Source organism: Rosa chinensis, chromosome 5 (assembly GCF_002994745.2).
Source record: "Rosa chinensis cultivar Old Blush chromosome 5, RchiOBHm-V2, whole genome shotgun sequence".
Taxonomy (NCBI): Eukaryota; Viridiplantae; Streptophyta; class Magnoliopsida; order Rosales; family Rosaceae; genus Rosa; species Rosa chinensis.
In genome coordinates, this window is record NC_037092.1 from 36,486,135 (window position 1) to 36,558,223 (window position 72,089).

At 37.6% G+C, this 72,089-nt stretch overlaps 6 protein-coding genes across 7 annotated transcripts; 1 reads left to right on the forward strand and 5 right to left on the reverse strand.

Annotated features, from left to right (window-relative positions):
• Window positions 1–4,543: 4,543 nt before the first annotated feature.
• LOC112166457 (putative BPI/LBP family protein At1g04970) lies at window positions 4,544–8,673 on the reverse strand. The gene is made up of 6 exons (XM_024303303.2): window positions 7,853–8,673; window positions 6,690–6,829; window positions 6,137–6,488; window positions 5,665–5,910; window positions 5,417–5,542; window positions 4,544–4,981 (listed from the first exon to the last, which is right to left on the reverse strand). The coding sequence occupies exons 1-6, from the start codon at window positions 8,261–8,263 to the stop codon at window positions 4,814–4,816; spliced, it is 1,443 nt and encodes a 480-aa protein (XP_024159071.1). The 5' UTR covers window positions 8,264–8,673; the 3' UTR covers window positions 4,544–4,813.
• Window positions 8,674–14,268: 5,595 nt separating this feature from the next.
• LOC112164749 (cilia- and flagella-associated protein 251-like) lies at window positions 14,269–18,111 on the forward strand. Its single transcript, XM_040505845.1, has 9 exons — window positions 14,269–14,451; window positions 14,554–14,679; window positions 14,797–14,931; window positions 15,140–16,018; window positions 17,036–17,059; window positions 17,163–17,222; window positions 17,310–17,537; window positions 17,630–17,862; window positions 17,946–18,111. Exons 1-9 carry the CDS (start codon window positions 14,269–14,271, stop codon window positions 18,109–18,111), a joined length of 2,034 nt encoding a protein of 677 aa, XP_040361779.1.
• A 7,494-nt stretch (window positions 18,112–25,605) lies between these two features.
• On the reverse strand, window positions 25,606–26,142 carry LOC112203736. Its single transcript, XM_024344660.1, has one exon. The coding sequence runs from the start codon at window positions 26,140–26,142 to the stop codon at window positions 25,606–25,608; it is 537 nt and encodes a 178-aa protein (XP_024200428.1).
• A 5-nt stretch (window positions 26,143–26,147) lies between these two features.
• On the reverse strand, window positions 26,148–36,090 carry LOC112203737. Its single transcript, XM_024344661.1, has 4 exons — window positions 35,908–36,090; window positions 35,566–35,794; window positions 26,880–27,962; window positions 26,148–26,644 (listed from the first exon to the last, which is right to left on the reverse strand). The coding sequence occupies exons 1-4, from the start codon at window positions 36,088–36,090 to the stop codon at window positions 26,148–26,150; spliced, it is 1,992 nt and encodes a 663-aa protein (XP_024200429.1).
• A 24,508-nt stretch (window positions 36,091–60,598) lies between these two features.
• On the reverse strand, window positions 60,599–63,646 carry LOC112203738 (receptor-like protein EIX2). Its single transcript, XM_024344662.1, has one exon. The coding sequence runs from the start codon at window positions 63,644–63,646 to the stop codon at window positions 60,599–60,601; it is 3,048 nt and encodes a 1,015-aa protein (XP_024200430.1).
• A 2,036-nt stretch (window positions 63,647–65,682) lies between these two features.
• Window positions 65,683–70,114, reverse strand: LOC112166459 (serine/threonine-protein phosphatase PP-X isozyme 2). Of its 2 annotated transcripts, XM_024303306.2 has the most exons (9): window positions 69,947–70,105; window positions 69,767–69,913; window positions 69,212–69,364; window positions 67,954–68,016; window positions 67,790–67,875; window positions 67,242–67,317; window positions 66,872–67,140; window positions 66,713–66,791; window positions 65,683–66,179 (listed from the first exon to the last, which is right to left on the reverse strand). In XM_024303306.2, exons 2-9 carry the CDS (start codon window positions 69,908–69,910, stop codon window positions 66,129–66,131), a joined length of 921 nt encoding a protein of 306 aa, XP_024159074.1. In that variant the 5' UTR covers window positions 69,911–69,913; window positions 69,947–70,105; the 3' UTR covers window positions 65,683–66,128. The 2 variants fall into 2 exon arrangements, with proteins under 2 accessions (XP_024159074.1, XP_040362974.1); XM_040507040.1 differs by lacking the exons at window positions 65,683–66,179; window positions 66,713–66,791; window positions 66,872–67,140 and having other exon boundaries at window positions 67,304–67,374; window positions 69,767–70,114.
• Window positions 70,115–72,089: the final 1,975 nt, after the last annotated feature.

Sequence of the window (72,089 nt, forward strand, 5' to 3'; positions counted from 1 at the left end):
GGAGAAGCACCGTTTGAGTTCAAGAAAGACGCGGATCAAGTGATTGAGGAGCTCGATAAAGCTGTAGTGACAATGAGCAAGGTTTTAGATGAAGCAAGTCTTCCTTCTAACTTCATAGATACTATAATGGATGGCGTTCTTTACTCAATAGAGGCTGTTACATGCATCCCACAGTGTCTATATGCCATGTGCTTAAATAATAATTGTTTTCAGGCTATGAAAGATCGCAATGCTTTGAGGTGCTTTGTGAAGTGTACTTCAGGAACCTATTTGCGTGCTCTAACAAGTGATAAATCGATCTCCTTCTCTAGTGGATTGGGTGAATTATTGCGTCATGCTTCCTCATTACATGGTCCTCATCTGGATATGCTAATTGAGATTTTAAAGGCCATCTCAAATATTCAACACAGGGTTGATGCTTCTCTCACGTCAACTGAACTTTTGTCTTCTTTTATTCCTGTTATTATGAAAACTGATGGAGGAGAGAGGAATTTAGTCATGACAGATGATAGGAAGTCGTTCAAATGGATAGTTTGGAGCAGGGAACTGAACCATCTTCTGATTCTTTAGTGGGAAATGCTGAACTATGGTTTCTTGATTGTGTGAGAAATGTTGCTGCTGGTCAGAGTGTATCAACTGCATTTAAGAACTTCTCACCACAACATTATGCTTCTTTGGCGCAAGCAGCGTGTTCATTTTTGAGAGAGCATAAGAAATTAACAAATGAACTCTTAGTTTTAGTTGGTGGGACTCAACTTTCTTTGGTGGAATCTGCAAAGCAAACTAAGGTCTTGAAACATCCATCCAGTCTTGAAGCTATTCTGCCTGTCCCAACTAAATCTGGTAATAGCTTGAAATTTACCTTTTCACTGATAATTGCCTTGATTGAATTATGGAGTTATGGATATGTTGAGAAAAATATGAGATGCCTTACCAAGATTTCAGTGACTAGTATTAGAAATGGTTGCTTGAATTTTCACCATGCTCAAAGGCTTATCTCTAGTGGCATTAAATTTAATAGCTTCTTGGTGAATAGAAATGATGAATGCATAGTTGTCCGTTGCTCTAACTTGCTCCAAAGGATGAGTAAATTGCAGCTATATGTTGAAGTAGTACACAGAGGAATTAGTCACATGATTCATACTTCTCTGAGTTTTAAAGCAGCAGTAGATTTTTCTATGTGTGCTATCATTGAATTTGGTATTGTAGCTACTCTGAACATTTGGTTGAATGGTAATCTTCTGTTTTTACCTCTTGAGAACAAATGGGAGAAAATGACTTTGTCTCTTGTTGATAAGTTGGAAAAAATGGGACATAACAAGCTACTTAAAAGATCTGCGGCTGTTATGTTTGTCAGCAAGGATGGACAATATCTTGCTCTGGGAAGCAATGAAGGAGATATATTTGTGGTTGAAGTTAAGAAAATGGAGCATGAATTGATTGCGGTCCGAAATCACATTTCGTCTCAAGGAGTTGTGAACTTGCTTGAAGAGGTATCTGAATTTGCTTTTGCAAAATTCGGTCCTGGTGTTATTTTATTGACTGGTTTACAAGGAGTTGGGAAGACAACAACATTCACTACATTAAAGATGGCATTTTTGTTGTGCCAGGTTACATTGACATGCATGGGAAAGTTACAAGATGAAAGATTTTTATTCTCTGGTGGCTTTAGTTATGATAATTATGCATGTTTTGATATTGTCATGGCAAAACAATTACCAAATGCAGCTTGTCATTCAATCTTGTTTAGGCTCATATTGGTAGCTTTTAGACAAGAATCATCAGAAGCCCCAAGGAGATGGCAATATGCACTTGTTCTTAGCTATTTTCAGTATTGTCAACACATGCTTGATCTAGATATCCCATCAACAGTTTTGCAATTTTTGTTGCTTGATGAGCAAGAGATGCCTTCTAGTTATTCTTCTGTTACAAGTCAGGAAGGACAGCACCATATCGAAAGAGTGGTGACTAGGTTAAATGTTCCTGCAGATTCGAAGAAGTGGCAGATCTATTTGTTGCTTGTAGGAATGTTTTTGGCTTTGCAGTTGCAAATGATATCTTTTTTGAGAAGTCTGGTAATCCTTGGAACTTCCCTCTTGAAAAATATCAACCAGCAAGACCTGAATTCTGGGAAATTCAAAAGTTATGTTTGCTTCATAGCTTTTGCTATTACCACATCAGTGCACCAAGACATGAGTTGAGAGCTGATGTGATATCTTCAGATTTTTCTCTTCTTAATGTGGATGACCTCGCAGATCAGTTTGTTGCACTTGTTGATTTCTTGGGTTTGAAAGAAGTACTGAGCTTGGGTGGTGACTTGCATGATGGAGTAGGGACAATTTGGAAGATCATTCAGGCTTGAGGTCAAGCCTGTTCTTCGAGCGGGTGGAAATGTTATGATTCTATACTTTTATATGGGCCATTATTCTTGTATGGGCCTATTTGGGCTTTATGTTTCGGGAGTCCACTAGTTCTAGATATTTTCTTTGCTTAAATAACCACTAGGACTTGTAATAGGGGATCACTGAAGAATATTGAAGCTTTTATTTTCTCTTATTTCAGTTAGCTTTCCCTTGTTTTCCTTCCCTTGCAATGGCATTTCTGGGCTTGGATCCTGGGGATCCTAACATGAAGCGTCTCACCATAAGATTGTCGATATTTAATTTTTTTGTTGAAGTTTCAAGGAAGACTTACTAGTACAATCAAGTTAATCTTTTCCACTTTTTGTAGTCGATTTCTAATCCAAAACAGAGAAATACTGGAATAATTATGTAATAATATTGCTAAACTGATGATTATATTATCTTTGAAGAATTTTGTTGCAATTAAATGCATGTCAAGATAATTACTAAACATTATTTAGAATTTCTGAGTTTAAGAACCTCTGTTTCTGCTATAGTTTAGCCTGGTTAGTCAGCTATGTGAATTTAGAAACTCACTAGAAATTGCCAACACACCATTTGAATGGTGTGAACTCAAAGGCCGAAATTATGTGCATATATTTGTAGTGGGTAGTGAATCTTGGAGGAGGGGCAAAATAGTAAAATAACATAAATATTACTGTTCATTATTGAAGATTGAATGACATAGTCGTAATAACATAACAAAGAGGGGTAAAACAATAAACCAATATGGACGTTACTGTTCATTAGGCGCTAGAGTTTTAGTATAGGTAATTTGTATATATGCACATGTTTGTGAATTTAATGCACATAGTTTGGTTCAAATTTGTATGGAGATGTGAAAATAGTGCACATAGTTTAGCCTTGTGGCGCCCATACAGATTCTCGAAGAAAAAGTCCAAATCCAAATTGACCCCATGATCCATTGTGAAGCTTTGCTATAAAACGATAGGCTGATGCAGATCAATCTCCACCTAATTCATATCTGACCCGCTGTAAATTTCATAAGATCCCCGTAAACAAATCAACCAAGGGTGCTGCCGATTAGCCTAATACACCTATCCATTTGAAATGCCAATGGAATGCCTCTGACCTTATCTCAGAACGCCAGTATGTTGAGAGGAATGTTGTATATAAATAGCATTAACGCCATCATACAGGGCCAGAATTAACAACGCATAGTTGAAGCTCCACGGATTCGATTCCGGTCAGAAAACTCCGAGAGTGTGAACGAAAACCAATTGTTGTGTTCCTGAATGGTGTAGCGACCATTCACAACCCACGCATACTGGAACATCCCCTTGAATGAATTCTTGTTAAAAGCACTCACTGTCAACATCTTTGCAACCAGATAGGATTGCGTTTGCTCCTCCTTTGCCTTTCGAAGACCGGAGGTCAACCGGCCGCTTGCCCTTGGTGTTAGAATAAGAGAACGATATGAAAATAGAGAAGGATTATTGGAACTGAATTGCATTATCATTGATTGAGAGAGGCTCTGTATAAATAGAGCGTACAAAACAAACTAATCAAAAAATCTGGAACAACTACCCATGACTAACAACTCCCAAGTTCATGGGATTTCCCTAAAGACTTGGTAAACAAAACAAACTCCTAGTAGACTAGGACTTTTACTTATTCAAAGCTAATTCAAAACATAAAACACCTAACACTTAGTCAGTACCAACGAAGCAACCAATCGCAGCGTTATATCATCGACTGACTCCATCTCCTCTGTCTGCAAGCTAGGGTTTGCGCAAATGGCTAGGGCTTTTCTCTCACTCTGAGTTCGCTCACGCGGCTAAGGTTCTTCTTTTTTTTTGATATTTTTATTTTTAATGAGTTACTTATTTTCATGATAAATAAAAAGTAGTTTAATAGAAGTTAAACTACAAAAATAGTTAGCTATAAAAAAAATTATTACTTATAATTTCTTTTGAATTAGAGTAATGCACATCCGTGACTACCTAATACACCCTTAATTCTTTATATCCAACTTCATTCATTGCAACACTCTCTTCTCAGTGTATTATTTGACTCTTGCTTGACTTTTGAATATTTTCTTTGAGTATATACCTTTAGAATAAGTTTTTTCATCGTTTTACATTTCACTCTAGACCAAACTATTTGATTACATCTAACGCTTTTGCACAACAATCTGCACTTCTGATACATTTATTGACGCCAATTACGCGTCCTTTGTTATATACGTTTCAAAGAACCTTAAACCCTAGAAAGCAAACGTCTAGCCCGTAGCTATTAAATTATTTTTCAACAACGATTTCTATACCTATACGTTATAAACTAACATTTTCTACATTGATGTACACAGAAAATAAGGACTGACACTACTTGTATACATGGTGTATAACTCTCTGGTGGGAACGGACTTCCTGCTGACAATGTGTCAGTCATTATTCTACAAACTCAACATCACTGTATATTGTAAGCCTTGAATTGGTGGAGAAGGTTTCAGAATTCTGAAGCTTAAATCCATGCGGAAGTGGTAAAGGTAGTCCTTTCCAGAGCCATAAATTCACATAAGGCATGATAACAGTTTTGAGGACCGTTGACAACACTGCCTGCAATATACAGTTCTTGATGAAGTTAATATCAAATGGAGCACAATAAGAGGATAGAAACTCCCTCAACTACTCCAGAAGCTACATGTTCAAAGAAGCTAAAGACTAACAAATTTGTCAAGAAAATCAAAGTAGATATCAAGTCAGTACTTAGACTCTAACTTATATAGATGCCATAAAAATATTTCAACATTTACAATGCAATATTGAATCTGTTTCAAGAAGTTGATAAAGTTTTTTAGAGCTCTAACAGTTGGCGGTCACTAACAATCAAGCACGTATTATGTGTAAGATTCTAGTCCAATATAATAAACAGGCCTGCTCTGTTGACCAAACCACAATAACAATACTCTGACGCTTATTAGGTGGCTGAGAGTGCATCACAGTCTTAAATTAATAATCGCATTCGTCGTCTTAGTATATACAAGAAAGTACCTGAACGAGATGCATGTGTAGGTCACCAATTTTGCTCCACTTCAAAGATGCAGTAAAATCATTCAATTTAACAATACCAGCTAGTTTATTCCTCAGGATCTCTGGAGTACATGAAGCGTGAATGTGCTGCATTAACAAAATGCGAGTGGATAATCATAATGAAAAATGAGGCAGAAAGGAATAAGTGCTGATGTAAAAGGGAGTGCATGAAATTAATCTGAGTACACAAGTATTTTAATGAAGCATACCATTGATATGCACGCAACTGGTATAACTTCATTGTCTATGACATCAATTGTCACATCAGAGTAAACAGTGATGTCAATGCCATTGTTCACAACTGTAATGATTGGTTGAGAAGATACAGTAACATTAAGATCCATATCCTTGTTTGGATACTGCTTGTACAGTCGAGGAATAATGTATCTCCATCCAGCAGTGTTCAAAAGGGATTGATCTGGTATTTTGTTAATAATCCAGTTCATATAGTTTGCCTGAACTCATAAATGAGAAAAATATTTCAGCTTATCTTTGCAACTTGAACTCTATGCTATAGAGGAGCCAATGAGGCAAGAAAGAGACAGTTAATAGTGAGGCAATTTAAAATAGGTATGTTGAAGTTTGGTAACTTCAGATAATCTGAGAGGAAGCAGTGTGCAAAGAATGGAGACAAATGACCATTTTCGGTATTTTCTGGGAAAAAAATAAAATGAAACTTACATTGAAATAGACCAAGGACACCGAGTTAAAGACATCTTCATGCAATGATATCTCAACCATCTTAGCTGGAGCACTGCGTGGAAGAGGATCTAGTGAACCTTTATGGTCTAAGCTGGATATGGAATCATCAATAGGAGCTGTGAATAGACCATTGATCTGAAATTCAATGGAAGAATTACTCAGCACAGGATTGTCCACCAAAGTGACATTCAAAGCAGCAATGTCATCCAGCTCGATTTGCTTTGGAAGCGATTGAAGTGACGAATCAAGCTTCGTTATTCCTTCTTTGACTTTCTTGGAAATATTTTCTTCAACTGCAGAAACTATTTGTCCACCAAAAGCATCCAGTATCCTAAAAAAAAAAAAAAGGTAAGAAGATCAACGGCTTTGAAGAAAAGATATTAGACTGGATACCCTACATGGTCTCCGTTGATATGGAGGAAGATCCAACTACCAAAAGGAGGAAGAGAGGAGGGGGTTATAAGGACTTTTAACAGAAACAAAGAGGCACAGAACTCTCTGTCAAGCAAACTTTACTAAGAGGATTGCATACCCTTGGTAAAGCCAAGATGCTCCACCGTCTAACTTGATGGAGATATCCTTCACATAGCATCCACAATCCAAAACAGACAGCTTAAGACTTCCTTGTTGGTCCTTCAAAGCTAAGGTAACACCAACTTCCATACCTTCAACCTTTTGCAGAAGCAACACCACTTTATAACATGTTTAAATCAAGAAATGAGGAAAATAGAAGCTTCAGATTAAATCCGCGAAGAACTGGTTATCTTTACAAGTATAATAGCATGCCAGTTACTGGTTCAGGATTTTAAGTCATCTTTATCTGGTATCTATTGAGGTGAATGCATCTCATATTCTCATTTCCTGTATGGCATTCAATTATTGCATCTTAATTGAATTGATCACATATCTTTCTCTTTCATAAATTCAAGTTCAATGGAAATATCTTATGCTTCACTTTGAATGATCATCACATACTGCAGCATGTGAAGCATTGGACCACATAACCATTTTCCATACCATTAGATTTCTAATACTTAACGATAAATGTACTTTCCACCAAACAAATCTGTGAAGACTATTGAGTTTTGAACGAATCATATTGACCAGAAGAACCACACAACAACATGACCAATCTTTTACTTTTTCTATTTGGCAGTTCTTTGGTTCTAATTCAAAACATACTCCATAGCCATAAATAATGATATCAATGAACAAAATTGCACAAACTCCAGCCTGGCCACATCTCACCATCTAGATAAGCAAAAAAGTTACCACTGAGGTAAGAGATGCACAACTCAACTCAAGGGGTTATCAATCCGTGACTATGAACTGCACAAAATCTATCTCTAGCCTACGGAACTGAACTACAAACAAATAAGACATGCACAACTCAACTCAAGGGGTTTATCCATTAGTGACTATGAGTAGCACAAATTCTATCTCAATCCTACTGAACTGAACTACAAATTAACTAAGAGATGCACAACTCAACTCAAGGGATTATCAATTCGCCACTATGAGTTGCATAAATTCTGTCTCAAGCCAACTGAACTGAACTACAAATTATGACAAGCAATGAAACAAAATAACAGAAAAAATATCAACTATCTACCAATGTGTTCTAAACTTTTCATAACTCTATGCAATTAAAGCAAAATCAAAGTAAACAAAGCTTTTCTGAGTGTCTCCTCCTACCTGAATAAAGGCGGCCCCATTATCCGAAACTTCAAACAACCAAGTAGTATAAGAGTACTGCCAATGCATACTCAAATTTGCAGTGGCTCCTGAAGCAACCAAAGCAATACCGGAGTCCCCAGTCTCCACATATGAAGAAGCAATATCAACACTATATATTGTGATATTGGACAGAGCAACATCAACTTGACCGATAAGTGGGATTTTCATAGACTTTTCAATTTGAGGCAATTGAAGTGGAATTATAGAAGAAATTGCCTCTTGTATCAGTAAGTCCTTGGTAAAGTCAAGACCTTTACTTGATATAACTGCGGATATGAATCCTTCTTCTTGGGCTTTTGTAGGAATCAGAAAAAGTGATAAAACTGTGAAGAAAGTAGTAAAAGCCATGAACTTTCTGAAAGAACCCATCTTAGAAATAGCTAACTTATGCTAGGGAATTGGATTGAACCATCTGATTTTCAATTTCAGCAAACACCCTTAAACCATGTGGAACAAAGTAATCAAATTTGGGCTTTTGTTGGAATCAGAAAAAGGGACAAGACTATGAGGATTTTAGTCGAAGCCATGAACATTGTGAAGGAGCCCGCGTCAGAAAATAGCTAAATTATGCTACTGCCAAGCACCATGGAATTAGAGAATGGAAAAGCGCATGGAAATGGATTGAATCATTGGAAAGCAGAATTTCCGAAGAAACCCAGAACCTATATGAAACAAAGTATTAAAATTTGCGCATAGGACATGGGAACTCAGAGAAAGGAGTTGCTTGAGGAGTAATCTTATCTTGGGTTTTGAGGAAACTAATTCGGGTAATCTAATTTGTGTCGTGATGAACCAGTGAAGCTGAGAAAGCAACAGCTGGGAATTGAAAGTGTTTTTTTTTTTTGGTTACAGCAAGTTCATCCGTAGTTAAGAAATGTCAAAGTCGAAAAGTCAAGAAACTGTTCACTGCCACTGGACATGGGTTTCCACCTTTTTTTTTTCTTGACTTGTCAAGACTGTTCATGCATCACCGTTCATCAAATTTTAACTGTTCATTTTCATTGTTTATTGATTTTTTTACTGTTCATTTTTACTTTTTTTTTTAATATTTTAAAATTAAAAAATATTTGATGTAAATAGATAATAATAATGGATAATTAATGTCATAATTATGCAATTTACTAAGAGGTGTGTGCTTTAATAAGAAGAATTTTCAAATACAACTTTTATTTCATAAAATTTATGCTTACATAAATAAAAAACTAAGAATAAGTATAATATAATTACACAACATGCATAATCACCTAATTATTCAAATCATGATCCTCATCCTCTCTAGGAATCCAATTTGTGTTTGAAGGTTCATCATTAGGGTTAGGGTTGGTGGAATCACTCGTAGAGAAATGTGAAAATTGTGGTTGTGTAGGATATCCCTTGGGATAAGGTGGTTGCGGATAGTATCCATCGGGGTAAAGGGGTTGTGGGAATCCACCGTTGAAGGCAGGTTGTGGGAATCCATCGGGGCAAGGTGGTTGTCGGTATGCACCGAGGTAAAATGGTTGTGGGTATGCACCGGGGTAAGGAGGTTGTGGGTATGCACCACCAAAATTGGGTTGCGGATAGTATCCACCCATAGAAGGTGGCATCTGCTCGCCAAGATCTTCTTTCTCCGCTATCTTCTTTTGCTTTCTTGACTAATAACGCTTTTTATTTAGCGTCATTTGACTTGTAACAATCTCCATAATACGCTATTCCCTCTCTTTATTTCGCTCTTCCCTCATTTTAATTCGCTTTTCTCTCTCTTGTAATAGGAGTTGCTCTTTTCTCATTTCGATTTGCAAGAGGATACATGCTCGTTGATTTTCCTCTTGGAGACTTCGAGCGAATTCTTCATCGAGTTTTTTCTTGCCCGCGGTTGCCTCTATTTGGTTGTTCGCTATACTCTCGAGTGTGCTTGACAAAGGACTTTGATCTTGTGCTGCTTTCTTTCCTTTCCGTATTGCTTCTTTGGCAGCCTTCCTTCCTTGAGGCCTCACATTAGGATCTGTGGTTTCACCTGCAATTACCTCATCTACATCCATGTCTAAGTTGATGGGAGAATTTTCAGGAATTGGTTGTGTGCGTGTATGTTGATTTCTTTCATTTGATGTTCCTCCGGATGTATGGCTAGGGATGTCTTTAAATTGTGCAAAGCCCTCCACAACAGTGTAACTATCAAAACTCTGAAAATTGTGTTTTTTGGTCTTCCCACTTTTTCTCTTCATCCGGCATGCCACAATTTATGTGCTTCATCTTGCTACATAATTAAAAAAAAACAATTAAAAAATGCAATTAGTACAAATATAAACGCTATTATGAATGGTCATCTATTATAAAGGTCATAATTTTAATAAGAAAGTATCTCACCGTGTTAGAATAAAAATCAATAAGTACAAATATAAACATCGTTGTAATTACATCATTATTTATCAACTAATTATTTTAATTATAACGAAAAATAATTACTACAATTAAAACGATATAATAATTACTATATTATTTATCAAGTAATATTTTACTATAATGTATCAACAAATTAAATGATTTATCAACAAATATAAAGGTCATAATTTTAATAAGAATGTATCTCACCGTGTTACAATAAAAATCAATAAGTACAAAAATAAACATCGTTGTAATTACATCATTATTTATCAACTAATTATTTTAAGGATTAATTTCAGTTTAACCCCCTAAGGTTTGGGGGTGTCATCATTTCACCCCCTGTACTTTCAATTTTGAATTTTTACCCCCTAAACTTTCCAATTTCAATCAGTCGTGTCCAATTTCTACTATTCTGTCCAAATTGGAAGTTAAGTTTGACTTTTGAGGGCTAAAATGGTCATTTCAACATAAAAAATTAAAAAAAATTTAAAAAAATAAAAATTTCTGTTTTTTTGTTTTTTTTTTTAAATTTTTTTTGGGATAATGATAAAAAAGGTCATTTTGAAGTGCCTTATTATAATTCAAACACCACAAATGTCTCCATGATAATTAAGGTCACGTGTTCACAACCTACCACTATAGTTCAATTTAATTACAAACAAGGTTCTAAAAAACGCTAGGCGCTAGTCGGGCGGAAGGCTGGGGACTAGCGCCTAGGGGCCTAGGCGGGAGCCTAGGCGGGGACTAGGCGGTTTTTTTTTTTTTTAATTTTAATTTTATTTTTATAACATATAATTATATAAATAAAAATATAAAACAAAACAACATGATGCAGAAGATATTTTTATAACAAATAATTATATAAAAATATGATGCAAAGCTGCAATTCAATTAATCTATTAAATTAACAAAACAACATATGATGCAGAAGAATCTAAAACAGGGCTCTAAAATTCAAATCAACATGATGCAAGTTCAGAAGCTGAAAACAAAGCACTTTTGCATCCGGCGTGATCATGTTGTCTTCAGGTATAAAATCCTGCATTTTGGCAAATAGGAATAAACATTAGCATGAACCCAAAACAGAATGAAAATAAACAAAAAAAAAAGGATAATAAGTGAACGTATATAGTGAGAAAAGAGTCTCATCATAATTGAAACACAGAACTAAAAGGGGAAAAAAAACAGAATGAATGAACATCTATAGTGAGAAAAGCATCCAAACTCGAAAGGAATAAGCGAAATTAAGTAATTAACCAACTCAAGAACATCAGACTATCAGAAGAATGTAGCAGACAAATAGTACTGTGAAATAAAACACAGCCATGATTGTTTCAACTTAATTTTGCACAAGGCATTCCTTAGATGCTTCACAGATCCTGTTTCTCCTCATACCAACATATTTGATAACTCAACAATTCACTGATTTGAATTAATTCAATTCGCAAAACAGAGGCCAAGTATCATTATCTCAAAACAATACAGTAACTCAGTAAGCAAAGTCCAACACAGCTCCAAGCCTCCAACAATCATGATAAACCAAAATCCAAAACTTGAGAATCAAATACACAACTATACAAGTACAAAACATTCAAACAGCTCGAAGAATCACCAAAATACAGAACAATTCAATATTTCCATTATAAGTTTATAACATTCACAGTTTGATACTTAACAAAATAACAAGACTCACAATGTATTGAAGAATCACCGAGCTTGCAGAATCAATCACCGAATCCAAATTCCAAAACCCAGAAATCGAGCTTCAAGAATCACCGAGTTTGAACTTTGAAGTTTGAACCCAGAAATCGAGCATGAAGAATCACCAAGCTTCGAGGTTGAAGAATCACCGAGCTTGACGCCTTGAAGCTAGAAATCGAACCCAAAATCGAACCCAGAAATCGAGCTTGAAGAATCATCAAGCTTCGAGGTTGAAGAATCACCGAGCTTGAAGCCTTGAACCCAGAAAGCCCTGAAAAGTGTGAACCCAGAAACGTGAGATTGAAACCCAGAAAGACAATAACCCAGAAAGAGAGTTGGAAGTCCAGTTTACCGGCGAGCTGGAGAGCTAGAGCGCTGGCCGGAGACTCGGAGAGAGACTGGGAGTCTGAGAATCGACAGATCGAGGAGGGAGCGACGGAGCGGCGAGCTGAAGTTTGAATCGTGTTTTGATGAAAATGAAACCCTATTGCGTCGCGTTTCGGTTTTGATTTAGGTTGTGCCCAGAAAGGGCCTAGGCGTCGACCGCCCAGATCCCGCCCAGCGCCGCCCAGCCCCGCCTAGGCCGCCTAGGCGGCCGACTTTACTCCCAGCCCCCAGCTCGCTCGACTAGGGAAGAATCAGAACGGTTGTGCTGCGCCTAGCGCCTAGGCGCCGCCTAGGCCGATTTTTAGAACCTTGATTACAAAACTACCACCGTCAGTTTTCTTTGGCAGTTTACGGCCGGTAAAGTAAAACGCCACTATTGTTCATCTTCTCCATATCATTTCGGGATTTCAAACGTCAAAAAATCACTCAACCCTACTCCGAAACAGAGAATTCTTAATCCTCTTCATCTCCGGCTGCCACATTCTGAGACACATACATTCTCCGACGACTGTTTTGCTCAACGGTGAAGCAGCGCCGACTGTGCAAAAGTACTTCACAGAAAAAGCCCCAAATTTTAGGGATTTGAAGAATTGCAGAACTCATATCGTCTACCTCGACCGGGTAATCTTTCAGCCTCGATTCTCAGAAACTTCTCTTACTTAATTTCGAGTCATTGAGATAGTGTTTAGTTTTGAAATTATAAGTCGAATATGATTTATAATTATTTCTGCATTTGATTCTGAAACAAAACAATTCGATAACAAGTTTTGGTTTGGTTTGAGTGAAGATTTAAAGCTTTTTTGAGTGGAGATGATCAGTGACTGTCTTAAAAATTAAGTTTGATGCTGTAACATAGCCAGTGACATAGGCTACTGAGTGGGTATCATTTCATTTTGGAGTGGCTCTGTTTCCATTTTGGTGTGATTTGATACATAGTCATTACCATTTATGTGGAGATAATGACTGTGTGTGATGCTGTTTAGGCTTTAGGCTTTACTTGAATGGAAATTCTGCATGTAACTTACATGTATATGTTTGATGCTGTAACATAGCCAGTGACATAGCCATGCTGTAACATGGCCATGTAACTACCCATGTAACTGCCCATGTAACTTACATGCATGTAACTGGCCATGTAACTTACATGTAACTGGCCAAGTAACTGACTATGTATCTCGCCAAGTAACTGACTATGTAACTGCAAACTCAATGCTAACCTTCTTATTTTTTCAACAGAATTTAAACATCAGAAATGACAAGAACAAAAAGAAAAGAAAGGGAACCAAGTGATGATAACGAAGACTACCAAGAGGTGGAATTGGAAGATGAAGAAGACGATCAAACGATACACAGAAAGAAGAATTCGAAGAAGAGCTTGAAGAAATCAAAAAAAAGGAGAGAGGAAGAATCAGAAGATGAAGAAGAAGAAGAAGAAAAAGAAGAACCATCACCGAAGAGATTGAAATAAAAAAAAAAGACAGGAAGAAACAGAAGAAGAAGAAGTAGAACAATCACCAAAGAAGGATTCTTCGAAAGTTATTAGCAAAAAACAGAAAGAAAAGAAGGTAAAAGATTCTGAAGAGCAAGAAGAAGTAGAAGAAAAACCTGAAGCAGCACCAAAGAGGAAAAAAAATGTGAAACCAGGACATGTGCAGTACAGGTGCACTTTAATAAGTGTCTTGAACACAATTAAAGATAACAAGCAGAATCTCAGTGCAAGAACATTAGATTTGCTCAGGCAGTCACCATTTGGAAATATTGTCGATGCATTCCATGGTGGATACATAGAGGAGAAGTCAGCCAAGAAATCTGATGATTTCATTACACTCCTCCTGCAGGCCTACGACCATGAAAATGACCTCTTCTTCTTTGGAAAGAAGAAATTCAGGATCTCGACAAGAGATATTTCAAAGATCCTAGGAATGCCAGAAAAAGGTGAGTTGGTCCCAAAGACTTCTGAGGGGGCATATCAGTCCGACTTTATCCAGCAGTTTTTTTCAAACACAGTGAGAATTAACAAGAGAGCCGTGGAGAAAGCTCTGCAAGATGCGCTCAAAGAGAATGCAACAACAGAGGAAGGGATTGAGAAGAAGGACAAAAATGTGGCAAGATTAATCTTGCTGGACTTGTTCATCAAGTTTCTGTTCCCAAATGCAGGAGGAACAATTTCATGAGACTACGTAAAAGCCTGCGAAAATTTGGATAAGATCGGATCTTATGACTGGGCAAGGGAAGTTGGAAGCTTCTTAAAAAAGTCTATAAAGACTTTGAAAAAGAAAAAGGAGTCAAGCAGCCCATATAGTAATACAGGGGGCTGTGTTCTGATAATACTGGTAAGTTACTGTCAGACTGAAATGTAACTGGTCAAGTCACTGATCAACTCAAACTGCATGTCATTCATCAAGTCACTATGACTAATTTTTTTTTTTTTTTTTTTTTTGTGCAAGCAGTATTGGTTCTGCCAAAAGACTGGAAAAATCAAGCCAATATCTGGAAGGGAGAACGAAGATCATGGGATGAGAAAATGGGACATCCAGAAACTGATAAAGAATTGGCCAAGTTTTAACAGCTTGAAAAAAATAGAGGTATTTTCTTTTTTGTCAAAGTAGTTGTCACTGGACAAGTGACTGACCAAGTAACTATCTTGGTTAAAAGTCACTGACTAAGTCACTGTCACACTGCATGTCAATGGTCAAGTCACACTTCATGTCACTGGCCTTCATAACTGTTGTAAACATGTCATTGCTCATGTCACATAGCATGTCACTGACATATTGAATATGTTTCTTTCAGAAAATATTTGAAAACCTGAAGGAGGATAGAGAGGAATCAGAATCCGAGGAAGAGGAGAATAGATCAGATGAAGCAAAGACAGTTCCGGAAGGAGAGGAAAAAGGAGCTGATGATCAGAATTGTGAAAACGAAGAAGATAACCTAGAAGTTGAGGTGGCTGAACAGGAAACAGCTTCAGAAAAAAACAAATGGGAGAAAGAGCTTCAGAAAAAGGAGGAGGAGATAAGATATATGACTGCGGAGAAAGATAATTTGAAGAAAAAGCTGAACGAAAAGGAACAGGAACTAAGGAAAATCACAGAGGACATGGTGAATCTGGAGGAACGAAATGCTACACTTGTGACCGAGAATTTCTGCCTTGCTTCATCGGTGAACGAGTTAGAGATAAAATTGAAGGAATTGGAGAAAATGTTGAGCCCAAAGACTCGCACCTCAACAGCAGCTCAGCAGCACAGCTCCCCACCTCCTAACTCAACAGAAGGAAAAAATGAATTAAATGGAGCTGCATCTAAGGTAGCTGAAAACACAAAAGAGAAAGATCAATTGACTGTTGAGGAAGGTCAGTCCCATGGGATCTGCACAGTCAAAGAATCTGCAGAAGCAGCATCTCAATCTCCACCTCACTGCACAGTGGCAGAAGAAACTAAATCTACGCCTCCATCACACAAGGAGTCACAGTTCCAGAGCCCCACAGTCCACATGCTCACAGTGGCAGAAATGGAACAACAAGCTGACAAGTGTCAGATAGTGAAAAGTCCTATAGTTGAAGAAGCATTTCAACTTCGTACGTTGAGCATAGAGAAAGAGAAGAAGACACCAGAGCAGAGCCAAAAGGGAGAGTTAACAATGCACCTTACAGAGCAACATTCCGGTGAAACGGTATCATCAATGGGTCTCTACTCTTACGTTGTGAGATTAAAGAATAAGAGAAGAACACAGAAAAAGGACAACATTTACTGGTGGGGAGATGTGAAAGCAAAACGACAGAAGAAAGCAAAGGAGATTGAAGAGAGATTGAAAGATGCTGAAAAGAGAGAAAAAGAAAAGGAGATGAAGGCTTCACTGCCAGATGCTAAACGTAAAAAGCTAGAATAGATGGTAGCACAACAGAAGTTGGACGATTTACCAGAGGATGTTCTGGAAGCAATAAGAGAGATGGACACTGCAGAAAATGCACAAATCAATAAAGAGCCAGAAGAGAAACAGCTACCTACTGAGGTCGTACTCTGGGAGGAGAGCAAAGTATACAATTTTATGGACCAGGACATCAAGAGGAGAGTCCAGAAATACTAGCAAAATGCACCATCAGGGTAATACTTTAATTAAGTTAAATTTCTATTTTAAACTTATTGTCGCTGGCCAAGTCACTGTTTATGTAACTGACAAAGTAACTGGCCAAGTCACTGTCCATGTAAATGCGGAAGTCACTGGCCATGTGAAGTAACTGGCCAAGTCACTGTCCATGTAACTGGCCAAGTCACTGTCCATGGCCAAGTCACTGTCCATGTATATGGCGAAGTCACTGGCCAAGTCACTGTCCATGTAACTGACAAAGTAACTGGCCAAGTCACTGTCCATGTATATGGCGGAAGTCACTGGCCATGTGAAGTCACTGGCCAAGTCACTGTACATGTAACTGACAAAGTAACTGTCCATGTAAATGCGGAAGTCACTGGCCAAGTGAAGTTACTGGCCAAGTCACTGTCCATGTAACTGACAAACTAACTGGCCAAGTCAAGTCATTGGCCAAGTTATTGTTTATGTAACTGACAAAGTAACTGGCCAAGTCACTGTCCATGTAAATGCGAAAGTCACTGGCCATGTGAAGACAATGGCCATGTGATTGTTAAATAACCAACATCACAAACTATGTTACTTACACTTCATTCTTTGCAGAGTATACTTCTGGGATGGAAGACGGTATGGAGCACAGGTTTCAAGACAGGATTTAAAAGACATAATCATGGATGAACCGATAGCAAGCAATTGCATCGAATGTTATGGAATTCTCTTGACTGAACAGTTGTTGGAGAAAGAATCACAAGGCTTGGATGTCCCAACTTTTATGAATCCCTTATGCTGGGTAAGTAGTGGAACGATTATCAATCTAAAATCAAAGCAAATAATTCTTAATTGATAATAACTTGTCTTCTTTTTTTCTTACAAACAGCATTCTGCAGAAAATTTGACGGTGTATTATGTACATCTGTACCTCTGCGAACCACTATTTGAAAATCTGGCAAGATCCAACTATATATTCTTCCCAATCTCAGATGAATCAGGATTTCATCATACACTGCTCATTTTTGACAAGGAATTAAAGAAATGGTTCCACTCTGATTCAAAAAGACCAAAAAAATCATCAACTGGAAAATGCTTTCAAAATGTTCAAAAAATGGTATGAAACACTTTCGTCATACTAATTTCATATATTTAATTTAAGCAGAAAGAAAGCATATTATTGATTATGTCGCGATGTTGGAAATGCAGGTTGAAATGGTAGAACTTTGGATGACTGCCGTAAAAGAACAAGCAGATGACATGGTAGAACAAGGTTGCAGGATGAAATTTGATGAAAAGAACAGTTCAGAAGAACAACTGAAAATGATAGAAGTTCCATTGACTGAAACAGAGAGAGAAAGCATAAGGTGGATCAAGGATAACTACAAACGAAAAATGACAGTGACAGAACTCAAAGACAACCATCAGCAAGGAGAAGATTCGTAAGTACACAGCTCTTTAAAAATGTCCATATAATCATTATAAAGTTCAAAATCATTTACTTCAATTTTTATATGATGAACAGATTGGATTGCGGACTTTTTGTAATGTACGCAATGGAGAAAATTTCGAAAAAAGGGAAAGTTCCCAAGAAGCTCACAAAGGATGATATTTTGAAATTTAGAGCTCATGTGGTAAAGTCATTTGTAGAACGTAGGAACAGCTGGAACTCACAACATAATGAAGTGTAGAAATTTGTTTAGGAAATAGGATAGCTTATATAGTTTTTTCGAATTGATTCATCATATATATCCATTCATTCGTTCAATCGGAATTTCCATTTTTAAATATTTTCTTGCAGATATTGCTTCAGTATATAAAATTTTGTTTGATATGATCTTCTGAAACGAATTCATATACTTAGGTAACTTTTAAAGTAAGTAAATGGCCAAGTAACTGTTTATGTAACTATCAAAGTAACTGGCCAAGTCACTGTCCATGTATATGGCGAAGTCACTGTCCATGGCCAAGTCACTGTCCATGTAACTGACAAAGTAACTGGCCAAGTCACTGTCCATGGCCAAGTCACTGTCCATGTAACTAACAAAGTAACTGGCCAAGTCACTGTCCATTTAAATGCGGAAGTCACTGGCTAAGTTACAGAGAAACTGAATGTCACTAGAAATGGCGACCTGAATGTCACTGGCCAAGTCACTGTCCGTCTCAAGTAACTGGCAAAGTCACTGACAACGTAACTGCCAAAGTAACTAGCCAAGACACTGAACAAGTCACCAGCCATGATTTGGCAAAATAATTGTAAAAGGTAATGTCATGAGCAAATACATAAAGTAACTGGCCAAGTCACTGGCAAAGTAACTGGCCAAGTCACTGGCAAAGTAACTGACAAAGTCACTCACTAGCAAAAGACAAGACATTACCAAACTGATCTTTTTATTTTTAATTGCAGCGTGCCGCTGCACCGCGACTGCAGCATTCCGCTGCACAAAACAAACTGTAAAAAAATTCATATCCTTACATGCATTATAAAGTAACTGCCCAAGTCACTGGCCAAGTAACTTAAAAAATAATGTCATGAGCCAATAAATAGAACAAGTAACTGCAAAAATTGAAGTCACTGCTTATGTCACTGTCTATGTTTCAAATTACCTATCCAACCCTTCAACTTCCATAAAACTGCCACTGGCAGTTATCTAACCCGAGGGCGACTATATCTCTTGGTTCATTTTACAATATTTTTTCACAATTTGAAAATTCAGGGAAACTGCTCAAAGATTTTCTCTCCGGCTAAAACAGCGGACAACGACTGAATTCCTCCACCGTCAACCGTGGGTAAGCAAAAGCAATTCACCGACTAAGCCCCAAATTCTACGGTTCTACAAATTTACCGAAAATATTTGAAAATCTGTGCTTGTCAGACAGCCGCCGGTAACTTCCTCCTACTTCTTTCATATAATTTAGATTTGAATAGCATGTGTTTTGTTTGAATTAGAAAAGATATTTCAATTACATGTGGAGTCTCATGAGAAAATGAATTTGAATGCGAGATTTGTTTGACTTACATGTGGAATCTGATGATAAAATGGTGAGATTTGTTTGACTTACATGTGGAATCTGATGAGAAAATGGTGAGATTTGTTTGACTTACATGTGGAATCTGATGAGAAAATGATGATTTCTGTTTCAATTACATGTGGGATTTGATGAGAAAATGAATTTCCATGTTAGTTTTGTTTGAATTACATGTGGGATAATGCCATAAAATTTCAGCATTTTGTCATAGTTCAATGTCTTTGTCACTGCCCATGTCACTGCACTGGTCACTGGCTATGATAATGTAACTGGTCATGTCACTGCTTATGTCACTATTTTAAACATGTGCATAAATATGTCACTGGTTATGTAACTATCAAAATAACTATTGAATCACTATCATAAACATGTGCATAAATATGTCACTGGTTATGTAACTATCAAAATAACTATTGAATTCTTATTTTCTTAACTGTTTACAGGATTTTTTAAAAAAGTTCGAGAAATGGCCCAACTAAAAAGAAAACAAAGTGAGGAATCCAGAGAAGAACAATCTGAAGAACAAAGTTCAGAAGAAACAATTGCGGAAAAGTTAAAACAAATAAAACGGAATAAAGTAAATGAGAGAAAAAGGCGAAAGCAGAAAACTGAAGATGAAGAAGAATCAAGTGAAGATGAGGAAGAAACAACTAAAGTTGAAGAAGAATCTAATGAAGAACAAGTCCGGGGTAAGAAGACGAAGAAGGATAAAAAGAAGAAAATAAGAAACAGGGAAGAAACTGAAGATGAAGAAGAAGAATCTGATGGAGAAGAAGTTCCTGCCAAGAAGAAGAAGAAAATGGATAAAAGGAAGGCAAAAAAAGAGAGTACAAAGAAGAAGGAAGAAACTGACGAGGAAGAAGATACAAAGGATGAGGTAGAGGAAAAAGTCCCAGGGAAAAGGAAAAGATATGTAAAAGAGGGTTATGTGCAATATCGCTGCACAATGATTGCTTTTCTGAAAACAATTGCAGAAAACAAAAATAACCTGACTGAAGGGACTTTAGAGCTGCTGCAGAAAATTCCCTTTGCAACGCTGATAGATGCATTCCATGGCGGTTCAATTAAAGAAAAGGATGCAAAGAAATCAGATGATTTAATCACACTTCTGCTACAAGCATACGACAGCGACACAGACCTTTTTGTGTTTAGAAACAGGAAATTCAGAATGTGAACAAGTGATATATCTATGATTTTAGGAGTGCCGGGATCCGGGTTATCAGTACCAAAGACCAAAGAAGGGGCATACGAATCTGAGTTCGTGACTAAATACTTTGACAAAAAGCAGAGGATCAACAAGGCGGCTGCAGAGGAAGCTTTGAAGAAGGCATTGGCAGAAACTCCAGAAACAGGGGAAGAAAAAACGAAACGGGACAGAAATGTTGCCATATTAATACTCTTGAACCTTTTCATCAAACTCCTGTTCCCAAACTCTGGAGGAACAATATCTTGGGACTATATAAGAGTCTGTGAAGAGGTGGAAAGTCTGGGAAAATATAGCTGGGCAAAGGAAGTTGGTGACTTCCTTAAAAAATCAATTAAACGAAAAGGAAAAGAATCCCAAAACATGGCAGGTTGCGTGATATTGGTGATGGTAAATTCTCGTACCTTGTTCAAAATTTGTTTATGCATCATTTTGCTGTACCATAATTAACTACGTATGCTGTTGTAAATACAAAAACTAGATCAGTGTCATGTCATTGGTCAAGTCACTGGACAGGTAACTTGCCAGGTCACTATTGATGTTACTGTCAAGTTTATGTTACTGACAATGTCACTGTTTGTGTATTTGCATATGTCATTGCTTATGTTTGTGATATTCATATTGCTAAGCAGCTGTTTGAAAAATAACTAACTAGTTTTCTATTTTTATTTTTTATTTTCCAAACAGTACTGGTTTTGCCACAAGACGGGAGTAGTGCCGCCAATCTCTGGAAGAGAAACCGAAAAACACGGAATAAGAAAGTGGCAATTAAAGACCCTGATAGAAAAAAAAGGGGATTTCAACACCATGGGGAAATTGAAGGTATGTTAATTTGATGTAGACAAACTAGGTCACTGGTCTTGTTAATGTTGTAGGGTTCCAACTGCTCAGGTCACTGAGTAAGTCATTGACTATGTCACTGCTCATGTTATTGTTATATTTTCATGTCACAGTGCATGTAACTTTACATGTCTATGATTGTGTTGTTGTTTTATTTCTGTCACTGCTTATGTCACTGACAACTTTTGTAATTTTGTTTCAGAAAATATTTGATAAAGTTAAAGAAGATGCAGAGGAAGAAGATTCTGAGTCTAATACAGACAGAGAAAGTAAAGAAAAAAAGAATGATGGGCAAGAAGAAAATGTTGAAACTAGAACCAGTGGAAATATGGTGAAGGAGACTGCATCGAATGATAAACAGAAGAAAGAATTAGAGACAAATCTTCAGAAAAAGGAAGAAGAGCTAAGAGAGGTGGAAATAGAGAAAAAAGTCTTGGAAGAAAAAATAAGGAAATTGGAGAAAGAACTGGAAACAAGAGAAAAGAAAGGTGGCAACATTAACAATGAGAAGATGGAGACAGAGATAGGAAAGACCAATGAAGAGAAGAATGAATTACAGACAAAGCTCGAGGGAAAGGAAGAAGAGCTAAGTGCTTTGAAAAGAGAAGTTGAGGAGAAAGAAAAGGAAATTGGCAAAATAAACGAAGAGAAGGAGGATATGTTATTGGAAAATGAGGTGTTGCAAATTGAGAAAGCCTCACTGATTAAAAGAGTGAAGCAATTGGAGGGCATAGTAATGGCACTAACTGAGAAGTATGAGTCACCAATAGCACGTCCAGGTGATGACAACGACTCAACTCCTCCTCACTCTACCGACCGAGGACATCAGTCACCACTTGAATGCCTTGCCCAAGTAGTTGCACAAGTTCATTCACCAAGATCTCCTGATGTTAAATTGAGAATGATGGAAGATGCTTGCACACCAAATACTGCTTGGGTCAATGCATTGTTTGTGTTTCCACCTCCGGGCGCGTTACAAACTCCACCTCCAAGAAAAGTCCATTTGGAAGATATGGAAGCAGAGCCACACAAGTATCAGATCATTGTATCACCAGAAGTTCAGCCTGTTTTTGACGTTGAACCAATCAATTGCTGTCCTCATACGGAACAGATGACAAGAGCTGAGTTCACAAAGCCAATATTAGATGACATATCAGGGCAGGACTCAGAATCTATTAGCCTCTATTGTTATGTGGTTAGGACGAAGAGAAACGAGACAGTACAAAAAAAACATCATATTTTCTGGTGGGACGAAGTGAAAGAGCAAAGGCAGAGGGCGAAAATGACCAGAATCAAAGCACTGAAAAAGAAAAAAGGACAGACAGCTGAACAGCAGCCAGAGCAGGAAGTGATACATGATTTGACGATTCAAGTGGATGACGACGAAGAAACAGAAAAAAGCGAAATTGAAGTCATAGATTGGCAAAAGCTACAACTGTACAACCTACTTGACATGCCAAATAAAAGCAAATTAGAGAAGTACTGGAACAAGGCAGAACAAAGGTAAAATTTCATGTTACAGCCCACCACCTAGTGACTTCAATTGCAATGTAGCTGACATAGTCACTGGCCAAGTCACTGTCCAGATCATTTTCAATTGCCATGTAGCTGGCCAAGTCACTGGTCAAGTAACTGTCCAGATCACTTTCAATTGACATGTAGCTGGCCTAGTCACTGGCCAAGTCACTGTCCAGATCATAGCAATTGAGATGTAGCTGGCCTAGTCACTGGCCAAGTCACTGTCCAGATCATTTTCAATTTCCATGTAGCTGGCCAAGTCACTGTCCAAATCATTTTCAATTTCCATGTAGCTGGCCAAGTCACTGTCCAGATTATTAGCAAGTGAAAAGTAACTGGCTAAGTCACTGGACTAACACCGTTCTATGTTATGCAGCGTATTATTCTGGGAGGGAAAAGAGCCTGGAAGCGAAATCACAAGGGCAGATGTCAAAATGTTCATAACCAATCAATCAATAGCAAACAACTGGATTGATTGCTATGGGGAAATATTGAAGGATGAAATGCAAAACCAAAGTTCACAAAATTTGGGAAGATCTGCTTTTATGCATACCATGTGTTGGGTAAGTATGACGAGCAATTTCTATAAAAATTGAATCCTTATCTCTCATTCTTTGTTTATTTATAACTCGTTCTATGTATTTCTTTCTTTCTTTTTTTAAATAGTATTCGACAATACATTTAACTGTGAGAAACCTCCATCAATACTTGTGTGAGCCGCTGTTCCAAAACATGGGAAAATGCAGCATGCTTTTCTTCCCAACTACCCATAATGAAGAATTTCACCACACGCTATTGGTCTTTGACAAGGACATATCGCAATGGCTGCATTTTGATTCAATGAAACCAAGAAGAGCAGGAACAGGGGAGTGCTTTAAAAGCATAAAAAAATTGGTAAGAAACTTCTTACTGACCATGTATCTGACCATGTAACTATCACTCACTAATCTGTTAAAAAATACAGGTTGAAATGGTCGAGCTGTGGATGAGAGCAGTCAAAGATCAAGCAGACGATATGCTGCAGCAAGGCAGCCGAATTAAATTTGACAAGAGTCAAAGCACTCACATAAAATTAAAGATGGTTGAAAGTATTTTGAGCGATGATGAGATAAGAACAATAAGGTGGATAAAGGAAAATTATGACGGTGGAAGGATCCCTTTGAACCATGCCAGAATCTGCCCCCAACAAGACGAAGGATCGTAAGTCTATATTCAAAAATTTAAAATGATAACTTTACTGTTACTAAGTTGGTCAAAATCATTAACATGAAATTTTTAATTGACAACAGATTAGATTGCGGAGCTTTTGTAATGTATTACATGGACAGGATGGCAAAAGAGGAGAAGATGCCAAACAAAGTCACCAAAGCTCAGATCATGAAATTCAAAGCTCAAATATTCAAAAAATTTGCTGTACATAAGCAAAGCTGGAACTCAGCAAATTAAGAATATTAGATATTTGTTTGTTTACTTCAGAAATTTAGAAATTTGTTGTTTAGTTCAGACTATGACTTGTATGGATCTTTTTATTCAAGATTAATGCATCTTCTGAATTCATAGGACAAGTCACTAACTTGGCAAGTGTCAAAGTAACTGGCCAAGTCACTTTCCATGTAACTGACAAAGTAACTGGCCAAGTCACTGTCCATGTAAATGCGGAAAAAGTCATTGTCCATGTATATGGCGAAGTCACTGGCCAAGTCACTGTCCATGTAACTGACAAAGTAACTGGCCAAGTAAAGTCGCTGGCCAAGTCACTGTACATGTAAATGCGGAAGTCACTGGCCAATGAGTTGGGCAAGTGAAGTCACTGGCCAAGTCATTGGCCATGTGATTGTTAAATAACCAACATCACAAACTATGTTACTTACACTTCATTCTTTGCAGAGTATACTTCTGGGATGGAAGACGGTATGGAGCACAGGTTTCAAGACAGGATTTAAAAGACATAACCATGTAACTGACAATGTATATAACTGAACATGTAACTAAGCATGTAGCTGAATATGTAACTGGACAAAAAACATTAAAACTCTAAGTCACTAGAGAAGTCACAACCAAAATGATATTTCTATTTCAGTTTGCAGCGTGCCGCTGCAACGCAACAAACCAAAGTTGCATACTTCATTTTTTAATTGTCATTAATATTTGTAGCGTGCCGCTGCACCTCAAAAACCAAAAAAAAATTTTACAGCTAATTTTTTTATTTTTCATTAACATTTGCAGCGTGCCGCTGCACCGCAACGGCAGCGTTCCGCTGCCAATAACCAAATCTATATGCAGTGATCCAACTACAAGTCATTGAACAAGAAACTGCCAAGATAACTAAAAACTAATGTCAATGGACAAGTCAATGTAAATCTAAAGAAAATGGTTATGTCACTGTACATGTAACTATTAAAAACCTGTAGGACACAGAATACTGAAGAATTTATAAAAGAAGAAAGCAGATACACTGTCTCATAGTCAAAAAAAATTCCAATGAGTAAGCACTAATCATTTATTGAAAAAAATGAAAAATCAAAACAAAATTTCAAATTGTATTGGAGTCACTTGCTATGTCACTGTTAAAGGCATGTAAGCAGAATAGAACCTATATCGGAGCTGTACAACTCTTTCTGTTGTGACCATCACATTTTTCGCACCTACCACACTTGATCACCCTGGTTTGCTCGCTCCTTTTTCTGAACCTCTTCTTTCTAGGCCTTCCCGGTGGTCTTCTAGTCAAAGGAGGCTGCAATATCACTGCATCTCTACCAAAATCATGCACTTGCTTCGAAATAGAGGGAAGAGGATTAATTGGGAAAGAATAAGTTTCTCGATATTTCTCCACCTTATACAGCTCATTGACATACAAATACGGGGAAGAACCATGTTGTTGGATCACTACAAGGGCATGGGAACATGGGAAGCCATACAGCTGCCATTCTCCACACGAACAAAAGTGAGTTTCCAAATTTACCATGCTATTGTACTTCTGGCAGTGAACTTCATACACATAGGTATCAGACCTGCTCACTCTCCAATGCCTTCCGACTTCCAAATTCTCCTTCAGCTTCTTTTCAATCAACGGGCACAACTCAGAGAACCATTCTTGAGCATCCTGCTTCCGAGCAGCAATTGAAGCCATGGACTTCACTCTAATCCATCATTAATATCAAGAATAGGAAGACTCTTCAAAGGCAACACCCAATTATTGAAAGACTCAGCCAAGTTATTTGTCATTTCACCAAATCTTTCACCGTTAAAGTAAGCCATACACCAGTTCTCCTTGGGAAGATCCTCCAGAAATTGAGCAACTATGTCGCCACCTTCACTCCTCAAGATTTCCATGTTGAACTCATACATCTCCGGTGTGCGAGAATAAGCACAACACATAAACAAGTAAGGAATCCGATCCTTAAGGTAAGAACCAGCTGGAAATTTGTCAGAAAGGTTAGCCATCAGATGTCTAAAACAAAACCCATGTGGATTATTGGGAAACACCCTAGGGAAGGCACTAACAAGCCCAACATGACGATCAGAAATGAATGTCACCCTCCTCATAGGGTGTTTTGCAAACTCTTCAGCCAAAACCTCAAGAAAAAATCTCCAATTACTCTCATTTTCTGAATCCACAATAGCATAAGCAACTGGATACAAGCTTGAACAGAAAAACAAAATGATGTCACTGTCATGTAACTGTTAATGTCACTGACCATGTCGCTGACATAACTGCATATTACTTGACAGTGACATGGCTAGAGACATGTCATTCAAATCACAGAACATTTAAGTCACTGGACATGTAACTGTCAATGAACATGTAACTGACAATGTCAGTAGCAATAAAAATAAAAAACTAGAAATAATGAAGGAGATTTCAACCTTGATTGGCATCCTTTGCCGATGCAGCAATAATCTGCCCCTTGTACTTATTGGTAATGAATGTAGCATCAATGAAAAGAATAGGTCTACAAAATTGAAAACCCTTCATCCATGCACCATAGGTCACAAACATGCGCTGAAACCTGTGTGTTTCTCGATGAAACTCAACCACTATCCTAGAGTCGGGGTTTGACTTCATAACAGACTCACTGAACCAAAGTAGCTGAGCATAAGACTCAGCTTCATCACCATGCAGGGCTGTTTTTGCCAACTCCGTACCATACCAAACTGTACGATAAGGAACATCCAAACCATAATCACTCTTGATCTCATCAGCTATATCAATTGGCTTTTTGTTTGGATTCGCACGAATCTTATCAAGCACAATAGACTTGACAACCTTGGATCCCATCATCTTACTCTTCTGCAAACGAATCACACCATGACAAGTGTGAACATTAACCAACCTTTTAATCATAAAGAAACCATTAACCCTGCATAAATAAGCCTTCACAAGCCAATTGCAGCCCTGAGAATGTTTCTTAGAACACTGAGCAATAACACGAACCTTGTCATTTCTAACAAACTCATATGAAAAACCAATTTCTATGGCATACTTACACAGCTTATCTCTAAACTCAACAACCCCACCCTCAAACTTTTGGCCTTCAGAATGAATATAACTCTCCCAACCTTTCGTCATATAACTCTTCGGTGCCTCTGCCCTATAACACCCCAAATAATCATTCTCCTCAAGCATGGTACTAGAATCCTCATTTACTGTATTACTCACCACGCTTTCACTAATAGAAGGCAAATCAGTCACAAACACTTCAACGAAATCAGAATTGTAACGAACCAAATTCCTAAAAATCATTCTCATATCAACTTCACTCTCTAGAAAACATGAACTAGAATCCGGAGGAATAATGTACCTCAACATGAAATTTCCTTGAATCAAATCCGGAAAACGAGAGCGTATTGATTTGCATAGGTCAACAAACGACCAATTATGCAACAATGGAACTGTCGCTGCTTCACCAGAATAAATAAACTTGACAACATAGCTAGTATCCATAACAACTGCATAAGAATAAAACAAAATCACTATCCATGTCACTACTAAGAAAATCAACAGAATCAACACAAACAAGTCACTGCCAAAGTAACTGTTAAAGCCTGAACAAAACAGCAGTATTAAAAATGTAACTGGCCATGTCACTGATAAAAAAAAACACAGTATAGAACAAATATAGTACCGCAATAGCACAAAACATCATCAACAATTCAACATAGAATTGAGTCGACGAAGGAGAAGAACACAGTAATCCAAAACGAATAATTCAACAATTTAACACAAACAACAAAAAAACACTGCAAAATCCAAAACGAACAAATTCACAGAGAGAAGGCTTACAGATCAAATCAGAGAAAACCAGAGAGAGGAAGAAATACAGAGACCGTAACTAAGCACTGAGTCGACGAAGAAGAAGAACACAATAACGTGATCAAGACGAACACCGACGAAGCCAAAGATCCAGAAAAAGAGAAGAGCCGCGGAAGCTCTAAAACCACTCAAAACTGAGATTTCAGATTGTCACAGAGGCACAAAACTAAATCGGAAGCTTCCGACGGAGAAGAAAAAATCTCAGAAAGAGATCTCCGAACAAATCGAATCGGAAGGTTTCTGATCAAAGGAGAGAGAAAATTTGAGCTCGCAGATTTTGAAATGGAAGGTTATAAAGGTTTATTACCTTAGGGGCAGAATCGGAATGATAAAAATTAAAAACTGACCTTTTATAACATGACCTCATTATTCATAAGGACTAAACTAATATTAATAACAATTCACAGTGGACCTTTTTATCAAGTGGAAAACTATGTGACCTTATTATCATTTCACTCTCTAAAGTGACCTTTTCCATCATTTCCCTTTTTTTTTTTTTTTTTTTTTTTTTTTTTTCTGTTTCTTCGTTTTATTTATTTATTTATTTATTTTTTATATTATTTTGTTTTCAACCTATACACCACAAGTTATAATAGGTTTATAAAAACAAAAAAATACTCTAGGTAGTTGAAAGCCGCTCGCTGGTCTACGATATTTGTGACATATCTCCGATAAAATGAAGAATTTAGGATATATCCCCAATAAAGTGAAGAAATATATGTAAAAAATGATTTTACACTTTATCTGTAAATATCTATATATCTCCAATAAAGTGAAGAAATATCTGTAAAAAATGATTTTACACTTTATCTGTAAATATCTATATATCCCCAATCTGTAATGATTTTACACAAATATTTCTTCACTTTATTGGGGATATATAGATATTTACAAATAAAGTGTAAAATTATTTTTTTACAGATATTTTTTCACTTTATTGGGGATATATCATAAAATTCTTCAATTTATTGGAGATATATCACAAATATCGTAGACCAAAAATGATTTTACATAGATATTTCTTCACTTTATTGGGGATATACAGATATTTATTTACAAATAAAGTGTAAAATTATTTTTTACAAATATTTCTTCACTTTATTAGGGATATATCCTAAAATTCTTCACTTTATCAGAGATATATCACAAATATCGTAGACCAGCGAGCGGCTTTCAACCACCTAGAGTATTTTTTGTTTTTATATAAACCTATTATAACTTGTGGTGTATAGGTTGAAGACAAAATTTAAAAAAAAAAAAAAAAAAACTAAGAAACAGAAACAAAAAAAAAACTAAAAAACAGAAAAATTAATTTTTTTTTATGTTGAAATGACCATTTTAGCCCTCAAAAGTCAAACTTAACGTCCAATTTGGACGGAATAGTAGAAATTGGACACGACTGATTGAAATTGGAAAGTTTAGGGGGTAAAAATTCAAAATTGAAAATACAGGGGGTGAAATGATGACACACCCAAACCTCAGGGGGGTAAACTGAAATTAATCCTTATTTAATTATAACGAAAAATAATTACTACAATTAAAACGATATAATAATTACTATATTATTTATCAAGTAATATTTTACTATAATGTATCAACAAATTAAACGATTTATCAACAAATATAAAGGTCATAATTTTAATAAAAATGTATCTCACCGTTTTACAATAAAAATCAATAAGTACAAATATAAACATCGTTGTAATTACATCATTATTTATCAACTAATTATCTTAATCGTAACAAAAAGCAATTCCTACAATTAAAACGATATTATAATTATTACATTATTTATCATGTAATATTTTACTAGAATGGATCAACAAATTAAATGATTTATCAACAAATACATACCTCATCAACCGCATTCGAACCGCTCTTGTACCAATTTTTCGCTTGCATTAATGCACAATGCCACTCAAAGAGTTCAACCTTCAAAATTTTCCACCTTCCCTGCAAAGATTGGGTTGATCGGCTCTTGGGCCAATTTGCGTCAAAGTGTCGCTTCACGCGCAACCATAAGTCGTTTTTTTTTTTTTTTTTTTTTTTTTTTTCTGATTTGTGCCTACAGCTGGACATTGGCTTACATCTCTTTCCAAGACTTGCACAATTGAACATCTTGCTCATCCGTCCATCTCCTTTTCTCTTCAGTATTATCATCTTCACTTTGATCTCCCACGTGTCCGGTCACTGGACGTGTGTTACCCCTTTGTTCGGCCATATTGGATAATGAAAAATTTGGATGATGAGAGCTATATGAAGAGGAGGAAGGTGTAACTATGAAATCTAATTTTTTGGATATGAGATGTTAGAAAAAATTGTAGGTATTTATAGAGAAATTTTTACAATTTTTTACATTTTTTTTGTTACCGTTTCTAACCGTTAAAACCCAATTCTACTATATTTCAAGGCAACCGTCGGATCCTCAAATGAAATTGAAACCAACGGCCCAGATTAAAGGACCGTTGGATTCAAAAATCTGTTCAGCCAACGGCTCTTGTGCACATGTCTCGACCGCGGCCCACTATATGTCGCTACGCGACAAAAAACTGGGTACCAGGTGCTGCGGGGCTTTCTGCTTGGTCCGTCTGTTTCACACTCTAGTCCATCGCGTGTCTAGTTGGGCGTCAGTGACTGACGTCACCCATGTGTGGAGATCGGGCCGAGCTGGCAGTGAAGATGACTGGGTCAGAAAATTAGTCACAGGCTTGCCCGTTTATTTGCCCTTGGTCATGCAAAGCCAAGACCTGGCTGGTCAAGGTTGGGCCGCTGGAAGCAAAAATATCACTTAGCCCGGTCAACACATCAGCAATGCCCGGTCAAACCGAGACCGCTGGACTTGCTCTTACGAGAGTTTTTTTCTTTTTTGGTCTGCGGGAATTGAAAGAGTTTGTGTCAAAGAAGTTTAGTTGGTTAATGTTTTGGCATTTTCTTCATTTTTTTTTTTTGGTTACGGCATTTTCTTCATTATTTGGACTATGATGTAATCTTTTAATCAAGTTTTTTTATTTTCTTAAAGAGAAAATAAGGTTTCGCTCTGCTAGGGTTTTTCTTTGTTTCTCAGCACAGCCGTCATTATCTCGATATGGTTGATGAGGTCTCCGCCCGTCTCACGTCTTCCTTAGACATCTCTAAGAGAAAGTTCACCCGTTGGGTCACATACTATTTACTACTTTTTATTGTATATTTTCATTATCTGGATCACGAAATACATTGTGCCCGTGACCTAGGGCACGAAATACACTATACTCGTGACCCAAAGGGTGAAAATAGCACTAAAAAGCAGTGAATAGTGGGTGACCCAAAGGGTGAACTTGCTCTAAGAAGGGGAAAGTGAAATTTGGCGGTGGTGGTGGCAGTGCTACTTCAACATCTCTACGCCTTCGACTAATAGCTTTCGGCAAAGAAGAAGATTGATGCAAAAACTCTCGTGGGGATGTCGTCCTCTATTCGGAGTTTCAAGAGCTGTCTTTCAATACGAAGAGGAGCAGTGTAACTGCCCTTCCTCTTAACAGTGTTGCTCGAGGCTGTACTCTCTCCCCTGAATATCACTAGAAACATGTCGATTACACACCAGAATCCTCATAAGCTTTAGGCAAAAGTGCTTGGTGCTTGTTGTTCACCATTTGTTGTTACACATGGGCGAGAGCTATTGCGAGTGATAGTGTGCGAACTAGAAAATCGGCCTCAAATTTAGGGGGGTGATGCAAAGCTTCCAGTTCCAGCTCTATCTTATGGTCCATCGATGATAGGACCTACCCCGGATTTCACCCTGAAATTCGAAGAGGCCCTGCAGGGCCTACCTTGGAAAAAATTCTATCAGAAATTTGGCAGAACTTCCCCTAAAAGTAGACTACCCAAACCTGTAGAAAGACATTTACACTTCTAATATCAAACATCATCCTCAACTCCTGGAGCCACCCTGCTCCCCAAATCACAACATCTCTCAATTTACATTACACAAGTCTCAACTTAACAACATTAATCCCACAAGTTATCAGAGCAATTCTAAAACAAAAGGTATACAAGAATAAAAAGTAAAGAGGGTAAAGGGTCGATAGATCCTACAATGCGAAAATAGTAATAACCATGCATCAACTCCATGTACGCCCAGCCTCAACTAATCTAGCTTGCAAACTGGGCACTTGAAACCGAATGGCTCATAGGAAAGTATTGAAAAACACGTTAGCGTGAGTGGACAAAAATAAATAAATAAATTAAATAATTTAAATGAAGCAAAGTTTAAATACTTTCCCACATGTTCTTCCTTTAAAAACCTCGATATATGCAACGTTGATAAAACATTGGATTAATTTCAGTTTACCCCCCTAAGGTTTGGGGGTGTCATCATTTCACCCCCTGTACTTTCAATTTTGAATTTTTACCCCCTAAACTTTCCAATTTCAATTAGTCGTGTCCAATTTTTACTATTCCGTCCAAATTGGACGTTAAGTTTGACTTTTGAGGGCTAAAATGGTCATTTCAACATAAAAAAATAAAAATAAAAAAATTTCTGTTTTTTTTTTCTCTCTATTTCTTCTTTTTATTTATTTATTTATTATTATTTATTATTATTTTGTCTTCAACATATACACCACAAGTTATAATAGGTTTATAAAAACAAAAAAATACTCTAGGTAGTTGAAAGCCGCTCGCTGGTCTACGATATTTGTGACATATCTCCAATAAAGTGAAGAATTTAGGATATATCCCTAATAAAGTGAAGAAATATCTATAAAAAATAATTTTACACTTTATCTGTAAATAAATATCTGTAAAAAATGATTTTACACAAATATTTCTTCACTTTATTGGGGATATACAAATATTTACAGATAAAGTGTAAAATAATTTTTTACAGATATTTCTTCACTTTATTGGGGATATATCATAAAATTCTTCAATTTATTGGAGATATATCACAAATATCGTAGACCAAAAATGATTTTACCCAGATATTTCTTCACTTTGTTGGGGATATACAAATATTTATTTACAGATAAAGTGTAAAATTATTTTTTACAAATATTTCTTCACTTTATTAGGGATTATATCCTAAAATTCTTCACTTTATCAGAGATATATCACAAATATCGTAGATTAGCGAGCGGCTTTTAACCACCTAGAGTATTTTTTTTGTTTTTATGTAAACCTATTATAACTTGTGGTGTATAGGTTGGAGACAAAAAAAAAAAAACTAAGAAACAGAAGAAAAAAAAAATAAATAAATAAAAAACTAAAAAACAGAAGAATTTTTTTTTAATTTTTTTTTTATGTTGAAATGACCATTTTAGCCCTCAAAAGTCAAACTTAACGTCCAATTTGGACGAAATAGTAGAAATTGGACACGACTGATTGAAATTGGAAAGTTTAGGGGGTAAAAATTCAAAATTGAAAGTATAGGGGGTGAAATGATGACATCCCTAAATCTCAGGGGGGTAAACTGAAATTAATCCAATCCAAGAATCTAATGAAAACATACCAGCCCCGCTGGTTAAGATAAAATCGAACTAGCCTTGCTACTCAAGTAACGCTAGAGTATGGGGAAGAAGAAATCACCATACAACGAAGGAGCCTCCCAGGCTCTATCCTCGACTTCGACCCACAACCACAAAGTAAGTGAGGAGGAACCTCGACTGCAACTCACGTGAGGAGGAGAACTAAAAATAAAGCAACCCAAGTATGGTGAAGGAAACATTTGAAAACCAATAAATCCATAAAGCTTCCCCAAATCTCGCAATAGAAAACAAGAGTATGATTCCCAACCGTACTCGGTAAATCTCAAGAGAAAAATAAAGTAAATCAACGACGTGTCCCACATGTCAAAAGTATTCTTAAATCGATAACCAAATAGTCGGAATTAAAGTAGATTCATAAACAATAACCCAAAAACGAAATCATCGCTAAAGCATTCCCAATGCCAAAACCGAAAGCCAATAAATAATCAAGAAATATAATTCCATCGAAAATCCTATTTCCAAAAATCTTTCACAAATTTCAAAATCGACAAATAAAAATATAGTATATAATTCTGGAAATCACCTCAGAAAATAATTCGCCAAATATCATTATAAATCATAAGTCCAAATCCAAGCATAGAAAACTCACGTTTGAAAATCATGATGGAAAATCCAATAAATATTCAAAACCAAATAATATCTGAAACTAATTAATATACTCGACAAATAATATGATAATTAAGTAAAGCATTAATTCAAGAAATAAACGCATGCATCATCATTTAAAACAAAAACCCACTCACAGTACAATTTTTCTACAAAAATTGTATCGAGTCGCCTTTTAAGTGGATCCATGAAGTGCACGACTTCTTCATTTGGGTTCACAACTGTCAACATCTAATGAGCACTATGGGATAACATAAAAAAAAATTTTGTTATATTACCATTAAAGATATAACTTGGCAGACCAGATGCTTTAATTACTTTTTACGTACCCCGAGTTATATGGAACCACAAAGATTTGCCCTAACCTCCCTTGCCTATACTGATCTGACAAAGACCGAGCCCTTTTAGTGGGATTTCCGCACCCAAGTGTACCAATCTGATCAAGATCGACAAAGGCAACCATATCCACCATCTTACACTTCTTCAAGACTTCATGAAGGTAGCTACAAATTATTTTGGAATATGAAACTGTTAAAAGTACTTCAAAACAGTGATACATACCAATCAAAATTCAGTTGTATAGTGAATTATTCACTATATGCACCAAGCTTGCTTTAATAATTCTTTACCTCATGTAAAACACAAGTACACGATTTGATACTTCTAGCTTGTTGGTCAAGGTATAGAGATCACTTCTAAACAGAAATACTTTCTTTGAATGGCCGAAAAGGTCCGCAGCAAATGTTGTGTGGATGGTGACCCCGTCTCTAAGGAAACTGTTCCCCCGCATGCACAAATCCTTTAATGCCATTGGCAGATTCTGTGGCAAGTTTTCAAGGTCTTTATTGTCATCAAATACATCTCTCATTCTCTTCTTGGTATTAGCACGATTTATTTTCTAGTTGTGTAAACCAATAAGACTACATGTTATCAACTCTTCCCAGATTAACATATTGCAATAGTACATGAAACAAAATTGCATATTGAACAAAATCATTTTCAAACTAGCTAAACTTTACATAAGACTTCTTGGTTATCTTCTGCTCAATGGCTTTAGGGGATGCCTTTTCTCTAGGGATACCAACCAGGTTTCTTGGCTAGGCAACACAAGTACCAATGGCGTCGCTGACAGTGACAATCTCATCCTTCACTGGAATAGGTAGCAGGGCATCATCAACAATGGCTCGAACAACTGAGACGCGCATATTGTCCTTTCCCAATGGAACACCATGTATCAGCTGATTGCTTGATGCAACATTCACTTGAATAATTGTTCCAATAGCAACAATGTCGTCCACCTTATCTACTGTCAGTTCACACTCATGCACCGCAACAGTCATCTCCTAAGACAAACAATGAAAATAAACAATAGTTCACATATTTTAGTTTCATTCATAGTAAGCTACAAACTATAGGAAATGAGAAAAGAGATAAATCAAGGGAATAATGGTGTTACCAGATCATCATTTGCTGAAGTTTTGGGAGCCATGATGTCTCTAACCTCCTCCTCGATTATTGCCGTTAGTTTGTGCTTCCCTTCTAGAACTTCATGGTTCTCTGCAACTAACAGTCCTGCATCATCATTTAAAACCAACCTCTTCTTCACTGCGTTGAGCTCACCATCTGGATTATTCTGCATAACTTTCTTAGCATGCCGGGAACAGCTCCCTTGTCCTGTACCGGCCAGGATGCTGAAGTGGTGTGACAGGTTTTGGTGACTCTATTGGCAGCTTCTTTCCATCAATCTTTGCCTCCAAAGCTGCAAACTTGGCTGTCCAATATGCACGCTCCTCAACAATCACTCTTTCTCTCTCTTGCTGCCATAAAGCTCTTTCATTTGCAAGAATTCTTTCCTTCTCCTCCTCCATTATCATCTTCACAATTTTCCTCACTGTCTCTTCAACACTTTTCTTTCGCCATTTAGGCAGGTCAAAGAATGAAGCTAGTTTGATATAACCTCCAATGCCTCGTACCCTGCCAGGATGCTCGGGTCTCCCCAATGCCAAGGTAAGCACATCATCAGAACCTTGTGTGGTAAGCGATCCATCCGACTTTTTCTGCTTTAACTTTTCCTGACACAAATATATAAACACACTTATGATTCAAGATGTAATACTTGTACAATACCAATAAGCATCTTCAAAGTACCATAAAATGACTTACAATTTTATTGGACGTCTGCTGCACCTCAACTGCTTTAAAGTTACCATTCTTGTCTTGCCGTGCTTAATTTCACCCACATTGTGGCACGATCGAGTTCCTCTATCGGGATTGTCACAGACTATGACACATGAGAAACATATTAGGAGTGGATCTGAAATCACGCTTTACTCATAAAATTTATGTTATGAACCAAAACTAACCAATTCTACTTGTAAATTAGCATATCCTTTACGCACCATATGGTGAGGATACTTGTTTTCCTTTCTTTTTTCTATTTGGGCTTCACGCAGCTCCTACAAAGCAAATGATTAGGAATAAAATTGGATTCAACTTATTCAACATAGGTAAACTGAAACCAACAGATGGACTTAGTTTCTTAGAGTTCACAAACCTAAAATGCATCTGAAATCCTATCAGCAGCAAATTGTTCCCAATGTTCCTTGTTAATGCATCGATAATCATCTGGAGGATTTCCAACAGCTCAGGTGTATCAATGTATGGTATAATGTACTTCTTGGTCAATTTGCTTTTGAATTCCCGCTATTTGTTTGCAGCGGAGGATATCACCAATTTCCTACATTATTTAGGAATCACAAATGCCTCCACCATAAAAACAGAAGAAATATGGTTAGTTTACATCTAAAACTAGTGAAACTCAAAGCTATAAGGTTAGTTTAAGGGACAATTTAAATACCTCAATCAATTCCCATATTTTCTGTTTTTCATCCGGGTCCACTTCTCTCCAATCACCAATGATAATGGGGATCTTTGTACGTGCTAAGACCCTAATGAAAGATTGCATTTCTTTTGCAGCCTTACCAATTGGTTCCCCTTTAATCATTAATCTCCACAGTTAGCCGCTTCCCTCTAATCAGTCGCCTTGTAATGTGACTCATTGTCACCATTCCTCGCTTTAGCAGCCTCAAACCACTTGTTATGTTGATATCTTCCTCATTACTAGCTACCGCTCTCTATGCTCTCTTAGGGGACTGAACACTCTTTCCAGATTTACTGCTTGACACATCCTTCATAGACCGAGCACTAGAACAAGATATGACCTTCTTCTTTTGGGATGCAGCCTTCTTCGTTGGCGACAAAGTCCTCTTCTTTGGGGATCCAGCCTTATTCTTTGGCTATAAAGTCCTCTTCTTTTGGGACACATCCTTCTTATTTGGAGATGTAGCCTTCTTCTTCTTAGACATAGCCATTTTCAATGGTGAAGTTGCCGGTTCTATATCCTTAGGTTTAGGCCTCTTCATTTGCACAACTTTCATTCTTAAAGCGACAGCTTTAACAGCTGCTGCTCTATTCCTTGGTGCCATGATCTGAAATGCATAAGCAAATCTGGTCAGCTACATGTTAAGTAAGATGAAATACGCCACATTTATTATGATAATTAACATGATATATTATGAAAAAGCACACACTGAGGTAATAGAGAAATGATTATGTCAAATATATTTCATCACCTTATAACTTAAACTTTAAAAGCTAAAAGCAACAATTAAAAGAATAAACCCTAAACCCTAATAAGCATAAATATCAAAAACATGATAACCCTATTAGCTACCTATTCCCATAAGTCATGAGGCAAGCTTTCATTGTCAACCCATATTCCTTCGTCGCCATCTCGCATATGTATGCTAGGCTGATGACCATCTACATCATCAAAAGTATCGACTTATGGCATTGTCGGAACAAATGGACTTTCTTCTACTTCTATGTCATGCAGCTCCTCTTCATCATCAACCCTATGGTAATCTTTATCTGGGAACTTCACAACGATTGACCATTTGGCATCAATGGGGTCTTGAATATAGAAAATCCGCTTCACGTGTGTAGCTAAAACAAAAGGGTCATTCACATGCCCTATCCTATTCAGTTTCACTAACGTAAACCCCAGTTCGTCTACTTTGACACCCCTAGTACTCTCTACCCAATCACATTTGAACATTGGTATCCTAAACTTATAGTAGTCTACCTCCCATATATTTTTTATAACACCATAGAAGTCCATATCATTAGTCCTTGGGTTTTGATCCTTTGCACTTGCAACTTGCATTGCATCGGCAACCCAAAAAACTCCACTATTCTGAACTGTTTGGGTACTATCTCGGTCTTTGGTGTTGAAGTCAACTCCATTGACATGGTATGAAGCAAAACTTGACACTTTATTTTTTGGGCCGCCAGCCATCCACCTTATTGTTTCCAAAACATCATTGTCTGGAAACCTCATTTGATTTGCAACCTGCAAAATGGATTCCGAAACATCATTGTCCAGAAACCTCATTTGAATTGTAAACTAAATTTAAAAGTACACTTACACCATTACAGGTGCAAACTGAACTTAGCCTCTCCTTTAACCAATCCCTAAATGTCGCGTCCTGTTTTCCCCTCATCCACTTATTGTTCTTCTTGAACCTAGGGAACGTTAACTCCAATAATTGCATATGCTCCCTAAGTAGAAGAACAAGATAACCAATCAGCAAGATTAATCAAATGCATAAATTATTGTAGGTATTGAAATGACAAAGGAAAAAACAATAGCTACTGTTGAAAACACTTACATGAAGTATGGTTGAGCATCTTCAGTATTTCGTAATACACAAAGGTGTGCTAGCATCAACTCCTTTCCATAAACTGCTACCATGGTTGCGCCTGATAAGGGTTTGCACTGTTTGTAGTGTTCAGGTAGGCTTGTAAAGGGAATTCCCACAGTGGTAGCATCTTTTTCAAGGATACTATCTGGACAAAACTCTATAGCTTCTTCAACAATGTAATTATCAGCAATACACCCCTCAGGAAAATCTCGATTTCGCACCCCTTTGAACACTTTCATGTACCTCTCAAAGGGGTACATCCATCGGAAAAATACCGGACCACACCACTCAACTTCTCTAACAAGATGAACTGTTAAATGAATCATTACGTCGAAAAAGGAAGGTGGGAAGAACTTTTCCAGCAAACAAACTATATCAACCAAATCTGCTTGCATTTGTTTAAGTTTTGAAACATCTATAACTTCACTATAAATTGCCTTAAAGAATAGGCAAAACCGAATAATCGCATACCTAACCGGCTTCTCTAAAACTGATCTTATTGCAACCTGGAGAAGATACTGAATCACCGTATGACAGTCATGAGATTTAAGACCAACCAGTTGTAAATCTTCCATTGAGACCAGATTCCTCATATTTGAGGAGAAACGCACAGGAACCGTCATACCAAAAAAGGAATTGCACATTATTTTCTTCTCTTCTACTCGCAATTTCCAACTAGCCAAAGGCTTAGCCTTTTTTTGGACTAGGTGTAGGCTTCAAATCAGTTCTGATGCCCATATTGACCATGTCCAAAAGAGAAGCACCTCCATCCTTTGTCTTCCTGGGAATGTTCAAGAGGGTACCAATTATAGCATCGCAGCAATTCTTCTCAATGTGCATCACATCAAGAATATGTTGTACTGGAAGATGTTTCCAGTAATCAAGTTCAAAGAAAAATGATTTCTTTTTCCAGCAAGGTCTAGTCTCTTCAGCACCTTTGTAAGGCTCAAAAGGGTTTTTTTTTCCCAAACCTTGTGTTCAAACATTCAACTCTTGACAACACTTCCTCTCCACTTAATGGTGAATGGGCAACATCTTCCTCTATGGTATTGTTGAAGGCAGCAGCTTGCTTGTGATATGGATGATGTCTCGGCAAAAAACGGTGATGCCTCATAAATGTCATTTTCTTACTATGTTTCAACCTATATGGTAGGGTTTCGTCGACACAAATAGGACAAGCATTATATCCTTTGATAATGCTGCCCGAGAGGTTCCCATATGCAGGAAAATCATTAATAGTCCAAAGTAGGACTGCCTTGAGTGTAAATGACTCTTCTCTTACAGCGTTGTACACACCTTCAACCCCCTGCCACAGTTGTTTCAAATCATCTATTAAAGGCTATAAATAGACATCAATATCATTTCCATGCTGTTTCGGTCTAGATATTAACAATGTTAACATCATGTGCTTCCTCTTCATGCATAACCATGGAGGAAGGTTATACGTAACGAGCATAACCGGCCAGCAAGAGTACCGGCTACTTAAAGAACTATGGGGATTAACCCATCTGAGGAAAGGTCTAAACAAAGGTTCCTAGCTTCTCTACCAAATTCTGGCCACTTTGTGTCGACCAATTTCCAGGTCAATGAATCTGATGGATTCCGCATCATGCCATCTTTTTTCCTATTCTCAACATGCCAAGTCAAGTCCTTTGCTGTCTTCGTTGATTGGAACATCCTTTTGAATCTTGAGATTGGTGGGAAGTACCACAATACCTTCCCAGGCACCCATTCCTTCTCAACTTTATCCCTTCCAAGTTTCCATCGTGATTCACCACATATCAAATATCTTGTAGCTTCAGAATGATGCCCTCTATACAACATGCAGTCATTTGGACAAGCATGAATCCTTTCATACCCCATCCCTAATGCTGCAAGTGTTTTTTTAGCCTCATATAGAGAACCGTACCTCATTCCCTTCAGGAAGTAACATGCCAATCATGATTAGCATGTCGGAATAACAAGATCAGTCATTCCGTGTTTTGCTTTCAAGTTGAATGTTTGAATAAGACTGTTCATGACAAGTCCCGCCCCGGATTTCACCCCTGAAATCCGAAGTGACCCTGCGGGACCCACCTTAGAAGAAATTCTACCAAAAATTTGGCGGAACTTCTCCCAAAATTGGCTACCCAAAACCTGTAGAAAGCATATACACTTCTAAATCAATTCATCCTTATGCTCCTGGAGCCACCCTGCTCCCCAAATCAACATCATCCTCCAATTCACAAAATACAAATCTCAACTTGAATAACATAAACCTCATCGATAATCAGAGCGATTCTAACAGAAAGGTATATAAGGAAAACCTAATTCAAGGACAGACGCGGAAGCCATGCTATTGACTATGCCTCAACTCCAATGTACGCCCGACCTCTACAAATTTCGCCTGCAAACTGGGCATTTGAAACCGAAGGGCCCAGGGGAAAAGTATTGAAAACACGTTAGTGTGAGTGGACAAAAATAAACAATTTTAAACAAAAGAGATTTTATACTTTCCCACATTTAATTTATTAAAAAAATCTCCCGATGCATGCACTGATTTAGGAAAACGAAACAAAAGGAGTTCCGCTCAAGAAAACCGACTAGCCCCGCTAGTCCCAAATAACTGAAAGGAAGGATGGAAACTCCGATACTCAACAGAATAAGACCAGCCCCGCTGGTTAAACAGAAATCAGACTAGGCCCCGCTAGTCAAGTAATGATAGGATATGGGGAAGAAATATCACCATACGGGTAATGGAGCCTCCCAGGCTTTACCTACCCTCGACTGCCACTCACACATAGATTGTGCGAGGAGGAGAACTAATAACCTCAACTTCCACTCACACATAGATTGTGTGAGGAGGAGAATATGACCTCGACTGCCACCCACGTGAGGAGGAGAATAAATCACCTCGACTGCCACTCACATACACAAAGTAAGTGAGGAGGAGAATAAGCTACCTCAACTGCCACTTACCAACACAAAGTCGGTGAGGAGGAGAATAAGCTACCTCAACTGCCACTCACCAACACAAAGTCGGTGAGGAGGAGACCTAATCACATGACCCGCGTATGGTGAGGAGAAACCATCGAAAACCAGTAAATCCGTAAATCCATAAGGCTTCTCCAAAATCTCTCAAGATAAAATCCATGTATTCAACGACGTGACCCCGCACGCCAAAATAGTCTCGAAATCATAAACAAATGGGCGAGAATTAAAAAAATCATTATAATTTCTTTAGGAAATCTCATTTCCGATAATATTCCAGAAAATCTCGAAATCATCATTAAGGCATTCCCAATGCCAAAACCGAAAGTCGATAAATAAATAAATATGAAGACTCACTCCATCGAAATCTCATTTCGAAAATCTCTTAAAAATCCCAAATCGACAAATATAAATATAATATAAATAGCATAATTCCAGAAATCACCTCGGAAATAATTCGTCGAAAATCAGCATCAATTATAAATTTCAAATCCGAGCATAACAAATTAATATCCGAAATTCACAACCGGTATAAATCATAAATACTTCATGAAAATCATTATTGAAAGCAAATCCACGAGATAAATCGAAATCAAATTCCGAAATCAATTCATATGCTCGGAAAGTAATATGTTAATTAAATAAAGCATTAATTCAAGAAAATAAACACATGCATCATTATTTAAAACAAAAGTCCACTCACAGTACTATTCCGGTGATCACGCATATGAGTTCCTTCGTCGAGCAATCGCTCGGTACGTCACCTTGTACATAATATATTCCGTGAATAGTTATTCCACAAATTAATACAATTCCTCAAATCCATTCCTTATAATAACATCTCCACTTCTTCTCGGATGCAACCCAAATTATACTACTAATACCAATTCGTTAATTTAAAGGTTCCAAGGCAGAACCGAGAGATATCCGACGGCCGGATTCTCGTAATTCGATAATCGAAACCCTAAACTTCAAAAATTCATAATTAATTCCAAGCTTCTCCAAAATTCACCAAATTTCATATACAAGCTCTACAATATTTATAGGATTTAATGGGCTAAAAACTGGAATTAAAACACAGTCCAACACGCCTCCATGCGCCGCCAATAGTGGCAGCGCGTGGGCCCCACGTGTCGGCGGCCACTACCTCCGATGGCCACCATATTTTGACAGTAGCACCTACTCAACACACTGATCGATTTTCTCAACTACAACACAACCCAATTTTACCTTTAAACAGTCGAAATCGGCCGGTGAAATTTTTCTAGAAAATCCCAAGAACCCTAGGATTTGAAATCTTCGATTCGACCTCCACACTGAAAATCTTGACTCGAGGATAGGGGCGAAATGATCCTTGGCAAAAACCGATCCTTCGACGCCAGTTTGGTGGCCGGATATGGCCCGAATCGCCGGAAATCGATGAAACCTCCGTTCGGCTACCGTGATCTTTGTGGCTCAATTCCGAGCTCCTCCGGTCGAGCCGCCGCCAAACACCACCACAGGCGTGACAAGGAGGAGGAGACGAGCTTGCCGGTGCCTGGATTCCGTCGTGGGTCGGCCGGAGAAGGGAGATATCGGAGGAAGAAGAAACCGGACAGAAGGGAAGAAAGGGTCGGGGGAGAGGAGAGAGAAAGAGCCGGGTAGGTTTCCAAAAATGGAAACTTACCACAGTAACTCGGCTATTTATAGAAACTTACTATGAATAGTAACCGTAAATAGTAACTTTAATCTTTTGCCTATAACTTTCACATACGAGCTCCGATTTTTACGCACCACATATGCACGCGCTCGGTTTAACGTCCTCTACAACTTTCATGAAGGAAGTTTCCTCAAATTTTGACCCGAAAGAAAAGTCAACTTTTAGGCCCACTAAAAGTATCTAAACAAGTAAAAAGTGAAAGGAATTGTCGTTTCCCGTCCAAATGACTAGTAAACGGTAAAATTTAGGTCCGGGACGTTACAGTTCAACTTTGTTGTCTTTATACACCCGGAGTACAAGGGTTTATCTCAATCTTCCACAAACCTTAGAAACTCATTCGAGTCACTAGATATCTCCTCATCCTCACTTTCCCTCATATCTAGATTACAATTCATATCTACTGTTTCAGATTCACATACTCTGTCGGTATTCATGACAGAAGGTTCTCCATGCCATTAAAAAATACATGGTCCTTAGTCACTCCAATGGAAAATCCATTACTGTTACAACACTTCAAACAAAGACAGCAAACATTTGATTTGTCGGCAGCATTTGCCGAAGCAAACTTAAAAAAATCCTCAAACCCTATTTGAAACCTCAACGATCTTCTATCAACATCCAACCATCCATCCTTTTTCATCTTATACATACACACAAACAACAATTAGGAACTAAACTATGGCCTACGATCATAAAGCACTAAACTCATACATCTATATATATAAGGTACATAGAACCAACTTCATTCATAAAGGACAAAATAATTTTTACTCCCTATACTTATAAGGAGTCAACGCTTCAGTGCCTGACCTTTCAATTTCACCTAAAAACTCTCTAATTTCACCCAATTGATCCTTGCCATCAATTCTCTTTCAAAAACTCTGTTATCTTGCTGACGTGGCATTCCTTTAATACTAAAATGTCTATTATACCCTCACTTTTTTTTATATTATTTATTTTTTTTTCTCTCTTTTTATTTTTATTTTTACCTCTTCTTCTTCTTCCTGTCTCTCGCATCTCCATCCTCATCTTCACTGCAACCTTTAGCCACCACCAACCTCTGCCTCATCAATCATTCTCCTCATCCGACCCACTTTCTTAACCAAATCCCACAACCCAGATGCAAATCTCCTGACCCGTCTCACAAATCCAATCTTCAACACTTGAACCTCACACGAAATCTCCAGTAACTCGAACAAAATCAACACCAAAGCCTGACTTGTGCAAATCTCTTGACCCATCTTCGAGCTGCGTTGAGATTGCGAGGGTCGCGTCTACTAGTCCCACGGCAGAGGCGATCTCGTTGTGTTCATGACTGGCAAGCTTCTAGCATCTCTGATATGCTTGTCCATGATCTGCACAAGCCGCCGTCTTTCCACCACCACCCTTGTCCTCCGCAGCGACTCGGACCTCTCCAACTGCCTGCCCTGCACAGAGATATAGGAATCTGAAATAGTTGAAGAAATTCATATCCAATACCATACCGAGCCATAAAGTTTAAAAATTTCCAAGATCCAAACAGACCCACCAGCAAAACCCACGTGAAACTCGATCCCCACTCAAAACCAAAATCCACTGCTACCCCATTTTTATGATCACAATGTTACAACCCAATTCCAAAACTCGAAGCAGCAACAGACTCAAGATTTTTTCTCTTCCCTTGCAGAACTGTTTCTCAGAAACCAAGAACCCTGCAATTGACTCCTAAATCCCTAGGCCCCCTTGTTCTCCTTTCTCGTTCGCTAACTTTCTCCATTATCTTGCTTACCACGAAGAAACCCACTCACCCTCTGAATCAATCAAGCCCCAAATTTCAAATCCCAACTCAAATCCAAGTATGGAGAAATTGAGCGATTCATAAATAATTGGCTTTTGTATTTAATTCAAATCCATAAGCTAACCCACCTGTCACTCCAATCCCGACCCAATTTTGACTTCACATTCCTCCATTGCCATGCTAAATCATAGCTTAGTTTGGAAGCCACTCTCGAGATTTGGCCGAGTTATGTATTCGGAACTGTCCGTGAAATGACGTCGTTTTGCCTATTCTACATATATGCAGAGAGTTTGCTAATTAAAAAGAAAAATAAGAGGTAAAAACATAGGAGGAGAGAAATCTGAAAGAAGAAGAGGTTTAAAAGGTAAAAATAAAAAAAGAGAGAGAAAATAAATAAATAATTAAAAAAAAGAGTAAGTGAGGGTATAATAGTTATTTTAGTGTGAAAGGAATGCCATGTCAGCAAGATAACAGAGTTTTTGACGGAGAATTGACAGCAATGACCAATTGGGTGAAATTACATACTAATTGGTTAAACTATCACCAAGGATCAGCATAAATTCAATTCTATATCATCCATCCTTTTTCCACATATATACACATATAGAACAATTAGGAGCTAAATTTAGCATCATCAAACTAGGTCACTACATGCATATAAACATATACAAACAACCAACTAAATTCATCAACATACCATTCAACTAATTTAACAAACTAACAATGTTATTCACATTAACACCAGAAGATTACTGCTTAGCTCAATTTGCTTAAGTCACAGCCTAGCTAATCACTACTCCCAGTACTCCAACCTTTCACTACAGCAACAACAACAACAATGCATTATCAAAAGATATTAAATTTACTTAAAACAAACAATCAGCAGCTTGAAGAATAAACACCCAAATCGAATTGAAGAATAAACCAACAAGGCAATCCAAAATCCCGAATAAACAAACAAGGCAATCCACAATCCCATTACCAAATCGAATTTTCAGCAATTCAGCTTGTCAATTTATACCTACAAAACACCCAAATCGAATTGAAGAACAAACCCCATCCCCAAATTCATAAACCCAATTGCATGCAAATCCCTAAGATTCTAAACCCTCAAATTGATATAGAAGAAAACCCTAAAATCCATTTCAGCTTGTAAATTGATACTCATAAAACACCCAAATTGAATTGAAGAACAAACCCCATTCCCAAATTCATAAACCCAATTACATGCAAATCCCAAAACTTCTAAACCCCAAAATCGTCCCTAAAACCCAAACCAAACCAAAGTCGAAACCCTAACATCGACGAAGATAGAGGCTTACCAATAAACAATAGTGAATGAATTCTTCAGGCCCGTTCCTTCTTCAAATCAAAGAATAGTGTCAACAGATTCAACTATCCTTCTTACTTAGCTAACAGATCTTCTTTGTCCAAAATCCAGCTAGGGAAGTGCTTGTAGCTTCTGTCTCTTCTAGGGGAGAAGACTCTCTCTTAGCTGACAGGAAAGAATTGATGAGTTTGTGTGGAGAAAAAACAAGCTGGCTAGGTCGAGAGAGGCGCCATGGAAAGAAAGGTAATAGTTTTCAAAAAATTTAACTAAGTGTGGGAAAAACAAGGGGTCTTAGCAGGCAAAAGGGGTGAATAGGTTTGATTGTGCCAAAAAACTATTTTTGGTCAGACTAGGTCATACTATTCCTCCATTTACTCAGACAACATATAAATGTTGTCCTAATTTTCAACCTTTAATGAGAATTTATCAGTTTCTCAGACGACAGTTATTTGTCGTCCTACTTTTTCAACTTACAAAAAAGATGAAAAAACTGAAATAGTATTGATTCTCATACTATTCAAACAACAGAATTAATTTATATGTTGTCTGAAGAAGTTTAAAAAATTCAGACGACAGAAAACAAGAATGCTGTCGTCTGAAGGCATTATTGGCATAGTGATGGTTCAAGTTTGAGAGGTTATCAAGAGGAGGCAGAATCTGCCTCCAAATGATGCTTATAAGGAGATATTGAGATACCTCAACCTAACAATCTTCCCGAAGAATTTAGGAATTCTGAATCCTTGAAAATCATTTCCACTTACGTTAAGTATAAACTTCTTAAACCTAAGAAAAGAAGGATTTATCTTACCCCCCAAAGAAGTCTCCCCGTCCAAGCTTCGGAGGTCCATCTTTGCAACGTGCTTGATCACCTGTATGATTATCGCATGAAATCCCTTTTCACTGGCAGCAATCATGACCCACCCAAGAAGAAAGCCTTCCGAAAGGATCATTCAGATCGTGTTTGAAGCTGACAGTGCTCGTCTCTGTAGAATATTCTGTAAATATTTACTTTCCTTGTACGTATAGATTACGTCTCTCTGTATATTTGTACGAGTTTGTTTCCTATTAGGATTACTTTTGTATCACTTTATAAACCCTATTCTTTGGAGGTGAATAATATCGAAGTATTCCAAAACACATTGAATTCTTATTTTCTACTTGGTATAAGAGCCTAGTTCTTCCTCCATGCATGGTGGTCTCCGACTGCATTTAGTTGTCTGCAAGTATGATTATGCCAGTAAAAGAAAGAGCAAGTAGTGAGCAATATTACTGGGGAGGAGGTCATAGAAACTATCCATGCATGATATTATAAATTTTACTTCAAATAAGTGCAATTTACATTGAGTCTAAAACAGCGTAAGATGATGATGAAAGGTATATGTGAAATGAAGGGCTTCCACTATCATTCCACTCGGACTCCAGTATCAAGTCCTCGATCAACAACCCATTTTTACGAAATTTCCAAGTCGTCTCAGACTCACTTGAGTACTTTCTCGATCGACTTTATTTGCCAGATCAATTAGTGAAGTATGACTTCTTTGATTCAGACCAAACTACCACTACCGTGTTTATAATCATTCTTATTTTACTTTTGAGGGAAATGAATATATTTAAGCCATTCAATGCCTAAATTTTATATACACCAGCTGACCAAATCCTATTATATATACAGTACTCCCATGTTCATTATTGTTTTCTACAAATTCATTTATAATGGAAATACCAAAAAAATTTCAGTAGTTACTATAAATTGGTATTATTCTTATCAGAGCACTAAAGCACATCAAATATTTTTTCAGTAGTTACACATCAAATATTTTTTTCAGTAGTTACTATTGGTATTATTCTTATCAGAGCACTAAACCACATCAAATATTTTGGCAGAAAAAGACATTTACATCAAATTGATTTTCGATAACTGGGTGAAACAGCTTTTGTTATCGATGGGTGAAAAACTGCAGAAGCAGCTTTCTACTCTAAATTAGCATAAAACAAAAAAACTAAAGATAATGAAACGACTGAACTTCTTGTTGCAGATATCATATATCAGATTGAGTACTGTATATAGCTCAATCCAACAGGGGAAGACAAACTGTCCTATAAAAGAAGGGCAGGCGGACAACAAAAACGTCGTGAATATTAACAAATAATAGTTTAAATACTTATGACTTGTCCCTGAGTATGAACAACAAAAATGGTGACAAAAGGCATACTACTATAATATGACGGGGTCTTTTAGGGTATCTTTATGTATGTTATATCTATTTATTTTTATTTTTTTATTATTAATAAATTAATGTAGTGGAAACCTATAAAACTGGTTAACAGGTTATCCACTTAAATGTTGACATGTGTCATTTTTAAAAATAAAATTTACTATATTAACAACACATTCTTTTTTTATATATGTAATATTATTTAGAAACATGTAACAAATATTGTCAAAATAATAAATTGCACCTAGTAGAACTAAAATTACGACTTAAGACCACGCACACTTACTGTGCTTATTGTAATTGATTAGTCAAAGATGTAAATATCATAGTTGGACAACTTATATCAAATAGAGAACCTCCTGACTAGGCCTCATCAAAAAGCCCACGGATCAAGTGGGCCGATGGAAGCCCGCCGGCCCGGAGGGCCAAAAGCCTGGCCTGGCCGGTCAAAAAGCCCGCCATTGGCCCTGCCAGGTGGATAGAGGGCCGGACTTGGTTTAGGGGTTTGAAACCCGGCCCGGCCTGCCAAAAGCCGGTTAGGCCCGGCCCGTAAAAGCCCGCAAACAAAAAATATTATATAAATAACAAAGAAACTGTTGTGCAAAACACCTAATTTTGCTGAATTACTGGGAACTGTTCGGATGGAATTAGGAGCTTTATCCTATATTCACGGAAAGCCCCATGTGTCTAGTTTCTGAAGAATTTTACGGTTTGTGATTCTGACTTTTCTAGAAGGAGTTATGGCAATTTAAGTGAAGGCAGTTCAGCTTGAACGAGAATCTGCAACACAGAAACTATTGTGCAGAACACTTAACTTGGCTGAATTACTGGGAACTGTTCGGATGGAATTAAGATCTGTACCCTATATGCACGTTAAGCCCCATGTGTCTAGTTTTTGAGAAATTTTACAGTTTGTGATTCTGACTTTTCTAGAAGGAGTAATGGCAATTTAAGTGAAGGCAGTTCAGCTTGAACGAGAATCTGCAACACAGAAACTGTTGTGCAGAACACCTAAATTCGCTGAATTACTGGGAAATTCTCGTATGGAATTAAGAGCTGTACCCATATTCACGGAAAGCCCCATGTGTCTAGTTTCTAAATAATTTTACGGTTTGTGATTCCGACTTTTCTAGAAGGAGTTATGGCAATTTAAGTGAAGACAGTTCAGCTTTGACGAGAATCTGCAACATCTTTTACAAGTTTATGTCTAGAAGGCCCAGCACATATATTTGGAAATTTTTAGTGTGCCACATCATCATTATTTGTGTGTGTGTGTGTGTGTCTCTTTGTGTGAGTGTGAATTTGTTGTAATTTGGCTTATGGTGAAATTGGACGTTCTCATACTTCTATATAGAATATGTGCATGTCATGACTGCGGTTGACCGATTCGATCGGATTCAAAAATATGGTGAAATTAGCTAAATTTTTTATTACACTTATAATTTATTATAATAATCTTATCCAACGGTCAGTTTTTCCATTTTATTTGAATTGATAGAGGTTGGCCTTTGGAGTGTATGATATATAAATATAGGTTTATAAAAGTAACTAAGTTTGACCTAGCTGATCGAATTTGAAACGAGAACCAAATTGGCTGGATTTTCTACAACCACTATAAAACATTACAATCTCTCCATCGAGCGGTTAATTTCTCCGAATTCATTTTCCATTTCATGTTTGTTTTAGAATAAACCTCAACAATTTAAATGCAATGTATAAGTCAATACAACTTTATGAGGAAAATTGGTATAGGCCAACGTCTTTGTAATTAAAATTTAAGTTTTTATCTTATATTCACTCACATCCATCTATGGAATATTTACAGACGTGATGTGAAAAAATAAGCACGTTTTACGGTTGTCATGCCATCGGTCAACTAAGAAGACGTACAAGTGACAACGGTTGACCAATTCGATCGGATTCGAAAATATGGTAAAATTAGCTAAATTTTTTACCACACTCATAATTTATTGTAATAATCATATCCAACGATTGGTTTTTCCATTTTCTTTGAATTGATAGAGGTTTTCTCTTTGGAGTGTATGATATATAAATATAGGTTTATAGAGTAACTAAGTTTGACCTAATAGATCGAATTCAAAACGAGAACTAAATTGGCTGAAATTTTTACAACCACCATAAAACATTACAATCTCTCCATTGAGCGGCTGGTTTCTCCAAATTCATTTTCCACTTCATGTTTGCTTTAGAATGAACCTCAACAATTTAAATGCAATGTATAAGTTATACTAATTTAGGAGACAAATTGGTATAGGCCAATGTCTTTGTAATTAAAATTGAAGTTTTTATCTTATGTTCATGCACATCCATCTATGGAATATTTACAGACGTGATGTGAAAAAATAAGCACGTTTTGCGGTCGTTATGTCATCGGTCAACCGAGAAAACATACAAGTGACGACAGTTGACCAATTCGATCGGATTCAAAAATATGGTGAAATTGGTTAAATTTTTTACCACACTCATAATGTATTATAATAATCATATCCAACAGTTGGTTTTTCCATTTTCTTTGAATTGATAGAGATTGCTCTTTAGAGTTTATGGTATATAAATATAGGTTTATAAAAGTAACTAAGTTTGACTTAGTTGATTGAATTCGAAACGAGAACCAAATTGGCTGAAATTTTTACAACCACCATAAAACATTATAATCTCTCCATCGAGCGGTTGGTTTCTCCAAATTCATTTTCCGCTTCATGTTTGCTTTAGAATGAACCTCAACAATTTAAATGCAATGTATAAGTTATACAACTTTAGGAGGCAAATTGGTATAGACCAATGTATTTGTAATTAAAATTAAAATGTCTACTTATGTCCACTCACATCCATCGATGAAATATTTACAAACGTGATGTAAAAAAATAAGCACGTTTCGCGGTGGTCACGCCATCGGTCAACCAAGAAAACATACAAATGACTACGGTTGACCAGTCCGATCAGGTTCGAAACTATGGTGAAATTGACTAAATTTTTAACCACACGCATAATTTATTGTAATAATCACATCCAACGATCGGTTTTCCTATTTTTTTGAATTGATAGAGGTTGCTCTTTGGAATGTATGATATATAAATATAGATTTATAAAAAAATTAGTGTCTTTAAATATTTATTATAAATAAAGCCCACAAGACCCGTCCCAAAAAAGCCCGGCTCAACCAGAAAAAGCCCGCAAGGCCCGCTTAATATTGACTAGCTTGGATCCTTCGATTTACAATAAAGCCCGGCCCGCCATTATTTAAAAATATAGTAAGGCCCAGCCCGACCCAAGCCAGCTATGAATGGGCCCGGCCCGTTGATGAGGCCTACTCCTTACAATACTAAGTACTTACATATCTTTTGGTCTAAAATTTATTTTACCTTGTTCACAACACAAATGTTGTTGGAATTATAAAATTGCCGATAATCTTGTAAATGATTTAGTTTTTGAAGTAATTACTACAAATAGAACAAAAGTTACCACTTTTACATTAATTGTGTAATTGTCAATTGATAATCAAACATTAATTGGCTAATGATAAAATTAATTAGTAATAAAGACCATTTAATTAATAGTAATTCGGTGAGCCTAGGTTAGAATTTTTTTTTTTTTTTTTGAAAAGGAAAAAACATAATTGTTAATTGTCAATTGATAATCAAACATTAATTGGTTAAGGGCCAAACATGTTACTAAATTTTAAATATTTTGGACAATTGAATATGTTACTAATCCAATAGTCCAAAATATTTAACAAAATGAGTGTTGCAAACACCTGGGTACCTAAGAAAATTTCCAATATGACATGACTCTTAGGTTAGTAAAGAGCATTGATATGTAGTCCAATAGTTTTGAAGGTGAGCCTCTTTGCTTTGGATATATACCTTGAAAATTTCAAGGAACATTTTGTTGAGAAATATCCCCTTAAAGATTGGATACTTGCAATGGCTCAAAACTCTGGATCTCTTACTCACCCGCCTCTCTGAAAAGATTCCCCAGAGTTTTTCAGCTATAACACATTTTTCTCCCTCAAATCATAACAATCTCTTCGAAAGAATTTCTTTAGGCTCCAAACTCCAAACACTAGTTGATTCATCCATTTACGAGGGAAATCCATCACTTTGTGATTTTCCTCTCTCAAGCAAGTGTGATGAGACACCTACTAAAAGAGCTTTTCTTGATAGAGATGAAGATGATGATGAAAAGCTTGGTTTATTTATTAGTATTGCGCTAGGCTTTAACCTTTAACCTAGGGTTTTGGGTGTTTGTAAAGAAATCATGGAGTTATGCCTATTTCCAAATTGTTGACAAAGATAAGGTGGTATTGACAGTTGCACTGAAAGTTGGAATCTACTGCAGTTCAAAGTACTTCAGCAATTATAGCATTCATATATTTTTGCGATGTTTTTATTTTTTTTATTTAGTTTTTTGAAATGAGGCTGGTGCGGCTACTCTCAAGTATTGATTAATGAAATTCCACAGTACAAGGGAAGGACATAGAGCCTGAACTCCATATTACAATAAGCATAAAGAGAACATCCTGAAATAATACCAGGACTCTCCACAAAATCTATGTATTCTAACAAGCATCAATTAGTAAAGAGTGCACGAATGACTACTCCATTTGCTTTGACATAACGGTGACATACCGGAAAGATAACTCTATAATGAAGGGACTCACAGTTTTCCCACTATGTTGTCGCACGAAAATAAATCCGGCAGCACTCAATTTCATCCTACCACTAGGAGATTGCGTTCATTTGATCAAGCAAATAGCTCGCTGCCTTGTTAGGCCAAACAAGGCACACTGAGTGTGCATACCGGGACAAATCCCACGTCACCCTACCAAATAATGGAAGGGACTTATTGCAGGCAATAAGTCACAAATTACTAAAAATAAAAAACAAAACAACATAACAGAAAAATAGAGACAAACTGGGTAAGAGCCAAAGCCCAGGCCCAACCTCCATCTAGCCCAAGCTCAAGTAGCAAACTACACTAGCCACAACACCACCATCCCGTCTGCATCTCCCTCGTCGTTCCATCACAAGCAGTGCCTCCGCCGGCACCCTCTTTGCAGCAGGCCAATGCAGGTTGACCCACTAGCCCAGTCAAATAAGACAAGATTGAGAGAATGAATTTTCAGATATTTCATTACACTCATTCTGTGGTGTAAATAAACAGATTACAATCGTACTACAATGTACTACTACTATTGTGTACTACTGTACTACACAACATATACAAGGTAAGTAGTTACAACAATATATTCCCTTGTTAGTCTATTCCTAATAGGGAACTATGACTCACACTAACACTCCCCCTCAAGTTGGCGGATATACATCAACCATGCCCAACTTGCTAAGTGAGTCATAAAACGCCTTCCTGGAAACTCCTTTGGTAAGTACATCTGCAAGTTGCTCTTCAGTTGGAACAAAAGGAAAACTAATAATTTTGGCATCTAGCTTCTCCTTTATAAAGTGACGATCAACCTCCACATGCTTAGTACGATCATGCTGTACCGGATTTTGTGATATGTCAATGGCTACCTTGTTGTCACAATACAACTGCATGGTACTCTTGAGTTTGAAGCCCAAATCACGTAACAAATTTCTTAGCCACAACAATTCACACACTCCGTGAGCCATACCCCTATACTCAGCCTCAGCACTAGATCATGCCACAACTTTCTGTTTCTTACTCTTCCATGTAACCAAATTACCTCCCACAAAGGTAAAGTAACCCGATGTTGACCTCCTGTCTGTGATGTTCCCAGCCCAATCTGCATCTGTGAAGCCACAAACCTCAAGAATGTTGCTGTGTTTAGAAAACAGTACTCCCCTTCCTGGAGCTGACTTTAAGTACTTCAAAATTCGCATAACAGCATCCATATGACTCTCACTCGGGTTATGCATGAACTGACTTACCACACTCACTGCATATGCAACATCCGGTCTAGTATGAGCCAAATAAATCAGGCGCCCAACCAACCTCTGATAGCGAGCTCGATCAGTAGGTACCTGATCTGGATACTCAGCTAAACAATGGTTCTGCTCAATAGGAGTATCAACAGGTCTGCAATCTAACAAACATGTCTCTGTCAGCAAGTCAAGAACGTACTTCCTCTGGCACAAATAGATTCCTTCTCTCCCCCTGGCTACCTCAATTCTTAAGAAGTACTTAAGTTCACCCAAGTCCTTCATCTCAAACTCAGAGGCTAACTGTCTCTGCAGTCTATCTATCTCAACAGTATCATTACCAGTGATTACCATATCATCCACATAAATAATTAGAGCTGTTACCTTCCCTTGTTGATGCTTAAGGAACAAGGTATGGTCTGAGTTGCTCTGTCTGTAACCAACCTTCCGCATGAACTGTGAAAATCTTCCAAACCAAGCACGAGGTGACTGTTTAAGACCATACAGAGATTTTCTCAATCTGCATACAAAATCACCAGGAGAATCAACTACATATCCAGGTGGAAGGCTCATGTACACTTCCTCGGCTAACTCTCCATGTAGAAATGCATTCTTGACATCAAACTGTCAGAGTGGCCAGTTTAAACTAGCAGCGATTGAGAGCAGAACCCGAATAGTGTTCATCTTAGCAACAGGAGCAAACGTTTCATCGTAGTCAATACCATACGTCTGAGTAAACCCCTTTGCTACAAGGCGTGCTTTGTACCGATTCACTGATCCATCTGCATTATGCTTCATGGTAAACACCCAACGACAACCTACAGCCTTCTTGCCTTGTGGTGGAGGCACAAGTTGCCAAGTATTGCTCTTCTGCAACGCCTCCATCTCTTCCTCCATTGCCTTCCTCCACTTTGGGTCCCCCGATGCATCCTGCACTTTGTTAGGTACTGATACAGCAGATATTTGATTCACAAAAGATTCATATGACTTAGACAACCTCCTAGTGGACATATAATTGGCAACTGGGTATTTTGATTTGGCAGTAAGGGTAGGTTCATATATTTTGGCTGATTGACCCCGAGTGGTCCTATTTGGTAACACATATTGCCCAACATTAGACTCATTACTACTAGTAATAGTGGGTGGACATACCTCACATGAGTGATCTTCAGTACCAGGAAGCTGTGGGTCAGGGGTAGAAGCAATGGTAGGAGGGATAGTTGTGTCTTCAACATCATTTTCGGCCATAGAGACTGGTGCTTGGATGTTTGGAGTTGTATCTGCAACATCATTTTCCGCCATAGAAACTGGTGCTTGGATGTTTGGAGCTTCTCCTTCTGGCGGCGAGCTAATGGTCTCAACTGGATTTGTCAAAATACCACCTGCTTCTTCTCCTCCTTCTGATTCCTCCCCCTCTCCATGATACAGCTCTTCAAAAAATGAATTCTCCCCCTGAAGAGCTGTATTGGAAGAGGTAAAATAACTCATGTCCTCAAAGAAAGTGACATCCATAGTGACATAGTACTTCCTGGTAGGTGGATGAAAGCACTTGTACCCTTTCTGATACCCTCCGTAGCCAACAAACACACACTTAAGTGCCCGGGCATCCAATTTAGACCTCTGGTTCTTAGGAACATGGACAAAAGCAACACAACCAAAGACACGAGCTGGAAGATTATGGAATGAAGGTAAGGAGACATGAGATGCAAGAACCTCAAATGGAATTTTTCCCTGAAGGACACTAGAGGGAAGACGATTGATAAGATGGGAGGAAGCATATACAGCATCGCGCCAAAGATACTTAGGCATATGGGCACTAAAGAGAAGGGCACGAGCCATATCAAGTAAATGACGGTTTTTCCTTTCAGACACTCCATTTTGTTCAGGTGTTTGTGGACATGTGGTTTGGAGAACAATCCCATGGGTGTTAAAAAACTCTTGGAAAACATGATTAACATATTCCCCCCCATTGTCAGAACGAAGGACTTTAATGGTGCTATGATACTGTGTTTGAACAAGAGTACGGAAAGTTTGGAAAGCTGGAAAGACTTCATCTTTGGTTTTAAGAAGGGCAACCCATGACAATCTCGTACAATCATCAATAAACAACACAAAATATCTCATACCTGATATAGTGGGCTCTCTAAAAGGTCCCCAAACATCAGAATGAATCAACTCAAAAGGAATAGCACTTTTATTAGACACTCTAGGAGAATAAGTACCACGATGACTCTTGGCCAAAACACATGTTTCACAACGTAAAGCAGACTCATTCACACCAAGAAACAGAGTAGGCATGGTTGTTTTCATAAGACTAAAAGAAGGATGCCCTAAACGGCGATGCCACAACCAAATTTCACTTATCTTATCAGAATTCGAAGTCAAAGCGACTCGGGACTGTGCTCCTGGTTTCTCTCCCGCGTATGTCTGATCCAGATGGAACAACCTGCCCCTCAGATACCCCCAACCGACTATCTCCCTGGTGAGAAGATCCTGAAAAATCACATACATAGGATAAAAGGTTACGGAGCATTTAGACTCAGTATTCAACTGTGGAACAGATATCAAGTGATGAGACAAGTCAGGTACATATAACACATTATGAAGCTCTAAAGTGGGGGTAATACGCACTGACCCGGACCCTAACACAGGAAAAGCCTCACCATTGGCATTGGTGACATAGGACACTGGTGGAGAAGACAAGGTGGTAAAATATGATTTATCATAAGTCATATGATCGGAGGCACCAGAATCAATAATCCATGTATCAGAACCAACAAAGTTAGAAACCTTTAAAGCCATACCAATCTTACCACAATCCCTAAAAGAACCTCCATCTGAACTTCGCACAGACACTTCAACCCTCTGGACCTCATTGGTCTTAGAACTCTGACTTTTACTGTCATCACCACCCATTGCAATAATACAATAGAAAATATATATAAATCCCAAAGTACGCAGCGGAAATAAACAAATAATAACAGTTGATTTTTTTTTTTTTTCCTTTCTTTCTTCTTCTTCTTCTTTTTTTTTTCTTTTTTTTTTCGTGGAACCTGAGGTATGGGCTGACTGTTACCACGTGTGTGGCTGAGTTGGGTGAGGTGAGTTGACCGAGTGAAGCTCCTCCTTCTGGAACAATGAGCCGGGTTGAATTAGTGTGCGGCCTGACCCGACTGGAGAACCGGCAGTGATGAACGAGTGGGCGACTGACCCGAGATGGAGTCGACTCGACCGGAGAACGGGCAGCGACGCCGGAAACTGAGCAAAGATTGGTCTGACACGCGGCTTTCTGGGCGACAAAGAGACCGAGTGTGGGCAAATCCAGTCGAAGAAAGGGGACGGCGATCTGGGTTGCGAACTGCAGATCTAGGCAACGACGCGCGGCTTTCTGGGCGACGAAGAAACCGACGGTGGGCGAATCCAGTCGAAGAAAGGGGACGGCGATCTGGGTTGCGAACTGCAGAATCCGGTCGGAGAGAAGCGACGGCGATCTAGGTTGCGAACTGAGAAACTCCGGTCAGAAGGAGGAGCGATGGAGGTCTGGGTTGTCAGCAGGTGGCGTGGAGAAGGACGAACTGGACAAGCTGACCTTCGGTGCTGGAGGAAGACGCAAGCGGTCTTGTAGAGACAGGTTTGTCTGAATGATGTCCAAGAAGAAGATGCTCTAATCATTCTTGGACAGATCAATAACCCTGAGAGACAGGTTTGTATGAATGATGTCCAAGAAGAAGATGCTCTAATCGTTCTTGGACAGATCAATAACCCTAACAATGGGGTTTTAAAATTAATTCCTCAAACAAAAAATAGAAAGAGACAAAGTCCTCTCAGATCTTTGCTCTGATACCAAGTCAAATAAGACAAGATTGAGAGAATGAATTTTCAGATATTTCATTACACCCATTCTGTGGTGTAAATAAACAGATTACAATCGTACTACAATGTACTACTGTACTACACAACATATACAAGGTAAGTAGTTACAACAATATATTCCCTTGTTAGTCTATTCCTAATAGGGAACTATGACTCACACTAACAAGCCCTTCATCATTCCCAGCACGCTAGAGAGATGGGCTGCCTCTCCCAAACCTTCCCCTCTCCAAATCGGATCCACACGAACCGAACCCGATCGAAAAATTCCGATCAGATGATGTAAATTTTGTGATGTTTTTTACCTTTGCGATGTTTTTCTATTTGACCTTTGCGATGTTTTTCTACCTATCTGCAATTTTGTAATTTTTCTTTTCTTTTTCTTCTTGATTATATTCTGTATAACATGTAAATGTTAAGAGATTAGAAAATATAGAATCAAGCCAATTAATTTCATTTAAATAAAGTAGGGCAATGATATAGGGCCTCAATGAGGCCTAAGATTTGTGGCCTCAAATCCTAGGTGTCACGCCATGTCAGCAAATATAAATTTTATTTTTTAATTTCACATAATATATCTTGCCACATCATACTATTGCAACACCAACTCTACCCTTTTATACTTCCTTTTAGATGTTAGGGGGTGAATTACTTACAATAATGAATTTAATTAGGTGACGAAAAAAAAAGATAAGCTATTAATAATGTCTACAAATTCTTTGACCAATATTTTTCTTAATTTAATTAAATTCTTTCCTATAATTTTTCTTTCCAAATAGTATTAATATATTGAATTAGGTGTCAAGAAATAGGCATTAACTTTTCTTTCCAAACATTGATTAATTTCATCCAAAAAACTAGCATTAATAAATTGATTTTGGAAAATACATATGTCTAAATTAAGAGGTAAGAAAAAATTTCATGTTAGTAGCAGCCATTAATTATCTACAATCTAAATATATTGGGGAAAAAAAAATAAACTCAAATATAACATTTAAACCCTAGCTACATAAAGAGAAGAAATGAACAAAAGAATATATATATAATTGTATGAATATGTATTTTTCACACTATATATATTTTCAAAATTTACAAGAATCCAACAAAGGTTGAATTCATATACATGTGTTAAGCAAATCTATTGTGATCGAATGTATGTGCAAATCCATTGACTGAATTACATGAAAATTTTCTATTCTTGATTGGAGAAAAAAATTGTTATTGAAATCTAAGACTCATAATGAAAAGAAAAAATGCAAAAAAAAAAAAAAAAAACTAAAATATTTTTTAGAAAGTCAAAATAACATAGTCATTACTCATTAGATTTTAGAAGGATAAAATGGTATTTTTCTCAAGAGTTACATAGCATGATTTGACAAATAGTTAATGTGTGTAGGTGACATGGCATGACACCTAAGATTGAGGCCATAAATCTTAGGCCTCGTTGAGGCCACAAATCATTTTCCAATAAAGTAATACAATTAACCACACACACTCTCTCTCATAACCACAATACATAAAAATACATGAAAACAACAAACAAAAACCCAAATCGACCACAGTGAATGTTGAATGCTGGCAACAACTTTCTCTTCCTTTTCCAATCAACACCGTCTTTGGAAATAAGCCACCTTCAATGCAATAGCCAATGCTACTTTATCTTTAATGTCATCGAAGAATCGAAAATAGGCATACCTCCATGAGTGTTTTACAAGCAATGTCCCACAAACACCCCAAAAGCCTAGGATAAAGCCGAGTATGATGCTAATATAGAAACCAAGCTTTCCATTGTCATCTTTAACTTCATTTTCTGTTTCATAACCACCAGGATTAGTCGATGCAAGTGTGCTATCTCCCGAGCACTTGATTAAAAGGGGAAATCCGCACAGATATGGATTGCTCGCATAAATGGATGCATCATTGAGCGTCTGGAGTTGGGTGCTTGTAGGAATTCTTCCGGTCAAGCAGTTAAAAGACAAGTTCAAGTGAGACAATGAGGTTAGTGATGAGAGACTATGTGGAATCTGCCCTGAAAGTTGATTGTGTGAGAGATCAAGAGTTTCCAGCCATCGCAAGTTTCCAATATTTGAAGGAATGTTTCCACTTAGTTGATTTCTGGACAAGTTCAACGTACCCAAGGCAATGAGGTTGCTTATTCCATCAGGGATTACACCTTCTAAATTATTTGATGAGAAATCAATGCTTTTTACCAAAGCCAGAGTCGTGTTGTACACGAGTTCTTGTCCCTTCAACGTCAAGCTGGTCTTCTCAAGATAATTATAAATATAGGAGCCACCAGTGTCATTACCATAAGCCAAAGCTGTCAAATTATACAAACACTTGGGAATGCTCCCTGAAAAGTTGTTGTGGCCAAGGTCTATGATATGAAGGGCTGGAAGTGAGCACAATCTATGTGGGATATGTCCGCTTAAAGAGTTTGATCGCAATTGTAACTTATATAAACCAGATGAGACGTTTGAACTTCTCCATAATGGTATGCTTCCTGTAAATCTATTGCCTCCAAGATCAATACTCCTCAAATCAGTGCAATTTTGGAATAGAGCAGAAGGAATTTTACCCCCAAAATTATTGTTGCTCAGCTTCAATATGAATAATGAGCTTGGAACACCCATTGAAGAAGGGATATTGCCAGACAAATTGTTGCTAGAGACATCTACAACGAACATATATGGCCACACACTCCATGCTTGGGGGAATTCTCCAGACAATTGATTGCTTCTTAATGCAAGAATTGACAAACGTCTCATGTTGCACATAGAGGGTGGTATAGTACCATTCAAATGATTCTCAGACAGGTACAACTCGTCCAACGTAGGCAACAGTTGATCATAATTTGAGGGAATTGGCCCGGAAAATAAATTGCTCCGAAGATCGAGGATGGAGGCATTATTACTAGACCAATGTGGCAGAGAGCCTTCAAATTGATTATAACTCAAATCTATATACATCAAATTTGGAGAGTTCATTATGAATGGAAGCTTTCCATGGATTTGGTTGTAAGACAAATCCAAACGTGTGAGTTTAGAAGACATCTTCAAGAACCATTCCTCTGGTATGGTGTCTCTTATTCCAGTATTATGAAGGGTGACCTCCACTAGTTCAGTTTGAGATTGAAGCCATACCCCAAAGGTAGGACCTACTGTACAGTTCTCAATGTAAAGTGAGTCAAGCTGGAAAGGAGGAACCCACTCATGAGCCACGTTAAAAATGAGGGACCTAGGTCGGTCTGTGCCTACTTGGAAAGACTTTAACCTAGAGAGATGTAGGAAATGTGCTTCAGTTAAAATGCCTTCCCACGAATTTGAAGTGCCTTCCCACGAACGAGAAGATAGATGTAGGTCAACTAGCTGATTGAGTTGCCCCAAACTTTCAGGAATGGACCCGTTCATTTGATTGGAAGTAAGGTCCAGTGATTTCAAGGAGGACAAATTTCCAAAAGTTTCTGGAATTGAACCCGAAAAATGATTAACAGAGAGGTAAAGTTCCTGCAGATTTTCTAGGATTCCCAGGGCAGCAGGCAATTCGCCTTCTAGCAGATTGTTGGACAAATCAAGTGACTCTAAACTATAATTTGTACAGTTTGAGAAACCATTCAAAACCTCTTCCAAGCCACCATCCAACGAGTTCCACGAAAGATCTAATATCCTTAGGCTGCACAAAGTCCCAATGACTTTGGGAATTTGACCTTGGAGAACATCATTACCTAAACCCAGGTCTTCCAGAGACTTGAGGTTTGCAATTTCAACGGGGAAGGGACCGTTGAAAAAATTGCCCTCTAGATCAAGTCTTTTGAGGTTGGTAAGATTAAAAAACCAGCTGGGATATGAAGAATTGATAAAATTATTTGATATATCAAAAACCAGTAGTGATGTGAAGTTCATTGAAGGCAGGGAGTGTGGAACATTTTCACCAAGATTGCATTCAGACAAATATAACTCTAACAGTAAAGGTGGCATCTTAACATCGTGCACCCAAGATAGTGCTGAGCTACCAAGATCCAAATATCCAAGATCTAGATATTTTAGGGAAGAGAGATAAGAAAGCCAATTGAAGTTTTTGGAAGAAACAACCGCAGAACTGAGGTCAAGATAGTTCAGGTTTGATAGGTTACCAAGAGAAGGGGGAATCTCTCCCCCGAATGATGTAAATGAGAGATTGAGATACCTTAAACTTGTAAGCTGCCCAATGAACTTGGGAATGTGAATATGTGGAAAATCATTCCAGCTTAGATCTAGGTGAAATAAATGTTTCAAACCAAGCAAAGAAGAATTTATCTTACCCCCCAAACATGTACTTTTGTCAACCGACCAGTGCAAGTTCCGGAGGTCTATCTTCACAACGTGACCTGTGCGGTTGTTGCATGAAATCCCCCTCCATCGACAGCAATCCTGACCCACCCAGGAAGAGAGCCTGCCAGAAGGATCGGTAACATCTTGTTTGAAGCTGAGAAGTGCTCCTCTCTCTCGTTGAATGCATGATGATCCCACACTGTGTGGAAGTCCATCACCCAAACTGAGCTTAGCAGTCTGCAGATATGCAGATGCCAGAAAAAGAAACAGGAAGTAGTGAGCAATAATGTTGAGGAGATGATAGCTGGTAGGCTTGAATAAGTTTGCATAGAAGCTATCCATGATTATACACATTTTTCTTTCAACTAGCTAGTGAAATTTATAGGAGTCTAATACCGCGTAACATCAACTACTTAATTGGTGTTAAGTAAATGATGTCAAACTGTAATTCCACTCAGACTCATGTCCACTAAATTATTCCACTCAAGCAACAACCAACTTTACAAAAGTTTCCTATTACGTTTGATTGTTTCAGACTCAAATGACTACCTCCTCGACTTTTTTTATTTTTCTTTTTGATGGGGGAAAAGAAAGAAAACACCATTTAGAGGTTGAAACCTTTAGAAAACCAGAACTGAATGAGTAAAATTAATGTAAAAGCAATGAGGTCTGAGGGAATGGAAATTATGTGTGACCAAGTTGATCAACATGCATAAAAGGAAATGTTGTCAAACGAATTAGCCAACCAGACGTTGCTGCAATTTAATTAATAGAGTTCTATACTTTTTTTTTCCATGGTATAGTCCAAATTCGTTTACAAGTTTTGGCTAGAGATGGCGACAATTCATCTTCCACCTGACTAATCATATTGCAATAGTGGTCAAGCTTATTTATCTCTCTACTTGTCAGGTTGTAATTGTGATCCTATGGATATAAACCAAGAATGTTCAGAAATACTTAGAGCAGTTAACCAGTAAATCTTCTCTCTATCGATATTCCCCTAAATTATGAATGAGAAATCTAAAACAAGTTAACGAAACTGAATTAGGCAACAGATGCGAGTTCAACAGTGTTTTATTGTGTTGGACATTGAATCTGACAGCGACTCCTCAAGCTGTGGCTGAGGTTTTCGGTGTCCTCGGGGTTTTGCCGTCTGGACAGAAATGAAGAGCCCATGAGAATAAATGAATTATTCACTGACCCACTTCTTTCCGATTATCAGAAAAATGAAAACAAAATAGTGAATTCTCCGAAAGAAAAAAATAGTGTATCAAAAAACTAGAAAAGGATAATGTTTCGTCGAGAAAGATGAGTATAGAGCAAGAGATTGGAGTCCTGCAAATTATTCACCATCGCTAGCTTTGCTAGGAAAGCTGTTTTAGATGACATCGATGGCCTTGCTTGGGCCTCGAGTAAGCTTCAACCTCCAAATTTAATTTTATTGTTAAAAAAGAGTTTTAGCACAAGCAGCACCACAAAAGAGACTAGGCGCATAAAGGGATTAGGCATGGGCCCAACAAAGACCGTGGCAGGGCACTACACAAGCACTAATTATACTTGGCAACAAATCGAACACCAAACTTGGTCTTTAAACCTTCTCTTGACTAGGACACTAAACATACCGCTTATCACGAAGTAGCAATAGTACCTGCAAGAGACTACCACCACGCATACTACAATGAGATCAGACTAGGCTACGCCAATCTTGGAGCCACTCTCCACAGCTCCTAGCACCATTTGCTTCTCAAGCAACTCAAGCTCTGCACCCACACTTTACGGGCACTTCCAAGCTTCATGCTCACACCTTACAAGCGTTCTCAAGCTTCATGCTTTCAAGCTTCATATTTGCGCCTTACACGCATTCTCAAGTTTCTTGCTCACACCTTACGTGCATTTCGAGCTTCATGATTAGATCTTACAAGCATTTCCGAGTTTCATATTTATTAATTCTGACTTGACATATCAACTCACGAATGACTCATTTTTTAATCTTAGTTTATTTCATACAAATTACGGATCGCATATTTGTATTAATGAGTCGAGTGTAATCATCCCTTCGACATTTCTCAAAACCAAAAAGCCGCCAACTAATATTTTTTTTTCCCCTATTTCGGTAAAAGCAAACCAACATCTCTTCTAAACAGAGAAGAAAATTGAAAATCCACCTTTTTGAGGAACACATGTTGTGACGCCAATGGCGAGATTCTCATGGAGAGGGAATACAAAATTAACTATTGATGTGATCAATACAATTACTCCATTAAAATACAATATATCCACATACATATATTCAGTCAGAAGTCCAGGCAACAAAAGTTCATAATAAAAAAGAAATGAAAACCATTCATGTAAAGAAAGTACACAAATTTAGACACAGATAATCAGAAAGCGCTTTTTATTGCCTAGAAGAACAATACAATAAAATAAAAGAAGAAGCCTAATCCAACCCAATCCAATCGTTCTATTCCTCACAAATAGAAGGAGAAGCCTTCCTTTCTAGTACCTAATGTCTCCCTTGCTGTGGCAATCACAAGAAAAAGATTCTATAATTCACATGACAGATTAGGCAATGCACGCTACTCTTACATGTAAATATAAAAGATGGTAGAAGCTTCAGGCATACAAGAAAACCAAACCCAACAATCCTAACTATTGACGAACATGAAAGTACAATTCTTGCTGGTTGCTGGAAGAGCTGATCATCGAGAAGCTTGCCCATAAAATTCTTTGTGTGCGTACCATGCAAGACCATTCTCCTCCACCTGGTGTCTGTATATCTTGTTCATTAAATCTCCTATTGGATAATGGCAAAACTTCATCAATCTCATAGAAAGTAGTCCGGTGCAGGTTTTTTGGCCGGCGTGCCTCTTGATTCCTGCATTTTACCACAATCTCCTAGTGTCAATTACAAGGGAACCATAACAGGATGTGTTTGTCCAGACATTCTGGATGAGCTAGTAAAAAAAAAAAGAGTGACCGTTATCTCAGAAGTTGTAAAAAGAAAAATAGAGAGAGAAAATACTTGAATAATTAAAAATAATCAAACAAACGCAGGATTCTGACATTCACTATGTTAATGCCATCAAATATGACTTGTCATCTTTGGTACAATTGTGAATTGCTTATACTGTTACTGAGCATACTCAAATTTACTTATTTCCACATTAACCAATTGTACTGCTTCCCAACTCTTTTGAAGTTATATTCACAGTTATATCATGTTGAGTTGCTCTGTTAAAGAAATATGGACATATTTGAACTGAATGTCTAGACTCTAGATCCAGAGTCTATAACCCACAATAAATGTAGAACATAGACACGATAGATGAAGTCTCATAATTGATAGTCTCATTTTTAAAGAGAAAAAAAAAAAAGGGTGATAAATTGCAAGTTAATTTGATGTACAACCTGTGGGGCAGCATCGAAGACTCGGAACTGCTTGTTAAGATTTTCATCCAGCTCAAGGATTGCAGCAACATTACCACATCTGCACACAGACCAATAGTTGATATAACCTTTAAGCTCTAAAACTATGGGAAAGAAGTTAAATATAGATATTGTTAATACCTGTAACAGTAATTTGGAGCCGACCATACAGTAACAATCTGATTATTGAACATCCATTTATACCCTTCCATCACCAACTGATGGGCACGACATATATAGTCAATGTTGTTTGCGTGATTAAATGAAGAAACAACACTGCCACCGAACAGGAAACCAGCACCACGTGGGCTCAAACCCCAACCATCCACAATATCTTCAGGATCTGACCATAGTAGGTCACACATAGCACCATCATGAGGTACTTCTTGCTTACGGTCAATTGTTCGTATCTGCCAAACAAAAGGGGTTGGCGGAATATTACATAAAGGCTTGGAGATCAGAAGTTAAAGGTGACAATGGTAATAATAAAAGCTAGGATGGATGCTCAGACCTGATCCAAAGTTGAAATGGCAGGAGAGAGACCACCATGGACACTGAAAATCTTATTCTCAATAAGAGCTGACAGACTGCAATGAATCACCATCAAATTTCAAAAGCTGTAAAGAATTACAAACATAATATACCTGAAAAAATAAAGTAACTCTTAAGAAAAATAGGTGACTTGATATTTTGGGAAATATAAACAATAATTTAAAAGTCCTAATAGATCTAACACTCATGGCCTATTAAGAGATAAGAAACTAACGTCCTAGTATCATGATCACACCATCCAATTGGACGAAATTTCTAAGGACTTTGTTTCTTTCTTTTTCATTAGGTAAGTTAAATTGAGCCATCACAGTTTCCTCCACCATCTGCTAGTCTGCCACCTTAGCCAAGGCCAGGGGCTTACTCTTCATGTCAAACGAAACTGAACGATGGTTTACAGGTCAGATACCAATGCCTTCAATGAAAGGAAATTTCTGTTTCACAATAGTTACACTTTCCAACCTTCAACAGACAGGTGTCTAGGGTTTTATGTGATAGAAAGTGGCAAACCTTAGGTAATCGAATATATCAGTGCAATATCTCCAAACATTGACAGATCCATATTTTCGTAGACACTCATCATAGAATCCATATACCTGTCTAGAAAGGATAACCAGTAAATATTCTGAATGAATAAGTACCAAAAAAATAGGCACCATTTGAAGAAACTTAACCTGTGTTATCTGTCGACTCTCATGGTTCCCTCTGATGAGTGTTATCCGATCTGGATATCTCACCTGATTGTCAACAAATTTTTGCTTAAAAGGTCAGTACAACTCCAAAACAATAATATTAAATAAATGAATAAGACATCAAAGACTAGATCAACATGAGAATAATTGCATAATTCTACATGACACTTGAGACAAAAGATTGATAGCTGGTTAAGTTGACATGTACTTGTTCAGTAAACCCAGTGAAATGAAAATAAAAAAAATGACTCGGAAACATCTCTTAATATGAAGAGAACTTAGGCCATGCACAGATGACTAAATGTTTTTTTCTTTTGGTCAACTCAGACGACTCGACAATAAACTATTGGCAATTCAAAGGCCAGCTAATTCCTATGGTCTTTGAAACGAAGAGATCACACTCAATTAAAAAGTCAGCAGGCCTTTAGGCCTTTCCAATTCTTCCCTAATATTTTTGTGCTTCTTTAGACAGGTTGATGGCTCAAAATGTGTCACTATATATTGGTATGCTACTTTAGGATGCAAACTATCTAACCAAAACCTTGTATGTTGCACCCCTGAGTTGCAGGTATTTTTCTTTTTCAAAATCCTTTGTCTTGACGAAAAACAAAACAGAAGAAAACTAAATTGAACTGAAATGACACTGTTTCCTAAACCACCATCAATCAATATTTGCACTAATTTGTGAAGTTGAACAACCAAACTTTAATAAAGTGAAGCTTGCACGAAGTTCTAACCAAAGCCTAACCTATCATTTGCAAAATGATACAATATGGTTAGATACTGACTGATTTCTGCCACTCTAGTGTTTCTTCTATATGATTACAGAATTTTGTGTAAACTGATACAGATAGGTTAGATTTGGGTCAGAATATGCCCTAGTCTTTTCTATCATACAATGATTGCATCAGCACTAGTACAGGAGGCCTTGGCAAACAGCTTTTGTGGTTTATGTGGAGAATGTAATTTAAATCCATGGCATTCAATTTGGTTGCCATAAAAGTCTCTACACGAACAACCATCTACTAAAAACAAACAGATCATACCATTTGAAACAGGGGCTTATGTTTTCAAAATAATACAAGCAACACTTGTACTAGAACTGAGAAGAATACAGCTAAAGTATCAAATGCAGTAGAGGTAGAACCCATAGATCTCCTTGATGCTATAAACAGCAAGTAGAAGTATCATACAAAGGCCCAGCAAATCAGGCAAAACAGAGAAGAGTATAGAGTATCACCTTCAGGGCAAGTAGGAGTAGAAATGTCTCCACTGAATAGAATCCTCTGTCAACGAAATCTCCAAGAAACAAGTAGTTAGTCTTTGGGCAATCGCCTCCCACTTTGAAAAGCTCTTTCATGTCATAAAACTGACCATGGATGTCACCGCAAATCTATTTCACAGAACACAGAATAACAACAATAACCGGTTAGCTTGATTGCCCGAACTGCACTTCAAAATTCGAAGCACCATATTCAACTTAAACAGAAATCATTCCACTAATCCTACATATATTCAGCTTTAAAAGCAGCAATAATCCAATATAAATGGCACCAAATGTTGATGTTATGGGTTATTAAACCCTACATATATTTCTTCCAATCACTTTTTCCCAGCGAAAACCCTAATGAAATTTTTTTTCAAAATACAAACCAAATCTCTTAACAAATCAACAAAACCTACAGATTACTTTTAACAATAAGAACAAAAAAATCCAAACGCAAACACTACTGAATCGAAAACCACTACATCAAATCAATAAGCTCGAAATCAGAGAGAGAGAGAGGAATATTACAGTGACAGGAGCATCGACTCTCTGGACGTTGCTCTCTTCGACGAGGATTTCCATGGCTTTGAGGCAGAGAGCCTTGACTTCGGACTCTTTGAGAGGCTCGCATTTCTTGAGCTGCTCTATTTGCCTGTCTAGGTCAGAAGACATCTCTCTCTCTCTCTCTCTCTCTCTCTCTCTCTCTCTCTCCTTCTCCTTCCTGAGACGATTAGACCTAGACCTAGACCTAGAGCGAGAGCTCCACCTCTCTCAGAGACTCTCCTCCACTCTCAAACACCGAGATTGTGAATCTCTCTCTCTCTCTCTCACCCCGACCTTTTGTCTTTCACTCTCAATTTCAATTTCAATTTTTTTTTTTTTTTTTGTGCGGGCTCTCAGCTCTCCCCTAGTTTCGTTAAATTATACTAACAGCCCAGAACATTGACTATTATTTTTTGTGGTCCTTCAAATGTTAATAAATTGCTAACACTAAGCTCAAGCTTTGAATAATCTATTTTGTCCCCCTATAGTCAAAATTAATGTCCTACAGTAATTCACCAACTTAATTAATTTCTTACTACTAATTGCCATTTAATTTAAATATAGACCAGGCAACTAAATTAATTTCAATTGTCTTATCAATGTCTACTATAAATCTAATGGGAGTTTTTCTATTGAAACCTCCAAATTTACTTACTTGACCTCTATGCTTTTTACACCTCCTATCAAATTTTCAAATACTAAATTTACTCATTAAACCTTACTAAAGTTCCTCAAATAACCTTACTCATATAATTTACAAACAAACTAAGATCTTTATAATAAAAAAAATTAGTCATTTCAATGATTTAATTACTCTATAAATCTTAATTACATCTTCATTCCTTAATCAGACAACATAAATCTCTTATCCAATAAAAAAAAATCAAACACAAGGTATTGAGTTTTAAAAATTAATAAAAATAAAATGACATGAACTATTATGTTGTTTAAGGATATCTCTATTTGTGTTTAGCCCAAACTCTAGGTTACTTGACTTAGTGGTAATAGGGTTACATTAGAAGGATTTCGATTCCTATTCAATGTAGATTTACTTCCCTTGTACGATTCAGATTCTATGCATTGTAATCCTCTATCCCCTATTATCAATGAGAATATACAGCAAATTCCTCTCAATTTCTGATTCCCTAAAACACGTTATCAGCACGAGTTCTAACACTAGCCCTAAGAACCAAAAACCCTAAAATCCCCGCAGCAGTCACATCCCTGCAACAGTCCTCGCAGCATCTCCACAGCATCCCCGCAACATCTCCACAGCATCCTCGCAGCATCCTCGCGACATCCCCGCAACCGTCGCATCCCCACAACGGCCCCGCAACAGCATCCCCGTGACATCTCCACAACATCCCCGCATCATCCTCGCGACCTCGCGACATTCCCGCAACAGTCGCATCCCCGCAGCGGTCCTCGCGACATCTCCACAGCATCCCCGCAACAGTCCTCGCGGCATCTCCACAGCATCCCCGCAGCGTCCTCGCGGCCTCGTGACATCCCCGCAACAGTCGCATCCTAGTGTCCCCGCAACAGTCATCGCGGCATCTCCGCAGCGTCCTCGCGACATCCTCGCAGTGACCCTGCAGTATCACTGCACAAACCAGCCAACAATTTTTCCGATCAAGAATTCCGGCATCTTTTCAAGGTAAATTTTTCTAAAAGTTCCCATTTTCAAGCGAGAGCTCCACCTCTCTCAGAGACTCTCAAACACCGAGATTGTGAATCTCTCTCTCTCTCTTCTCGACCTTTTGTCTTTCACTCTCAATTTCAATTTCAACTCTTTTTTTTTTTTTTTTTTTTTTGTGGGCTCTCAGCTCTCCCCGGTCGCGGTCGTGGTTTTTGCTTTACTCTAGTTTCGTTAAATTATACTAACGGCCCAAAACATTGACTATTATTTTTTGTGGTCCTTCAAATGTTAATAAATTGCTAACACTAAGCTCAAGCTTTGAATAATCCATTTTGTCCCCTATAGTCAAAATTAATGTCCAACAGTATTCACCTACTCAATTAATTTCTTACTTAGTTATGCTCAATTGTCATTTAATTTAAATATAGTGGTCTATAATCATGAGGCAACTAAATTAATTTCAATTTTCTTATCAATGTCTACTATAAATCTAATGGCAGTTGAATACAACTGAATAAGAAATTAATTGAACCAAAAAAAAATATCAAGAGCGAAACTTAGGTTTAGTGTGCAACTATGGCAGCGCTCTTCTTTTGGGTGGATTGCACTGTGCCCAGCGACGCCTGATGTCGAGTTCTCTTCCTCTGTGTTTCGATGGCACAATAGCTT

Coding starts and splice junctions, on each gene's coding strand:
- LOC112166457 (XM_024303303.2), bottom strand. CDS start 8,263: ATGGGTTCTTTCAGAAAGTTCATGGCTTTTACTACTTTCTTCACAGTT. Junction 6,489..6,689: donor GCATCTTGGCTTTACCAAGG/GTATGCAATCCT, acceptor TTTTTTTTTTAG/GATACTGGATGCTTTTGGTG. Junction 4,982..5,416: donor TACACATGCATCTCGTTCAG/GTACTTTCTTGT, acceptor TGTATATTGCAG/GCAGTGTTGTCAACGGTCCT.
- LOC112164749 (XM_040505845.1), top strand. CDS start 14,269: ATGCCAGAAAAAGGTGAGTTGGTCCCAAAGACTTCTGAGGGGGCATAT. Junction 17,060..17,162: donor TACTTCTGGGATGGAAGACG/GTATGGAGCACA, acceptor TTGACTGAACAG/TTGTTGGAGAAAGAATCACA. Junction 17,863..17,945: donor CATCAGCAAGGAGAAGATTC/GTAAGTACACAG, acceptor TATGATGAACAG/ATTGGATTGCGGACTTTTTG.
- LOC112203736 (XM_024344660.1), bottom strand. CDS start 26,142: ATGGCTTCAATTGCTGCTCGGAAGCAGGATGCTCAAGAATGGTTCTCT.
- LOC112203737 (XM_024344661.1), bottom strand. CDS start 36,090: ATGCAGAATAATCCAGATGGTGAGCTCAACGCAGTGAAGAAGAGGTTG. Junction 35,795..35,907: donor CTTCAGCAAATGATGATCTG/GTAACACCATTA, acceptor TGTTTGTCTTAG/GAGATGACTGTTGCGGTGCA. Junction 27,963..35,565: donor CACTGTCAGCGACGCCATTG/GTACTTGTGTTG, acceptor ATTCTTATGCAG/TTGTTATGGATACTAGCTAT.
- LOC112203738 (XM_024344662.1), bottom strand. CDS start 63,646: ATGGATAGCTTCTATGCAAACTTATTCAAGCCTACCAGCTATCATCTC.
- LOC112166459 (XM_024303306.2), bottom strand. CDS start 69,910: ATGTCTTCTGACCTAGACAGGCAAATAGAGCAGCTCAAGAAATGCGAG. Junction 67,141..67,241: donor CCATTTCAACTTTGGATCAG/GTCTGAGCATCC, acceptor TTTGTTTGGCAG/ATACGAACAATTGACCGTAA. Junction 66,180..66,712: donor TCTTCGATGCTGCCCCACAG/GTTGTACATCAA, acceptor GGTAAAATGCAG/GAATCAAGAGGCACGCCGGC.